Here is a 72,089-nt window from a genome sequence, read left to right on the forward strand (position 1 = left end):
CAGGCTGGCAGGACCCATGTCGAGACCAGTGTCATCGTACAGGACCGGTTTTGTGAGCTCGAGGATGATTTGTTGCGTCTCCCATGGCCCCATAGTAAACACATCTTCATGTTGTTGAGCACTTGTGCTTTACTTAGGAGAGGAGGATACGTGATCCCTAATCACTTCCATCTTCGTTACCCGAACTTGCCACTACTTTGCAGGAAGAATATTATACGAGTCCCTCGAGAACCACACGGATCAGTATTTACCATACCGAAAGTACTGGTAGCTGTTTTTAATGTCATCTGGTGTCATATATCTTATTTGACATGGTGATGTGTTGTGCTTTTTGTGTTTCCATAGGTCTGTCTATCCCCTGTACATAGCATTACAGCGGAGATTTATGACAGTGGTACCTAGTATTACAGTATGAAACAATGACACAGTGGAGCGACGTAATTTTTTTTTCATATTGTCTAACAGCATCTAAGTTTGCAATTATTGACACCCTTAAAAGTAAAACACTTCTTCACCATTCACAACCATTTCCTACGTTATCTTGTATATTTCACTTGGCAACATCAACTATACTACAAATTTAGTTTATTGCGCAGCTAAGGATCGATCGCCAACAGAATATGATCTGAGATCGGGCAGTACTCAGTACCATTTAGCTGCTCATTACGCAAGACGTTAGAACAACACATTCGAAGATGTTTTGTCCACTGAAAAACGAATTAAGTGGTGGATAATAAAGGAGATCGCCTAATGAAACGGGATGAACTGGTAATGAACTGATACAGACAGAATTTCAGTTCCTTAGTTTGCCACATGTCCTAATATGGCACTCAAAAAAGATGAAGGAGATAGTTTTCTGAGTACTTACAAATTTGAAACACCAGAAATTACCTGTATTACGAAGATATGACCCCTAACCCCTTCAGCTGTGAGACAGTTCTAGTATAACCGGCATGGATTAAAAGTGTTCCCCATTTTGGATGCAGTGTGGCATTCGAAAGGTTCCTTGTTTGAAGATCGGTATTACAAAAGCGAGTGACCTACGATTGCCTTGGTGGTGGTGTATTACATTCGACGTGGTCGTGCGTTAATGCCGGCTCTTGCCCGCCAATGGTACAATTACAGCCGTTTATTACACCAACCGTAAAATCTAGTACATCCCAACTACCAGGATCCCTTAACGAGAAGGTGAAGCTAAATTACTTGTACACGGCCGTGTATTAGTTTCAGCAGGCAGATTTCTATAATACTGAGACTGAGCGTTGAAATAGATGGGACGCCTTATTCGAAATATGAGAACCGTTTCTAAAAAGTTATGTTTTCAGGAAAAGAATCGCAAGCATATAGTCGGTAACCTCCGTCTATCCGATCTTATACCGACTCCTTACAGACTCGTTATCAGATATTTCGCTCTCTCTCTTGCCTCCCAGATCAAAAGACTAAGTGATACAGAATGAGTTATACATCCGAGGATCACGGAATTGCAAGATTTTTCTAGAATATACATCTTCTTTCCGCTGATGACCCAGTCAGTCAGACTGAGTCGCGATTCTGTACCATTACAGGTCACGAAAATCTCAGGTGATTTCAGCACATCGACTTAGCTAGCTTTAGAAGCCGCGTTTTAGTGAGTAAAGGTAAAATCTACGTTACATGGTAGCACCGACCTTGCCAATGAGTTGATGGTAAGATAAACGAAGCTAGAGTACTGTAAACAACTATACATGTGCAATTCAGCAATAAAATGTCTAAGTCAATTTAGAAAAGGAAGGAAAGATAAAAAGGAAAATCTGCCGATATAATGCTTTATTAGCAGCTTTCCTACGCATTTTGCGCTGTATGTGCTTCTTTTCATCTTAGAGCTATTCTCCGTCAGAACAGGCCTTGGAAGGACCCACGGCACCTACCGGCCGCCATGTCATCCTCAGCCCACAGGCGTAATCGGATGCGGATATGGAGGGGCATGTGGTCAGCACACCGCTCTCCCGGAACCGCTGCTTGTCAGTCAAGTAGCTCCTCTGGTTGCCTCACAAGAGCTGAGTGCACCCCGCTTGCCAACAGCGCTCTTCAGACTGGATGGTCACCCAACCATGTGCTAGCCCAGCCCAACAGCGCTTAACTTCGGTGATCTGACGGGAACCGGTGTTACCACTGTGGCAGGGCCGTTGGCATTCATATCCACTTTATTTAAGCGTAACTGCTGTATCATGTACCATCAACGTTCTTCCGTACGTACACATATCTTGGCCTGAAACTGCAATTCTTTCCTTTCACCATCCCGTTAATTGCAGGTTTCAGCAGTGCATTAAGTCGTTATACGCGTACAACTACTGTGTTTCTACATTTAATCGCGTCTTTTATTACGTTCCTTAATACTGTCTTTGTTTACGGATTTCTTACCAGATAATCCTGTCTCCAGTAACATCGCTTTTCAAGGGCTTTAATTTTTTGTTTCTGTCGTCCTCGCTTTCGGTATTTAGCACACTTTCACAGCTGCGCTTCAAACAACGGCTTTCATCAATTTTTCTCTGGCTGTACTGTTTAAATATTTGAATATTTCCAGCTGTTTCATTTTTATATGAATACCAAACGTTTTGTGCTGTTGCAGTCATCCTTAAGTGACTGTTCTACTTTCAACGAAGAAAAATTAATCCACCAGTTAAACAGCTTCTTGTTCAAACTGACAGTTATGCACCTAGCATGTTCATTTACTGCGCACATCATTACTTTTTGTTTATAAGCATTACGTAGCCGCCGGCCGTTGTGGCCGAGCGGTTCTAGGCGCTTCAGTCTGGAACCACGCGGCCGTTACGGTCGCAGGTTCGAATCCTGCCGCGGGCATGGATGTGTGTGTTGTCCTTAGGTTAGTTAGGTTTAGGTACTGAGTCTAGGAGACTGATGACCTCAAATGTTAAGTCCCATAGTGCTTAGAGCCATTTGAACCATTATGTAGCCATTAGGTATGATGATTACTTTTGGTGACCACTGCTACGGTGTGTGATCACTGAATCGCATGCTGATGACCTACACGTTACAAAAAAATCACAAATAAACCTAGTCCTATCCCTTCCGTCAATGACTCTTCAACATACAAATTAAATATCCATGGTGACAATGAGAACCCTGTCCCTGTGGTTTCGTCCCCTAATACCATTCCATTACTGGTGAACACTGTAGCCTGCTTCACAATGCTGAAGCCCAAACTTCAGGTAGGACTTAGTAAGAAACCGAAAGATATGAAGAGAAGTTTCCAGCTTGCAGCAATCGCCGTTTACTACAAAATGTGTCGACTGGGCATCTGCCAATCACGATAACCTTCACGTGAGCCATAAAAGTTAGAAGGAGGACTCCTCCGTCCTGTAGTTTACTAGCGAGGAGTATGTATAAAGTGCATACGTTAAGATCATTGTAACTCACCAAGTACACACATCAAACAAAGTTTTGCATCACCTCGGTTCCCGGAGCTCCGGACCTGTACAGAAAATTCGAATAGAGATCAACGTAAACATCATTTCCGCCCTCTTTATTGCTCATGAAAACCACACATTGCATGTTGTACCACCATACAGAGAGACCTTCAGAGGTGGTGGTCCAGATTGCTGTACACACCTGTACCTCTAACACCCCCTCCATGTGATAGGCGCTGCGCATGCATGGTTATTTACATCTTTGGGAGGGTTTAGTGACATCTTTGAACAGTCAGATGGACTGTGTCTGTGATTAAATATCCACCGTCAACATCTATCTTAAGGATCTCTGGGAACCGGGGTGCTGCAAAACATTTTTTGATGTGTGTATATGACAGGCAGTGCCCTCGCTTATGGAACTGCGGAACTCTGGTTGTGTTCAGGATAGACGCTCGCTATGTCCTTGGGTATACTCCGTTGCTGGAACAAATCGTGGAACTGATGTGATCCCACATATTACCCCACTGCTACCTATTATCGCAGTTCATCACATTTTCCACGAGGCGTTTTTCCTCAGATTCTTTACTAAGACAGTCCCAAAACATATCCTTCCGCTTCAAAATTATTGCCTTATCGTACTCCACTGAATTTCCTGTGAAGATACAATGTTCATTAGCAGCAATATTTGTTGGTAGCGAAAGGCGAGTGCATTGCTAACTTTCGGTGCAGCGTTCTTCCACGGTGCGCGTCGTCTCTTTTACATTAAGTTATTTTGTAAATTGCACTATTCCGCAGCAACAAATTGTCCTTTAGTGACCTCCGATGTTGAACACGAAACTATTTTAAGCTTAAATTTATCGAGGATTCTAGCTATGCGAAGAGAAATACTGTCAACGTATGGAAAAAAGCTAGACATTTTGCAACCGTGATTTGTTTATCCATTTCTCGGTTTTTGGCCTTAAGTGATAGAGTTGTGTTAAATTTTTGGTGAAATAGCACTTTTATCTGAATACTATCTTTAATTGGGCGAACTAACTAGGCAAAATATCTTGATGCGAGACTGCGTAAATTCAGTGCGTAAGTATTTTAACCGCACTCGTAGCTCGCAACGGGTGATGACAACTCGACGATAGAAAATTCAAGACTATTTCGATAGCGAATTACATGGTGTTGCGAATGTAGTTTGGGTGATGTTAGATTTCCAATTTATCTTCACAGTGAGGCCACATTACGAAAGTATGTTGGTTTATGGAACGCTGATCCAGCACTCTCTTCTCAAAGTTTTCCATAAAAGTGTTGGCCACCAGAAGTTACCCACGCCGACCCCTCATTCTGGTCAAAAAATTCTTAGCGACGTAAAGCTGGTTGAAGAATGAAAGCAGTGATGCTTACCTGAAATTTACTATAATTTACTGCAAAGAGAGTGACCTTTGTAAAAAGTGGAATTACGTCCCATCTAACTAAACGATCTGAACTGCTTATATGAAGAGTTCCAAGTGTATTAGAAAAAATCGGCCGATTCATGTATATGACAGGAGGGTTTTTCCACGAATTCAGAAGCACCAGTGTTTATTACTACTGTCCGTAAAGGTAAAGTACTTAATGAGTTTTAGGACTGCCATATGCTCTGGGTGATACGTAACCATGTGATGTTCATCGCCTGATGGTCTCTTTAAGTAACGACGGAGAATTCAGGGTCGTAATCAATCTTCATAGAATGAATTATCTGGGCATGTATCTTGTCTACGTACCGAATACAAGGTAACAGTACTGTTGCATTACTTGTGTCGACCTTCAGTTCGACTTTGTCAGTATCCTTTCAGAGATATCGTTGCGTAGACCTTCCGGCAGAGATTAAGTTGCTGTTCAGCGGAGGAGCTTTCAAAACTGCATGGCAGGTTTCCCTTCTTATTGCTTCTGCAGAACCCACATGAAAGTGTCGTACTGCTTTTTCAACATCACTCACAAAAGTTATTAAGGGTACTGCATTTGCTGCAGGTTTAAAACTCTGTCGTTCTCTTAACACAGACAGCATCGTACTGTCCAAATTTTTCTCTTTGAAGTTGAACAAGGAACCTATTGCAGGTATTCCCTGTTGCGACTGCTGCTCTGACAATGGGCGGTCCAATTTTGACATGTGCAAGACGTATCATCCTCATGGATCCAATAGAATATGAAACAGTCGCTACCAACCATACAGCCTTCTCTGTAAAGTTCCGTGCAGCGGCAATCTTAATAACTTGTGTCACTTTGAAAAATTTTGGCATTATGCCATGGTCTATATAACGGCTCTTCTTGCCGGTGTCTTGTTCGAGCACCAGGTTTAGGGCGGCATTTTGTAACTTCTTTTCTTGTTCGTTGTCTTGTTCGGGCCCCACGGTTTAGGACGCCATTTTGTATAACGGCTCTTCTCGTCCGTTTTCTTCTTCGAGGCCCACGTTGGGCGCCATTTTGTACAACGCCTCTTCTTCTTGATGATTTGGTTTGATTTGTACTTGGCCTCGGCTAAATCTCGGCGACAGTCTGTAGAGTGTTGAGATCGTTATCAAGTTATGAGGACGACGTTACACAAAATAACAGTGCTGAACCGAAATGTCGACGTGCGTGAGATATTTACTTCACCAAGAATCGTAATTAATCGCTCGTAATCGATGTTTAACTGATTAATGATGAAATATTGATGATAAAACCAATACAGTCACATCCACAACAAATTCCCTACAAGTTGGTCGTAATTTCAAGTATCTAAGAAATCCTAACAATGGGTTTGTTATTTGAGTCAAAGATTCTACACAAGCGCCGAGCGCTACAGTCAAATATTATCGCTGAGCGTAATTATTACTCGGTAGTTTCATGTCAATAATTTGATAGAATTTTAATTCACAAATGCACGACTTGGCACGAGAGGGTGTTTTATTGCACAATATCAGTCACTTCCTAACCGAGCCTTGAGGCGAAAACTTTTCCAGGTGTTGGAGGGATTTAAATTATATACTTCTGATCTATCACTGAGGATCCATAAACCACTGGCTATTATGAATGAAAACTGTCTATCAGTGTTCGTTGCCCAAATCACTCTCTAAGTAAGGTTTAGTTCAATTATATAGTTAAAAGTTCACTTTATTCTAGTAGGTAAAAGACCTGCGTTCGAATTCTAATGTCGTGATATTTGAAGTCAGAAGATCGTATTACTGCGTCATAATAGATCGCAATTATTCAATCTCAAAAACAATCTAAGCGCGCCTACATGTACGAGCATTCAAATATATGACCTGCTTCGGCTAACTCTTGTAACGTAGTGACAATGTATTGAATTATACTACGTCATTACTCACGATTCCCAAAGAGTACTCACACGGAGTATTCTTTGGGATTGTTGGTTCTACTTTGTGAATATTAATTTATGCTAATTTAGCGATTTATTATGAATTTGATTTTAATTCTACTGAAATTTAATCTTTCTTTCGTAGATTGCTAAATTTTCAAGTCTTAGATTCCTGATTTAATTACTTGTTATTGTCCTAATAATAGTGATAAATGGAACTTCGTTCGCTTATTCACTTTTCTGGGAATTTGGGACTTGGGGGGGGGGGGAATCTTTGGGGTATTGGGAGCTAATTTTTGATTTTTATTTTTCGTCCGAGGAAGTGGTATTACATCCGGACATCTTAATAAACCGTAAATAATTTAGAAGTTTTCCTCTCTCCCCACCTAACATGTCAAAATGTTGGACACGTCGCTCTATCTCCTCCCAAGAAAGGTATAAGATATCGATTAAGCCACTACTGTACCAGCATATCGTTGCGAACGGCACTCCTTTATTATTTGTCACGACTGGCAACTGGGCTGCTCCGTCGAAGCACTGTAATAAAGAGTGTTACTGCTGAATAACATTCTTGACTTCACGTTCGCAGTCGGCACTGGGAAATCTATACCACAGCTTCCTGCACACCTCACACTGCAGTCGGAACCGGCCAACCCGTAACCTCGAAGTCAGAAGACCTGTGAGTGACATCGCGGAGGTACGATATGCGCCGTCACCTCACTATGGTGAGCGGATGCTTTCTAAATGCTATTATTCTAATGTTGTAACTGATTGAAAGTGAGGCAGCTATTACTTTTATTGTAACTGTGTGACTTTCAGATTCCGATTACAGTGTCGCCCATGTATGCTGATCTAGAATCCTGTTTTCGAACACCAACAAAACTGTGCAAATTAATTCTGATGTATGTCATATCAATTAAACTAATTTCTATCTATCTGTAAATGAGACTGAATATAAAGAATGGTCGTCAGTAATACGAAGAATGACTTTGTCATCGAAGAATCACACGTAATGGCTAACTGTTGCATAACGAAAACTGTTCCCTGTTATAAAACACATCTACAGAATTTATGTGACAAGTTTGCTAATGAATACAGTTCCCCATTTCACCTGATATAGTTAATTTAGACACAACAATTGTTTCTTGCATTTTAAAGGACAATTCGGCTCTATCTGCATGCTGGAAGAAGTGCTGAATTGCATATACCTGAAACAAAAGACTAAGTCGCAAACGGCCAAATTAAACTTTTGTCCTCTTTCCGAAAATATTGTTCATCGTCTATGCAACAGTGCAACGCATGACATAAATTTCACTCTCATCTAAGAATGGCTATAAGCTGCACGAACTACACTCCTGGAAATTGAAATAAGAACACCGTGAATTCATTGTCCCAGGAAGGGGAAACTTTATTGACACATTCCTGGGGTCAGATACATCACATGATCATACTGACAGAACCACAGGCACATAGACACAGGCAACAGAGCATGCACAATGTCGGCACTAGTACAGTGTATATCCACCTTTCGCAGCAATGCAGGCTGCTATTCTCCCATGGAGACGATCGTGGAGATGCTGGATGTAGTCCTGTGGAACGGCTTGCCATGCCATTTCCACCTGGCGCCTCAGTTGGACCAGCGTTCGTGCTGGACGTGCAGACCGCGTGAGACGACGCTTCATCCAGTCCCAAACATGCTCAATGGGGGACAGATCCGGAGACCTTGCTGGCCAAGGTAGTTGACTTACACCTTCTCGAGCACGTTGGGTGGCACGGGATACATGCGGACGTGCATTGTCCGGTTGGAACAGCAAGTTCCATTGCCGGTCTAGGAATGGTAGAACGATGGGTTCGATGACGGTTTGGATGTACCGTGCACTATTCAGTGTCCCCTCGACGATCACCAGTGGTGTACGGCCAGTGTAGGAGATCGCTCCCCACACCATGATGCCGGGTGTTGGCCCTGTGTGCCTCGGTCGTATGCAGTCCTGATTGTGGCGCTCACCTGCACGGCGCCAAACACGCGTACGACCATCATTGGCACCAAGGCAGAAGCGACTCTCATCGCTGAAGACGACACGTCTCCATTCGTCCCTCCATTCACGCCTGTCGCGACACCACTGGAGGCGGGCTGCACGATGTTGGGGCGTGAGCGGAAGACGGCCTAACGGTGTGCGGGACCGTAGCCCAGCTTCATGGAGACGGTTGCGAATGGTCCTCGCCGATACCCCAGGAGCAACAGTGTCCCTAATTTGCTGGGAAGTGGCGGTGCGGTCCCCTACGGCACTGCGTAGAATCCTACGGTCTTGGCGTGCATCCGTGCGTCGCTGCGGTCCGGTCCCAGGTCGACGGGCACGTGCACCTTCCGCCGACCACTGGCGACAACATCGATGTACTGTGGAGACCTCACGCCCCACGTGTTGAGCAATTCGGCGGTACGTCCACCCGGCCTCCCGCATGCCCACTATACGCCCTCGCTCAAAGTCCGTCAACAGCACATACGGTTCACGTCCACGCTGTCGCGGCATGCTACCAGTGTTAAAGGCTGCGATGGAGCTCCATATGCCACGGCATACTGGCTGACACTGACGGCGGCGGTGCACAAATGCTGCGCAGCTAGCGCCATTCGACGGCCAACACCGCGGTTCCTGGTGTGTCCGCTGTGCCGTGCGTGTGATCATTGCTTGTACAGCCCTCTCGCAGTGTCCGGAGCAAGTATGGTGGGTCTGACACACCGGTGTCAATGTGTTCTTTTTTCCATTTCCAGGAGTATATTTACAGATGAAGAGCACATCTTTCTGCATATATATAATATCCTTTTAATAAGACAGAAGAGAAACTTGAACTGTAAGGAACATTTTCTTAGCATTGTCGTATAAAAACAACTTTTACACATAACATTTAAATTCTTGGCCTCTTTAAATGAACTACACTCCTGGAAATGGAAAAAAGAACACATTGACACCAGTGTGTCAGACCCACCATACTTGCTCCGGTCACTGCGAGAGGGCTGTACAAGCAATGATCACACGCACGGCACAGCGGACATACCAGGAACCGCGGTGTTGGCCGTCGAATGGCGCTAGCTGCGCAGCATTTGTTCACCGCCGCCGTCAGTGTCAGCCAGTTTGCCGTGGCATACGGAGCTCCATCGCAGTCTTTAACACTGGTAGCATGCCGCGACAGCGTGGAAGTGAACCGTATGTGCAGTTGACGGACTTTGAGCGAGGGCGTATAGTGGGCATGCGGGAGGCCGGGTGGACGTACCGCCGAATTGCTCAACACGTGGGGCGTGAGGTCTCCACAGTACATCGATGTTGTCGCCAGTGGTCGGCGGAAGGTGCACGTGCCCGTCGACCTGGGACCGGACCGCAGCGACGCACGGATGCACGCCAAGACTGTAGGATCCTACGCAGTGCCGTAGGGGACCGCACCGCCACTTCCCAGCAAATTAGGGACACTGTTGCTCCTGGGGTATCGGCGAGGACCATTCGCAACCGTCTCCATGAAGCTGGGCTACGGTCCCGCACACCGTTAGGCCGTCTTCCGCTCACGCCCCAACATCGTGCAGCCCGCCTCCAGTGGTGTCGCGACAGGCGTGAATGGAGGGACGAATGGAGACGTGTCGTCTTCAGAGATGAGAGTCGCTTCTGCCTTGGTGCCAATGATGGTCGTACGCGTGTTTGGCGACGTGCAGGTGAGCGCCACAATCAGGACTGCATACGACCGAGGCACACAGGGCCAACACCCGGCATCATGGTGTGGGGAGCCATCTCCTACACTGGCCATACACCACTGGTGATCGTCGAGGGGACACTGAATAGTGCACGGTACATCCAAACCGTCATCGAACCCATCGTTCTACCATTCCTAGACCGGCAAGGGAACTTGCTGTTCCAACAGGACAATGTACGTCCTCATGTATCCCGTGCCACCCAACGTGCTCTAGAAGGTGTAAGTCAACTACCCTGGCCAGCAAGGTCTCCGGATCTGTCCCCCATTGAGCATGTTTGGGACTGGATGAAGCGTCGTCTCACGCGGTCTGCACGTCCAGCACGAACGCTGGTCCAACTGAGGCGCCAGGTGGAAATGGCATGGCAAGCCGTTCCACAGGACTACATCCAGCATCTCTACGATCGTCTCCATGGGAGAATAGCAGCCTGCATTGCTGCGAAAGGTGGATATACACTGTACTAGTGCCGACATTGTGCATGCTCTGTTGCCTGTGTCTATGTGCCTGTGGTTAGTCAGTGTGATCATGTGATGTATCTGACCCCAGGAATGTGTCAATAAAGTTTCCCCTTCCTGGGACAATGAATTCACGGTGTTCTTATTTCAATTTGCAGGAGTGTATTTTTAACTGTCGATGGTGGGAGGAAATTAACTAGAATACTGGGCTGATAATAACTCACCTTGGATGCCAACACGTAGCTTTTATTGAACACGATGAAACCTTTACACTACAATACTCCGCAATTAGAACTTGCAGCAAAATAACACTTACTGAATGTTACGTTTTTCCGCAAGCGCCATTTCTCTATGAAATCATCTCAAAATCAATATCTATTCCTCAGTTACCTGAGGAAGCATCTCAGATAAAATTCCATTCTCTGCGTTCCACACCCGCCATCCAAGCTGCTCACTCAGTCACGACACAACTTTCTCTCTCCCTCTCTCTCTCGCTCTCTCTCTCTCTCTCTCTCTCTCTCTCTCTCTCTCTCAGGCCAACAATAGCTTCTCTCGGTCGCCCGGCATCTACTCAATAATACTACAATTTCTGGAAGCCAAAAAATAAATTTCAATCACGTGTTCCGTCATGCATAGTCGCTCATAGTCGTAAACGTTCCAAATTAATTGTCAAATGTATCAAAGAAACTGTCATTACTCGTAGTGTGTACATCTTTCATAATCGTTTCTCTTAGTATATACATCTTTTAGGGTGTAAATAATGTGTTTTGGATTTTGAGTTGCCACATAGTGTCTGCCCGCTTGATGGAAAGAGCAAGTGGTCAAAAAAGCCCCAATCAAATCGAGGGTTGCCCAGAAAGTAACGCACCGCATTATTTTCTTCAACATTTCTTTATTGAACAGAATGAGAATTACACACACGAAATAATGTTGTTGTATCTACACACCTTAATTTTCCATGTAATCTCCATTCCGTACTGCGGCTTTCCTCCAGCGCGAAACAAGGGTGAGTATGCCCTGTCGGTAGCAATCTCTGTCCTGGTCGCGGAGCCAGTGGTTCACTGTGTGAATCGTCGTCCTCAAAATGTCTTCCACGAATGCGTCTGTCGTCGCGAATGACAACATCAGCTCGCTGCAACATCTCATTTGTGACAGCCGTGGATGGTTTCCTGGACCGCTGAAAATCGTTGAGCTCCGCCGAACCATGTTCTGATGTCCTCACACCTGTGCCTAGCGACTAACTGTATTCTGTCGACAGCAGATGCTCCATAGACTTTGCACAAGCGGTTGTGAATATTCCCCGCAATTTCTTTCTCTGCAGTGAGAAATTCAATGACGGCGCATTCATTGCTTCGAACGTACATCACCTATAGACGCCATTTTGAAACTGTCCTGCAGCTACGCTATCTGTCGGAAGTGACGGAAACTCACTCAGGAGAATTCAAACAATACATATGTACCGTTTAGCTTTCGTAGCATTTTTTAGGCAAAAAATAAAAAAAATGCGGTTCCTTACTTTCTGGGAAACCCTCGTATCTAAACACTTATAGATGGGTGGCGTAATAAATAAAAATAATGTGGCCTGTGACCCTTATACGCACACGGTGTAGCTTTTTGGGCACACTCAACTGTTCATTCAATCATCACCGGTCACTGATGTGTAGGAAACCTTGACATTACCAGGGAATGGCCATAATTAGCACGCAGACTAGCATGGCTTCAATGGCAATGTGCTGTTGCTTTTGCGTCCCTGACCATTTAGTTTTCAATTTTATTGCGGTCATAGGCTTTGTAGTGAATGAATCAGTGTTGGCCAAGATTGTCACTGGAGAGGCTGTTGACACTTCATTGAATCATATGGTGCAAATGTAGACTGACGAAGTGGTACTGCACAAACATTTTCATACATTTACAGGGTAGCAGGGATCGGTCCCCATAAAGTATGTTGCAACCCATCCAACACGCTAGTCCCAATTCCCTAGTCTCTCACTATTTTCACAAGACATCCTGCGAACCATGTACGGAGGCCAACAGGCAGTCCCATATTCCTAGAATTCGGGATAGCGTTTGACCCAGTGCTCCCCTGCTGACTGTTAATGAAGGTACAGGAATATGGAAAAATTTTCGCAGATATTCGAGTGGTTCGAAGGCATCTTTAGCAATAGAACTCCTCGGCGGCGAGTGTTCATCAAAGATAAGGGCGGCTTCATAAATGGCACAGGGAAGTTTCACAAGGCGCTCTTATTCTCTTTATACATGAATGATCTGATCTATACAGTATGCAGCAGTCAGTGGTTGTTTGCTGATGATGCTGTCGTGTACAGGAAGGTATCGTCGTTGAGTGACTGTAGAAGGATACGAGATTACTTAAAACTTGTGGTTGCAGTGATGAGTGCCAACTTACTCTAAATATAGAAAAATTTAACTTAATGCCTATGAGTAGCATAGCTAGCCAGTAATGTTCGAAAGCAGCATTAGTAGCGTGCAGTTTGATACATTCAAGTCGATTAAATATCTACACGCAACGTTGCACAGCGATATGAAACGGTACGAGTACGTAACTTCGGTAGCAAGAAGGGCGAATGGTCGGTCTGGGTTTATTGGGAGGATTTTGGGAAGGTGTAGCTCGTCTACAAAGGCGCCGGAGTATTGGACGCTAGTGCGACCCAAACTTGAGTACTAGTCGAGTGTGTTTGATACAGACACGGCCGGATTAAATGAAAATACTGAAGAAGTTCGAAGACGTGATGTTTCATTTGTTACCGACAGGCTCGATCAGCACTCAAGTACCAGATGTCTAGAAGTCTTTCCCTCATTACAAACATTCATTAGGTATAAAACAGATAGAAATACATCTTATGTAACTGAATGTTAGCTGTTAAAATTTTTTTATTTGCATTCTTACTTACTGTTAATTTGTTTGATACAGAGCCAAGTGATGTTACTGCAGCAGACTTAGAAACCATTTGCAAACAACATGTAATCAAACCGGAAGAAACCCCAATGTGTCGTCTGGTATCATGCGACACAGTCACCAAAAACTTTCCAAAAAAAGTTATAAACGGCATTCCATATACAGCCATCACGTATTAAGAGCGTCAAGATGTGGTATGAAAAGTTCGACGTAAGAAGGAGCGTCTGCGGCCTCCCTAAAAAGGCAGCCCTTGATTCAGTGCGCAGACAGTGAGAGACGCCTTCGAGAAGTCAAAAAAAGAAGTCAGTCCAAAGAGCCTCACATGATTTGCAGATTCTGAAGATATCAGTGCACCGCATCCTACGTAAAGAACCTATTTTCCATGTGTGCAAAGTCGAGATTGTGGAGTCCCACCAACCAACGTATTACAGTGCTCTTTATGACTCTGCTGTTGAATGCTGGCTGATATTGAGGGAGATGTTGACCGTCTGAAAAGTAGCCTTTTCTCAGATGAGGCCATATTTCATTTGAGCAGTATTATTAACAGCCTGATGATCTAGGGGTCGAAGAATCCTATGCATCGCAGTAATACGGATCGGAATTTCTGACGTCATAAGATCCATCCCTCATGAAATGGTGGCCAACATATGGCTGGAATTGGAATATCACACGGAGATCCTTCCGGCAACGAAAGGAACATACGCCAAAATGTACTGACTGTGTGTGTGCAGAAAAAAATCATTATTTTGCCTGTTCTTCAAGATGAAATATATGTGTCTATGTGTTATATTTCAGCCTTATACGTGTTCTTAATCAGGGAAAGACTTATGGGTCACCTTGTAATACGCAGATGCTTCGTGAATTGAAATGAGAATCCCTGGAAGGAAGCCGATGTTCTTTTCATGAGGCACTATTGAGAATATATATATATATATATATATATATATATATATATATATATATATATATATATATATTTGTCTACTGACTGGTTTGATGCGGCCCGCCACGAATTCCTTTCCTGTGCTAACCTCTTCATCTCAGAGTAGCACTTGCAACTTACGTCCTCAATTATTTGCTTGACGTATTCCAATCTCTGTCTTCCTCTACAGTTTTTGCCCTCTACAGCTCACTCTAGTACCATGGAAGTCATTCCATCATGTCTTAGCAGATGTCTTATCATCCTGTCCCTTCTCCTTATCAGTGTTTTCCACATATTCCTTTCCTCTCCGATTCTGCGTAGAACCTCCTCATTCCTTACCTTATCAGTCCACCTAATTTTCAACATTCGTCTATAGCACCACATCTCAAATGCTTTGATTCTCTTCTGTTCCGGTTTTCCCACAGTCCATGTTTCACTACCATACAATGCTGTACTCCAGACGTACATCCTCAGAAATTTCTTCCTCAAATTGAGGCCGGTATTTGATATTAGTAGACCTCTTGGCCAGAAGTGCCTTTTTTGCCATAGCGAGTCTGCTTTTGATGTCCTCCTTGCTCAGTCCGTCATTGGTTATTTTACTGCCTAGGTAGCAGAATTCCTTAACTTCATTGACTTCGTGACCATCAATCCCTGATGTTAAGTTTCTCACTGTTCTCATTTCTACTACTTCTCATTACCTTCGTCTTTGTCCGATTTACTCTCAAACCATACTGTGTATTCATTAGACTGTTCATTCCGTTCAGCAGATCATTTAATTCTTCTTCACTTTCACTCAGGATAGCAATGTCATCAGCGAATCGTATCACTGATATCCTTTCACCTTGTATTTTAATTCCACTCCTGAACCTTTCTTTTATTTCCATCATTGCTTCCTCGATGTACACATTGAAGAGTAGGGGCGAAAGGCTACAGCCTTGTCTTACACCCTTCTTAATACGAGCACTTCGTTCTTGATCGTCCACTCTTATTATTCCCTCCTGGTTGTTGTACATATTGTATATGACCCGTCTCTCCCTATAGCTTACCCCTACTTTTTTCAGAATCTCGAACAGCTTGCACCATTTTATATTGTCGAACGCTTTTTCCAGGTCGACAAATCCTACGCAAGTGTCTTGATTTTTCTTCAGCCTTGCTTCCATTATTAGCCGTAACGTCAGAATTGCCTCTCTCGTCCCTCTACTTTTCCTAAAGCCAAACTGATGGTCACCTAGCGTATTCTCAATTTTCTTTTCCATTCTTCTGTATATTATTCTTGTAAGCAGCTTCGATGCATGAGCTGTTAAGCTGATTGTGCGATAAAACTCGCACTTGTCAGCTCTTGCCGTCTTCGGAATTGTGTGGATGATGCTTTTCCGAAAGTCAGATGGTATGTCGCCAGACTCATATATTCTACATACCAACGTGAATAGTCGTTTTGTTGCCACTTCCCCCAACGATTTTAGAAATTCTGATGGAATGTTATCTATCCCTTCTGCCTTATTTGACCGTAAGTTGCCGGCCGCGGTGGCCAAGCGGTTAAAGGCGCTACAGTCTGGAACCGCGCGACCGCTACGGTCGCAGGTTCGAATCCTGCCTCCGTCATGGATGTGTGTGATGTCGTTAGGTTAGTTAGGTTTAAGTAGTTCTAGGTTCTATGGGGCTGATGACCTTAGAAGTTAAGTCCCATAGTGCTCAGAGCCATTTGAACCATTTTTTTGACCGTAAGTCCTCCAAAGCTCTTTTAAATTCCGATTCTAATACTGGGTCCTCTATCGCTTCTAAATCGACTCCTGTTTCTTCTTCTATCACATCAGACAAATCTTCACCCTCATAGAGGATTTCAATGTATTCTTTCCACCTATCTGCTCTCTCCTCTGCATTTAACAGTGGAATTCCCGTTGCACTCTTAATGTTACCACCGTTGCTTTTAATGTCACCAAAGGTTGTTTTGACTTTCCTGTATGCTGAGTCTATCCTTCCGACAGTCATATCTTTTTCGATGTCTTCACATTTTTCCTGCAGCCATTTCGTCTTAGCTTCCCTGCACTTCCTATTTATTTCATTCCTCAGCGACTTGTATTTCTGTATTCCTGATTTTCCCAGAACATGTTTGTACTTCCTCCTTTCATCAATCAACTGAAGTATTTCTTCTGTTACCCATGGTTTCTTCGCAGCTACCTGCTTTGTACCTATGTTTTCCTTCCCAACTTCTGTGATGGGCCTTCTTAGAGATGTCCATTCCTCTTCAACTGTACTGCCTACTGCGCTATTCCTTATTGTTGTATCTATAGCGTTAGAGAACTTCAAACGTATCTTGTCATTCTTTAGTACTTCCGTATCCCACTTCTTTGCGTATTAATTCTTCATGACTAATGTCTTGAACTTCAGCCTACTCCTCATCACTACTATATTGTGATCTGAGTCTACATCTGCTCCTGGGTACGCCTTACAATCCAGTATCTGATTTCGGAATCTCTGTCTGACCATGGTGTTATCTAATTGAAATTTTCCCGTATCTCCCGGCCTTTTTCCAAGTATACCTCCTCCTCTTGTGATTCTTGAACAGGTTATTCGCTATTACTAGCTGTAACTTGTTACAGAACTCAATTAGTCTTTCTCCTCTTTCATCCTTGTCCCAAGCCCATATTCTCCTGTAACCTTTTCTTCTACTCCTTCCCCTACAACTGCATGCCAGTCGCCCATGACTATTAGGTTTTCGTCCCCCTTTATATACTGCATTACCCTTTCAATATCCTCATACACTTTCTCTATCCGTTCATCTTCAGCCTGCGACGTCGGCATGTATATCTGAACTATCGTTGTCGGTGTTGGTCTGCTGTCGATTCTGATTAGAACAACCCGGTCACTGAACTGTTCATAGTAACACACCCTCTGCCCTACCTTCCTATTCATAACGAATCCTACACCTGTTATACCATTTTCTGCTGCTGTTGATATTACCCGATACTCATCTGACCAGAAATCCTCGTCTTCCTTCCACTTCACTTCACTGACCCCTACTATATCTAGATTGAGCCTTTGCATTTCCCTTTTCAGATTTTATAGTTTCCCTACCACGTTCAAGCTTCTGACATTCCACGCCCCGACTCGTAGAACGTTATCCTTTCGTTGATTATTCAACCTTTTTCTCATGGTAACCTCCCCCTTGGCAGTCCCCTCCCGGAGATCCGAATGGGGGACTATTCCGGAATCTTTTGCCAATGGAGAGATCATCTTGATACTTCTCCAATTACAGGCCACATGTCCTGTGGATACACGTTACGTGTCTTTAATGCAGTGGTTTCCATTGCCTTCTGCATCCTCATGTCGTTGATCATTGCTGATTCTTCCGCCTTTAGGGGCAATATCCCACCCCTAGGACAAGAGAGTGCCCTGAACCTCTATCCGCTCCTCCGCCCTCTTTGACAAGGCCGTTGGCAGAATGAGGCTGACTTCTTATGACGGAAGTCTTCCGCCACCAATACTGATTATTTATCAAAATTTAGGCAGTGGCGGGGTTTGAACCCGGGACCGAAGACGTTTTGATTATGAATCACAGACGCTACCCCTATTTGAAGCTCATTGCAGAACTTCCGTCAGCATAAGGACCACCACGACAAGCGAAATTAGGGCTCCTGTGGAGTTATACAGCCGGTCATTTTCCCTTCGCTCTATTTGTGAGTGGAACAGGAAAGGGAAGGGCTACTAGTGGCCAAGCATCGTACAGTGCACTGACGAGCATATACAGCCCTTTCAGAATTCACATTAACCACTTGTAGAAGTTATACAAGGAACTTAATAGATCAAGTTTTACGTAGGAGCCTATGTCCGCAAACGTCAATCAACAGTGATACATCAGTCTGGAACCACACGACCGCTACGGTCGCAGGATCGAATTCTGCCTCGGGCATGGATGTGTGTGATCTCCTTAGGTTAGTTAGGTTTAAGTAGTTTTGAGTTCTAGGGGACTGATGACCTCAGCTGTTGTCCCATAGTGCTCAGAGCCATTTGAACCATTTTGAACAATGATACAGATCGTCAAAGTTATCGTCACCGTACATACAGAACGAAAAAAAAATTCGCGCACTCTGACTACGTAGCGCGATTCCTCACATACTGGCAATACAAAAATGTCTGTCACAAAATTTCGTTCTGCTCATATTTAGAGCAGTAAATAGAAGTTAAGGACTGGTAGTGTGGCAAGACATGTACAGTAAGTAGCTCTGTCAAGAGAGAATTAAAACAGCGCTGTGCAGCAGGTGCTGTGGATGGAGTTTTGGATTAGCATGCAACACGTCGAGGGCTCGATTCTGAGTCAAGGCTTATTTGTCTTTATTTGCTAAAAGTAGTCTGTTTGGTACAGTATCTAGTGTCTTGATCGTCATACAGCGATTACAGTGGGTCTTATAGAAAACATTTGCAGTAACATAATATGAACACAGGACTGGAAATAGAATCGTTTCCATTAGTCAGCTTTTAAAGAAGCCTTTTGCACGTTTTGGACGAGAATTGTTTCGTTCCACTACATCTGCTAGATTACAAACCTGTTTTCTGTGTACGCTCCCCGAGTGGTTTCATCGAAATTATTTGCGAAGCACGTTGCTGGCCCTGCTGGTGACGTAAGGCCCTACAAAATATACTGGACCTGAACTTGGCAAGAGTAGCAGGTGATATTATCGATGGAACCACTGGGTGTGGGTACACTCAGAACATGTTTGGAATTTTAGCAGAGTTTGAAAATACCGCTTCACTTGTAAATTTCTTTATTTTCACAGGACCGGTTTCATACTGTTATAAGCCTATCTTCAGGTGTGGTAGCTGTGCTGTGATCCCCGAGAACCGCGTGCCTACGAGCTACGACACCTGAAGGAAGGCTTATAACAGTTCGAAACCGGTCGTGTGAAAATAAAGAAATTTACAACTGAAGCGGTATTTTCAAATTCTGCTAAAGTGCTCAGTTGCGGCGGTTCTTCCAAGAGGATTGTTTGAAGTTAGGAATTTTTAGATGCAGTGGTGCGAAACAATTTTCGGCCACGACATGCAGAAGGTTTCTCTAAGCGCTGGTCAATGAAAACGATTCTATTTCCGTTTCTGTGTTCGTAGTAAGCAACTTCAATTGTGTTGTACAAGACCCCTTGTAAAGACTCCATGACGATAAAAGACGTCAGATACCATACCACTCTAGCTACTTTTATCAAATAAAAACAAATAAGCCTCTATCCAGAATCGAACCCTCAAACTCCTGCATGCTAACCCAAAACACAATCCCTTGCACCAACTGCTGAGAATTACTTATATATGCGGACATAAACAGTTACCTACACTTGATTACAGTGTCCCAGGTTGTCATTTACTGCCCGAAGTATGTGGAGGACGAAGTTTTGTGACAGACCTTTTCGTACTGCCAGTATCTGCGGAATAGCGCTACGAAGTCCGAGTGCGCCAATTTTTCTTCACCCTGTACGTAAAGGGTGATTTTGTGATGATGTTACAAGCTTTCTAGGCTGATAGACAAGGATGAATGCACCGGAAGCGAGCGAGAAGAAAGTTGTAAGCGAAATTAGTTCTATAATCACTGATAGTGGAATACTTGTACTGGTACTGTTGTTGCTACCATTGTAAGGTATGGACGAAAACAAAATTTGCAGTAAACATGGGTTCTAATATGCATACCTTAAGAGCTATGAGCACTCATTTAGTAGAGGAGATGTGTTTCATGGTAGCGAAGATGAACATAACTCCACCTCTGATAGTTGCCTACCTTATAATAGTAACAACAATACCAGTACATGTACTCCACTGTCAGAGATATCAGAGCGGTATGCGATTCGTTCGTTTCCGGTGCAGGTACACTTACCTAAAATTTATACATTTATCATTTCCCATCATCCTTCAAACCTTGTAACATGATCACAAATTGAAAAATTTGAATTTTGTGGTAAGTTCCTATGGGACGAAAGTGCTGAGGTCATCGGTCTCTACGCTTACACAACGGTTAATCTGACTTTAAGGACAACGCACACACACCCATGCCCGAGGTAGGACTCGAAGCTCCGACAGGGGGAGCCGCGTGAACCGTGGCAAGGCGCCTGAGACAGCGCGGCTACCGAGCGACAACATCATTACAGAATCACTTGTGAATAAAGATATTTATAGGCGCCGGCGTCTATAGCTTTGACGCTCTGTAATGTCGTTGGACGACATTTCCGGATACGGGGTTCCTACGTAAAACTTGATCTGGAAAGACACCTCTACAACCTCTAGAAGTGTGTAACGTGAGTTGTTAAACAACCAGTATGTAGACGTAGATGTATATGACATAAATAACACACTAACAGCTGCAAAGCTGGGACGTTGGTCATAAAAACAGCTTCTGTATATTACCAAAATGATGTTTGGTAGCAGAGTGCCAGGAGGAATTAGGGAACTTACGGACAGTTGAATTCTGAAGGCAACCTAGGTGCAGCGACACAGCACGAAAAATGTCTTTAGGTATTACGCAGAGTAATATCACAAATGACGGGTTGAGTCCACTGAAATCTCTGTATATCGGATTAGAAACGTAAATGTATACACACGTGTAGTGCCTGATTCAGGCGGCACAGTTGAAGTTCAGCTGCACTCAGGAGCTGGAACCAAAGTCACTGACGGTTTTCTTGGCGTGGGCGAGAAGGCGCTGGAATCATCAAAGGGTGCCGCAACTACTGCCTGTGGTGACCAGAGTGACCGAGGCTGGTCTAGGCAAAGGCAGCGCAACGAGTTGCCCACTGAGGCACCGGTAAGGAAAAGACACTTGGCGGCTGGCGGCTTAGCAGGAGGAAGAATTAGAAACGGGGCAGCACGATGGCCGTCCAGCCGGGTGCACAACAAAGGGTTGTGAGGGCGACTGCACGGAGCAATGCCGACTGAAGTATGCAAGTGGCTACTATGGAGCAGCATTATTTCACTGTGTGTCCCCATTCATGTCCATCGTCAGCTTTCAAGCACCTTACCAGACTTCCATTTGCAATCCTTTTCTGGATGTCCCATTTACTCACATTTCTTACACTACTTTATAGTAGTGCTGGATGCCAGGTATGGGTAACTTACTATTGCTTACAGGTGAAGCTACAGTGCCTTGAGGAGGGCTGCACTCCCAGGAAAGGCATGACCGGGGATGGATAGAAGCAGAAGGAAAACTGTTGAAAACTGTCTTCGAGACAAATGACGCCGACGATAGTAAAGGATGTTCCTGTTGAATAAGCACTCTTCATTCTGTGCTTGCTTCAGTACTGAAGAACCCAAAGCACTGCTTCCCACACTCATAAGTCTGCAGCCAGAAGGGACCGACCTAAAAGAGCAAAAACAAAATGGATAACCCATCTATCAATGTGTTTGCTACCACGAGACCTAAAAGTAAAAAATATTTTAGTCACTTTGTGTAATCAAAAGCCTTCCTGAGATCTGTATATATTTTCCAGATTTTTCTTCTAAATATGCTCTATCCCATTAGCTGCAGTGTTAAAAATATGTCTTAGTGCTTCTACTTCTCCCTAAAAGAAGCTAGTATGCTTTAAATCGTCTCGGAGTTTCCAATCCATTATTAGATAAATTAATCTTATGCGTATTTTTCGTTCTTTCTCCTGTCTGAGTGTGCGGCATTATTCACATCTGCAGGCACTTACATCATTTACAAGACCTCTCATGTTCATAAATGCCATTAACGGGTTTGTAAAATGGTTGGTTTAGCATCATGCCTGTAAGTGTTCTGCCTCTTGCATAAGGCATACTAATACTTCATAAATAGCTCTCCGGTATCTAATTTTATATTTTTTAAAATTATTCGTGGCACTCTAAATGCTAACGATAAAATTACAAAATAAAGGCTGAGAAAATATTCGAGACGTTGGTGATGCTCTTTGCTTGAATATGCAGTTACGGATTTGAAATAAAACTATCAAAAGGGAAAAGTGGCATTAAAGTGTACATAGCTTCTGATCAAATTGTGTGCACAAGTGCGGTAGAGTTATTTAATGTCAGAACGTAGTGCAAGACAGTGGTGGAAATAAACTATACACACACCATTATTTACGTTGCGTTTCAGTGAGAAACGTCAGTCGCGCCAGTACTTCATTTACGTGTGGTTTTCATCAAATTTCATAGCCACCGCTCTATCCGAAAAATAAATCGATATTTTAGTGCATGTGCTGTCCAAAAGTGTGGCGCAATATTCCTTCGTACACTTTGCATCGTACTTCTGGTCAGCATAGGCACTGCAATATTCTATTTATCATCGGACACTGGGCAAAACGACTTTCACTTAACTGTTTCTTCTGTACGGGAATATACAGAATATATCTACGAGTGCCGGTTGTAGAAACATGGTTGACGACATGCTGAAGTTTGGCCGAGAGTCATGCTTGGATAGTTTAATGGTAGTCTGCCTTCGGCAGGGCAGCAATGCGGACAGCTCTCGGCCGCCCACTCTACTGCGCGCGGAGTTTTGGTTTGTTGGTTTACCTCCAGGTCACGGCGCTTCTCAATCGAATAAACTGTAATGGCCAAGACTTACAGGAAGAACACTCTATCGATCATTAGCAGCATCATTTATGTTAAGAAGACTTGCGACTCTACCAGCAACGAGATTATCCAACGAACGTGACAGGGACTAAAATTTTGACACTGACGGCAACATCAGGCCTGTGGATGTAGACCACGCAGGACTAGGGCTTCGAACGATCCATATTTTCGACCTGCCTTTCGAGGTGCATGAAGATGAAGTCATCGCGGCGCTAAGCCCGTATACAGAAGTCCACAGTTGTGTAGCCGAAACATGGGCACAATTTACGACGGATCCGGTGCTTAAGGGTGTGCGACAAGTCCGAATAGATCTCAAACGGAACGTCCCATCATACATTTCTGTAGGTCACTTACAACGGACAGCCTCGAACATGTTCCGACTGTGGCAAAGAAGTCATGTCCGTAGTGAAGGCCTGCAACGCTGCATCACACAACTAAGCCACGACGACACAAACACCGACAGAACCTCAATCGCCCTTCTAATCAGCTATGTGGCGACACTGCACGTCCAGCCCTTACAAGATGCAGTTCGTGACCGTCTTTCAGGACGTCACAGCACCTTGCCACAGGCAGTGCCGCCCGCGAACACGACTTACAACCGGACACACAAGATAGCAACGAGAATCTAATGGATACTGAATACTGCATAGTAGCACACGCGGCTTTTGTACCGGAACGACGCGAAACTCTTCCTTCCTCAGATACCGAGACACACTGCTAGAAGCAAAAGTCACCCAAACACCGAAAAAAACGCCGCAAGACATCAGAATCGGCCACTGAGCCGAAGAGGTGGTGCTTAAATCTGACGGCATACACTATAAATCTTTTACCACTGCCACTGAGACGCGTCCTCCACAAGGCGGCGAGTCGTCCAACACAGACTGTAAGAACCGCGCCCAGAAGCCATGGAACACAGAACGCCCGTCGTCGCCGAAGAAAATGAGTAGTACTGCCCTCTCAACAGTATTGACACTGACTGAAATTTTTCATGGGCGGATGGCGGGGATTTACCACCTCCACCCAATGCGGAAATAATACACTCCTGGAAATTGAAATAAGAACACCGTGAATTCATTGTCCCAGGAAGGGGAAACTTTATTGACACATTCCTGGGGTCAGATACATCACATGATCACACTGACAGAACCACAGGCACATAGACACAGGCAACAGAGCATGCACAATGTCGGCACTAGTACAGTGTATATCCACCTTTCGCAGCAATGCAGGCTGCTATTCTCCCATGGAGACGATCGTAGAGATGCTGGATGTAGTCCTGTGGAACGGCTTGCCATGCCATTTCCACCTGGCGCCTCAGTTGGACCAGCGTTCGTGCTGGACGTGCAGACCGCGTGAGACGACGCTTCATCCAGTCCCAAACATGCTCAATGGGGGACAGATCCGGAGATCTTGCTGGCCAGGGTAGTTGACTTACACCTTCTAGAGCACGTTGGGTGGCACGGGATACATGCGGACGTGCATTGTCCTGTTGGAACAGCAAGTTCCCTTGCCGGTCTAGGAATGGTAGAACGATGGGTTCGATGACGGTTTGGATGTACCGTGCACTATTCAGTGTCCCCTCGACGATCACCAGTGGTGTACCCCTCGACGATCACCAGTGGTGTACGGCCAGTGTAGGAGATCGCTCCCCACACCATGATGCCGGGTGTTGGCCCTGTGTGCCTCGGTCGTATGCAGTCCTGATTGTGGCGCTCACCTGCACGGCGCCAAACACGCATACGACCATCATTGGCACCAAGGCAGAAGCGACTCTCATCGCTGAAGACGACACGTCTCCATTCGTCCCTCCATTCACGCCTGTCGCGACACCACTGGAGGCGGGCTGCACGATGTTGGGGCGTGAGCGGAAGACGGCCTAACGGTGTGCGGGACCGTAGCCCAGCTTCATGGAGACGATTGCGAATGGTCCTCGCCGATACCCCAGGAGCAACAGGGTCCCTAATTTGCTGGGAAGTGGCGGTGCGGTCCCCTACGGCACTGCGTAGGATCCTACGGTCTTGGCGTGCATCCGTGCGTCGCTGCGGTCCGGTCCCAGGTCGACGGGCACGTGCACCTTCCGCCGACCGCTGGCGACAACATCGATGTACTGTGGAGACCTCACGCCCCACGTGTTGAGCAATTCGGCGGTACGTCCACCCGGCCTCCCGCATGCCCACTATACGCCCTCGCTCAAAGTCCGTCAACTGCACATACGGTTCACGTCCACGCTGTCGCGGCATGCTACCAGTGTTAAAGACTGCGATGGAGCTCCGTATGCCACGGCAAACTGGCTGACACTGACGGCGGCGGTGCACAAATGCTGCGCAGCTAGCGCCATTCGACGGCCAACACCGCGGTTCCTGGTGTGTCCGCTGTGCCGTGCGTGTGATCATTGCTTGTACAGCCCTGTCGCAGTGTCCGGAGCAAGTATGGTGGGTCTGACACACCGGAGTCAATGTGTTCTTTTTTCCATTTCCAGGAGTGTATCTGTTCCTCTGTTAGATCAACTTAAAAATGGAGGATGTTCCTGCTACGACTCCTGCGACCACTAAGTACTTCCACAATCCTCCATGAACCTTGACCAGCTATGAGCTTATCGACAGTATGGATCCCTCACCAGGCATACCGAATAGCTGACACCAACATGAATCGTATCGGCTCCACGTTCAAGTTCAGCTGTTCCGCGACACGCTAACGTCAGCGGATATCGACATCGCCCTACTACAAGAACTTGGGACAGCAACATGGTCCAGTTCTTACGGATACGAGACGTACGATACTGCGGTGGCTATGGAGCACACAGGCGCAGCCATCCTCCTCAGAGAAGAGATTACAGTTTCCGATGTTGCTGATCTCCCAACGGCGGGAGGGGTGGACATAACAGTTAAGGGAATCAGAATCATAAATCTCTACGCCACACCGGGCACAGGTAAACGGAGGGATCGCTCCGTTCTACACAGACGGTATCACGTCATTATTCCTCGGCAAATACGATCACCTCATCGTGGGTGGAGATTTCACCTGTGTACTACAGCGTACAGACAAAATACCCACATTTCAGAACACGTCCGGAACTTCGCTTCTCGACACTTTGAGAGGGGTACACGGACACCGCCCTGGGCATACACACATCACGAGCCACTCCGTCAGCCGACTCGATACAATATATAGGGTTATTACAAACGATTGAAGCGATTTCACAGCTCTACAATAACTTTATTATTTGATATATTTTCACAATGCTTTGCACACACGTACAAAATCTCAAAAAGTTTTTTTAGGCATTCACAAATGTTCGATATGTGCCCCTTTAGTGATTCGGCAGACATCAAGCCGATAATCAAGTTCCTCCCACACTCGGCGCAGCATGTCCCCATCAATGAGTTCGAAAGCATCGTTGATGCGAGCTCGCAGTTCTGGCACGTTTTTTGGTAGAGGAGGTTTAAACACTGAATCTTTCACATAACCCCACAGAAAGAAATCGCATGGGGTTAAGTCGGGAGAGCGTGGAGGCCATGACATGAATTGCTGATCATGATCTCCACCACGATCGATCCATCGGTTTTCCAATCTCCTGTTTAAGAAATGCCGAACATCGTGATGGAAGTGCGGTGGAGCGCCATCCTGTTGAAAGATAAAGTCGGCGCTGTCGGTCTCCAGTTGTGGCATGAGCCAATTTTCCAGCATGCCCAGATACACGTGTCCTGTAACGTTTTTTTCGAAGAAGAGAAAGTGGCCGTAAACTTTAAACCGTGAGACTGCACAAAACACGTTAACTTTTGGTGAATTGCGAATTTGCTGCACGAATGCGTGAGGATTCTCTACAGCCCAGATTCGCACATTGTGTCTGTTCACTTCACCATTAAGAAAAAATGTTTCTTCATCACTGAAAACAAGTTTCGCACTGAACGCATCCTCTTCCATGAGCTGTTGCAACCGCGCCGAAAATTCAAAGCGTTTGACTTTGTCATCGGGTGTCAGGGCTTGTAGCAATTGTAAACGGTAAGGCTTCTACTTTAGCCTTTTCCGTAAGATTTTCCAAACCGTCGGCTGTGGTACGTTTAGCTCCCTGCTTGCTTTATTCGTCGACTTCCGCGGGCTACGCGTGAAACTTGCCTGCACGCGTTCAACCGTTTCTTCGCTCACTGCAGGCCGACCCGCTGATTTCCCCTTACAGAGGCATCCAGAAGCTTTAAACTGCGCATACCATCGCCGAATGGAGTTAGCAGTTGGTGGATCTTTGTTGAACTTCGTCCTGAAGTGTCGTTGGACTGTTATGACTGACTGATGTGAGTGCATTTCAAGCACGACATACTCTTTCTCGGCTCCTGTCGCCATTTTGTCTCACTGCGCTCTGGCGGCAGAAACCTGAAGTGCGGCTTCAGCCGAACAAAACTTTATGAGTTTTTCTACGTATCTGTAGTGTGTCGTGACCATATGTCAGTGAATGGAGCTACAGTGAATTTATGAAATCGCTTCAGTCATTTGTAATAGCCCTGTATAACTCTGACGCTCTAATACCCGTTCATCACGACGCGGAACGAGGGCCGTCTGCCTTTTCGGATCATGACATCTACATCTGTATCATGAACCTAATTATCCTATCTATACGGCGCAGTGCAGGACCTTGAAAACTCAACCTCACACTACTGTCCATCATATAAGTGGAACGCCATCACATGGATCAGTGGCATGGCTACAACTAACTCTTCCGAGACGACATCGTCGACCCGGCGGATCTGGACACGTCTGCAAGTACATCACCACACTCTTCGCCGACATCTAACCTATCGGGCCACTTTGGCGAACTATTTAAAATTTTCGCCAACCCGCCCTAGAGATGGAATCTCGGCGAAACGTGCTAACTAAGACTGGGCGATCCCACGTTTCCCTTCTAGCTAAAGAATGGACGTTGTTCCGACAGCGCGCCACTGAGAAGCATGACGCAGTAAGTCTTCCTGATTTCTTTCACTTTCCTCTTCTCTTGTAATTTTTTCCTTACACATTTTTAATTCATGGATGGCTCTGTATCTGCAGCCTATTTGTCTTTCTTTCTCATGCGCTCTATTTAAAAAAAAATTAAAATAAAGAAAGTGCTGTGAGAAAGTATATCTTCAAGAAATATTGTTTATTTATGAAGAACGTCGTCCTTTATTTTCAAAAAAATTGAGATTTTTTATTTGTTTTCTCATTACCTGCAGCATTTTGCTCATATAGTAGGTGTTACTTTTTAGTTTTCTAAAAAAAAAATAAAAACTGGTAAAGCGTCCGCTGGCGCTAAGTGGGAAATCCGTCCTCGAGTCCTGGTCCGTCTCAAATTTTCATTCTCGTCATTCCGTAACATAGTTGATGGTTGTTCGTATTAATAGAAGTTGCATTTTAACGTCCAATCGACATCGAAATCAATAGAGACAGTCCACACAATCACGTTTTTGAATAACCGGACGAGGATTTCGTTAGTTTATTTAAGAACACTACAGAAAAAAATGATTAAAATGGCTCTGAGCGCTATGGGACTTACCTTCTTTGGTCATCAGTCCCCTAGAACTTAGAACTACTTAAACCTAACTAACCTAAAGACATCTCACACATCCATGCCCGAGGCAGGATTCGAACCTGAGACCGTAGCGGTCCAGTACAGAAAGATAAAGTTTGATTGCTCGGGTGGGATGACGGAATACCTTTCCTCCAGCACTAGATTATTATCTTAATAATTGCACAACTGCTTTCGGTTGTATTATGTTACACAAACTAACGGCAACTTTTGGAAGGTCCTAGATCAAATTCTCTAGGAGTACACATCGTCTAGTCTACACGTTCTCTGGAGACGGTGTCTATAACGTAACATTGTAACAAATATATACGACGTTCTTTCTATGTTACAATCTGGAACGTGACTGACATTCAACAACCGTATTTCAATTTTAATGAAAGGTAGAAACAGACAACCGGTTGCACAAATTTTATTGCGTCGACTCTGTTTCGATACCGACTAACGGTATCTTCATCTGATGATGCGCAAGCAGATGGCTGCTTTTACCTTTCATTAAAAAATTCTGCGTCTTGCATTCTCTAACAGTTTCTCTGATTGCGGTACCGACGTTACCTGTCAGTCAAAAATCAGAGACAGAGATTCAATCACGCTGCGGATACACGCTACAGCCTTGTACGGATACAGCACTTGCGAGTGCAGGCAGAAGACACGGTGTATAATGAAAACTCGTTAGAGCGTAGCGTGTCCGTAATAGGTGATTCCTCGCAGCATATACGCCTTCTCTAGGCCCCGCTGCCCGATGCCTGTTTGTTACGTGTGGCTAAGCCAACATCCACCACCTCTCTGTGCCCACCACTGACATTTACTTAGCAGGTCTTTGCGAACAAGTAATGCCAACAGGACTTGTCAACAGGCTGTAGAGCACACGGTAAGGATTGAGAGTAAACTCAAGAAACACAGAAATAATGAAGAGTAGTATAAATGAGATTTGTACAGAAACCAGATGGCAGTTGTAAGAGTCAAGGGGCATGAAAGGGAAGCAGTGGTTGGGAAGGGAGTGAGACAGGGTTGTAGCCTCTCCCCGATGTTATTCAATCTCTATTTTGAGCAAGCAGTGAAGGAAACAAAAGAAAAATTCGGAGTAGGTATTAAAATCCATGGAGAAGAAATAAAAACTTTGAGGTTCGCCGATGACATCGTAATTCTGTCAGAGACAGCAAAGGACTTGGAAGAGCAGTTGAACGGAATGGACAGTGTCTTGAAAGGAGGATATAAGATGAACATCAACAAAAGCAAAACGAGGATAATGGAATGTAGTCGAAATAAGTCGGGTGATGCTGAGGGAATTAGATTAGGAAATGAGACGCTTAAAATAGTAAATGAGTTTTGCTATTTGAGGAACAAAATAACTGATGATGGTCGAAGTAGAGAGGATATAAAATGTAGACTGGCAATGGCAAGGAAAGTGTTTCCGAAGAAGAGAAATTTGTTAACATCTACTATAGATTTAAGTGTCAGGAAGTCGTTTCTGAAAGTATCTGTATCGAGTGTGGCCATGTATGGAAGTGAAACGTGGACGATAAATAGTTTCGACGAGAAGAGAATAGAAGTTTTCGAAATGTGGTGCTACAGAAGAATGCTGAATATTACATGGGTAGATCACATAACTAATGAGGAGGTATTGAATAGAATTGGGGAGAAGAGGAGTTTGTGTCACAACTTGACAAGAATAAGGGACCGGTTGGTAGGACATGTTCTGAGGCATCAAGGGATCACAAATTTAGTATTGGCGGGCAGCGTGGAGGGTAAAAATTGTAGAGGGAGACCAAGAGATGAATACACTAAGCAGATTCAGAAGGATGTGGGTTGCAGTAAGTACTGGGAGATGAAGAAGCTCGCACATGATAGAGTAGCATGGAGAGCTGCATCAAACCAGTCTCAGGACTGAAGACCACAACAACAACATAGATGAGATTGTCCGCTAAATTGAGGACTACGTATTAAACGATGTGCAGCGATTCTGCTACCTTTGAAAGATAAGAACGCACGATGGACGAAATGAGGAAGACATGAGAAGTAAGCCAAGAGGTAAAAATAATATTTCTCTCCTATAGACGTCTACTAGTATCAACCATAGACCTAGATTAGCCAAACCACTTTCTGAAATTACCCTCCTGGAACAAATTGTATGGAAGCGACTCAGGAATTGTAGAAAAACCGGAAAAGGAGGGAATCGAAGTATTTTGTATCAAGCATAAATGAAGTCGAAAACTAGCTGGACAGATAAAAAATAAAATGAGGTAGCTCTCCACTGAAAGGTCGAGGAGAGGAATGTGGAAGAAAACTGAAAAGGAGGGACACAGTAATGGGATGTGTGTTAAGACATCAGGAAATAAATCCAGTTTACTGAAGGGAGATGTTGTTGTCAAAACGTATAGACGAAGGTAAATATAGGAACACATACACCAGTAAGTGGTATTTCTAAATCCTATTCTGGGATGCAGCGACAGGCGCAGGAGAGAAAATTATAGTGGACCGTATGAGAGAAACTGGAATACTTGTAACCAACCAGGCAAATAAAAGGAATAGAAAGAATACTTCATCAGATCATAGAACACGTTATCCGTCCATTCGGGACGATATGAAATACTGCGATCGTTGAGATGTAAACAGTAGTTCTAATGGCTGTAATCACTATGGGACTTAATATCTGAGGTCATCAGTCCCCTAGACTTAGAACTACTTAAACCTAACTAACATAAGGACATCACACACATCCATGCCCGAGGCAGGATTCGAACCTGCTACCGTAGCAGCAGCGCGGTTCCGGTCTGAACGCCTAGAACCGCTCGGCCACAGCGTGCCGCAAACTGGAGTTCGTTACTTAAATTAATAACGATCAAGATGTTGTGGCATTTGCTACACTTCATTTGTTTCTTTATTGGAACCAGGAAAATGAAAACAATGTTACAAGTATTGAAGAAAACTCAAAGACTATGGAAATTTTTGCTCTCAAAAGAAACGAAAGAAATGCTATTAAAATCATAAAGGTCCATGCACTCAGCTTGCTCAAATTCTGAGAAGGTAGAAGATCTCTAAGGATAATTAAAGGAGTCATCTTCTTCAAGCGATAGGTGGAACATCTGCTAAGATCACCCCAGTCCAGCCACCTCTACGGTGGTTTTCTGAGATCCCGCGAGATCTAACGTTCCTTGTGACTTGTAGTTAAGTTATCGATTTGTTAATCTTCTTTACGGCATTCTGTTGATATGTTCTAACCATTACTCTCGCATTTGTGTTATTTTTTCATTTTTCGAAGAAATTCCGAAATCAGTTCTCAAGCCTTCGTTTCTTATCTGATTCCTTGGACAGTAATCGTTCTTCAACCTCATAAATTTCATTGGAGTGATTTCTGTAAACCGTTTGTCCACCTTTCGTAATGCTCTCGTGTATAAGCTACAGGATAGGACTGTTGTGATCACTGTAAGTTTTTTTTCTGCACTTTGTTGCTTAACGTTGTACCACACTTCACTTGATACTTACTCATATAATTCTGTGTGTCATTTTTAACATCAGAAGTCAAAATGTGTAACCTGTTCTAAAAGCCACACGATTTGGAGCCATTTCGGAACGTACACGTGTCTCCCTTCCAACCCCCCCCCCCCTTCCCCAAGCAATAACATAAGTATTTACGTCATGATTATTGAAACTGTAGTTCTTGCATATCTTGCCACCGAATATATTTCCCCAGATCTCTTGTAAAATTATATACTCGTCTTCAAACGTTACGGTGTTTACCCAATTGTCTGCTCCTGTTTCATATTCGGATGACATTTCTTCTCTATTCTCTAACAGTGTCGTCAATGTAGATACAGAACTCTATGAGTGGTGACTATACACCCTTGCCTCACACTTCAGTTAATTGTTATGAATCCAGTATACTCTCTAGCGATAGCTACGATTTTTCTAACGGAATTACAGAAGTTAAGAAATTTCAGAAAATATAACTGTCAGATGGTAATACGGGAATGTAAGGTTAAAGTAGAACAAGAATAAAAATAAAAATGTTCCTCACTGAAAAACTTATAGTGTAACATCAGAAACGAGAGAAGAGAAAAGTGGAAAACCGACAAATCAACATTAAGCGTGTTAGCGATGCGCAAAAGTGTCTCTTCTAACTTCTGTCATTGGAGTTTGTTGAGCATCTCTGTAAAGCTCTCGCGCCTGCTAAACGTTTCTGTTTCAGTGACGAAAAGCGCCGCTCTTCTCTGTCTCTTCTATGAGTCCTACCTGGTAAGGATCCCAGACTGATGATCAATACTCAAGAACCTGTTGAACAATTATAAGCCACTTTCTTCGTGAATGAGCTACATTTCCCTTAAGGTCTTCCTGTGAATCCCTTTCTGGCATCTGCTTTTCCTACGATTTGTTTACGTTCCATTTAAGGTCGCTTTGGATAGTTAATCCATAGATATTGTTTCCAGAAATTTATCATCAGTAGTGTAGTTGTACAGTAGTTGATTAGTTTTCCTCTGAATGCGCAATATGTTACATTCATTTACGTTCAGGGTGAGTTACCAGACCCTGTACCATTCTTCAATCCTCTGCAGGTCAATCTGCAAACCGATAATGTCTTCTGGCATTGATCCAGTCTTATTGACAACCGCATCAACTGAGAAGAGTCTTAAAGAGCTTCCGACGCTTTCTATTAGATCATTTATATACATTGTAAACAGTAACTGGCCTGTCACACTTCCTTAGAGTACTCCGGCAGTTACTTTTACATCTAACGATTTTGTATCTTTAAGACCAACGGGTTGAGATCTATCTGCAAGGAAGTCTTAAATCCAGTAGCAAATATGATCCTATGTTCGGTAAGCTCGTATCTTTTTCACTAAACGGCAGTGCGGGACGGTGCCAAACGCCTTCCTCAAGACAAGAAAACATGGCACCAACCTGAGCGCCGCTGTCTATAACGCAATGGAGCTGCGTTTCGTAAGATCCTTATTTGCAAAAACCACGTTGATTTTTATAGAGCAAATCGTCGTTCTCCATAAATGCCATAATGCCTCAGCATAAAACAAGTTCCATAATAGTAAAACAGATTGACGTCAGCACCACAGGCCTGTAATTATGGGCATCCGACCTGCGACCCTTCCCGGAAACGGGAATTACACGCGCTTTTTCCCAGTCGTTACGTATCTTTTGTTCCTCCAGCGTTCTATGATAAACTGCTGCGAGACCGGGCGCAAGTACTTTCGCATAATCTTTGTAGAATCTTATAGTTATTTCCTCTGGTCCTGATGCCTTTCCTCTACTAAGCGATTAAGGTTGCTTCTCTGTTCCGTGATCGGTTATGGCAATATCTGCCATTTCAAGGCTCGTACAATGATTGAATTGAGGGATCGCGTTACGAACTACTGCGGTAAATCAATTTCGGAAACCGAATTAAATATTTCGGTATTCTCCCTGTTATCAACCATTTCGGTTTCATTATGGTCACGGAGTGCATGGAAAGGGGATTTCGAGTGGCTTACTAATTTTCCATAAGACCAAAACCTCTTACGGTTTTTAGTCAGATTGGATGAACGAATTCTACTTTCGAAGTCACTAAACACCTCTCGCATTTGTCTCTTTATCAGGCAAACATGTCATTCTTAAAGAGAGACGAAATCGTAGTTTCACGCCAACTGCTGGGAGTTTTGATTTACCGGTACCAACAAAAGTGGTGAGTAGAGGACATGTAACAGGAAAGTCTATCTTCTGTTCTCTGTTTTATGTACGTAAAGCAAAATATTGTATGGTTGTATGTTTGGGATCTCCTCCTAAGCACCTAGATCGATCTCAGTCTAACTCAGCACAGAAACGTGGGCCTCACGAGTATCATTACTGTGGGATTTGTAACTGCCTTGCTCCAACAGCAGTGGAGACATGGACAAAAACGTGCTTTTTGCAGCTCCTGGCATATAGACTACCAGTATTACAGGCATGTTGTGTGAGAGCAATATCGGCCCTCAAATCGGATCAGGGCAGCTTACTTCTCAGGGGTAAGAAACGATTTTCCAGGCCGCGACATGTTGGCTGCCTGCATGACAGGAATGTTGTGTTGCAGTAGTAACGGCCTGTTTTATCGACCTGCATTGCCTAGTGGTCTGTACGTCAGGGATGAATAAATATTTAAAAGCCCTTGATATATAGCCTACCTTGCATGACACTCATGTTGTGGAAGTAGTATCGGCTTACTTTATTGAACTGTATTGCAAGGGCTATATGTGCCAGTGACCACGCCGGAGGCTGGTTGAGACATGCGACGGACATAGCGAGGGGCAAGAGGAGATGGACAGAGAGATGGGAGGAGGATGGCTCTGAGCACTATGGGACTTAACATCTGAGGTCATCAGTCCCCTAGAACTTAGAACTACTTAAACCTAACTAACCTAAGGACATCACACACATCCATGCCCGAGGCAGGATTCGAACCTGCGACCGTAGCAGTCGCGCGGTTCCGGACTGAGCGCCTAGAACCGCTAGACCACCGCGGCCGGCTGGGAGGAGGAGGTGAACGAGATGTATAATACAGGTACAAGATATAGAGGGGTAGTGAGCAGTGGCGAAACGGAAATTGGGAGGTGGAGATAGACAGAGAGAGGGGAAGGAGGACAGAGCATACGGTTAGAGGGAGTGGGGAGAAATGTATGGTCAGAGAGGGAGAGTCCCTAGGGGACGGAAAGACGAAGAGACAGAGTCGGGAGAAGGAAATGGGCAGATAGAGGTGAGAGGGTAAGGTGGACAGACTGAGTATGAAGATTTCCGTACAGAGACAGGGAGGAGGAGGTGTGTTCTGTATACTGTATGTGGGCGAAGATACAGGGGAAAGACTGGTAAAAACATAGGTCCAGAAACCAATAGTTTAATTGATACAAGGTATGCCCAAGTTATAACATTGTTAATGTCTAAGGTTACAGTTATGCTGCAGCTTCCGTTTGGGTAATGTTTCTTGTGTCAAAAGGATGTGAGTGGTGTATGAAAATTCGACAACAAACCAATCGGTCTAGGCTCGATAATAAGATGACCCTCCAGATCCACCAACCTGTACACCTTGGATTTTTTTGTGTGGTGAACTTTGCTTCATTCTGGCTGTGTTTACAGTATCGATGAAGTCAGGAAAAGTTTGTGGATAGACCGCAATGCGTTTGTTACATGCCCAGGATCTTCTAAAGTACACGGGAATCTATGAGATTCGCTGGACATGGGCAGCGGCGGTGCGAAATACTTGTAATGTGTTTATCCTATAGTTTGGATCCTTACGCAGTGTTTTAAGCTGCCCTTGTAGTCAGTCATATGTCACGGTCCAAAAAACCATTGCTTTTCGAACCAATGCCTATTAGGGTTATTATTAGCTTGTTTCGTTGTCCTCCACTCGCCCATGTCGTTTTTACTTATAATAAACACATTATATATATATATATATATATATATATATATATATATATATATATATATATATATAACTTCTGTGTGTATGTATGTATGCAGGTATGTATATATATATGACGTTTAGAAAAATGCCTACTTACAGAAATTCGACAAATTGGCAGTCAACCTTAAATATAAACAAATTTAACGTAATGTGCATAACTATACGGAAATAACCATTGTTGCTAGATTGACTAACAATCACTGGAAATCGTCACGTATGTTATATATGTTGGAGTACGAGCCGGCTGTAGCGGCCGAGCGGGTCTAGGCGCTACAGTCTGGAACAGCGCGACCACTACGGTCGCAGGTTCGAATCCTGCCTCGGGCATGGATGTGTGTGATGTCCTTAGGTTAGTAATACGAAACGATTTAGAGTGTAGCGACCTTATGCATCTAATCGCAGGAAAGGCTGATAGCAGAGTGAAATTCGCTAGAATAATCCTCAAGAAGTAGATGAAGTTCGGGTATGATGGATGTGATAAACTTTTGTTAGTTGTATCTGCAGATGAGACTAAGCGAGGTTCCGCAGTGGTTAGCGGACTGGGTTCGCATTCTGGAGGAAGGTTAAAATCCACATCTGGCCGCCCTCGTTTAGGTTATCCGTGATGTCGCTTAATCGTTCTATACAAATGCCGGGATAGTTTGTTTGAAAAACCACGGCTGATTTCCTTCCTAATCCTTGAAACAATAGAAACTTTTACATCGTCTCTAATGACCTAGATGTCGACGGGACTTCAAATCCTAATCTTCCACTCAAATGGAATTCTATCTTAGCTCTCAAGCTGACTTTATCGTAAATTTCAATTGTTTGGCAATAAGTCTCTGCATTTCCCTTAATGAAATTGAAAAAAAAAACCGAAAAGAAGTTTAGAAAATAAAGTTGGTATTAGAAGGTTATGAAATAGTCTGGAAACATGACAAATGGTTGTAAAAATGAGGCTAATCACGTAACTTTGAGGTAAAACATATTTTATGTAGACTAAATACAATGGTTTATTTGTCAGTAACAAAAATTTGATTCAATAACAAATCTGTTAAGTTTCTTAACCTCAAACCTCAAAGTCATGAAAGGATTATTTGTTTATGTAGTAGTATTTACATCATCTGTTTGCTGAAGTCATACATCTAATCTTCGTTCTCAGCTCCTACACAGTCAAGTTAGGTTTTATGGATTACAAGCATCCATCTCGGACGTCACAACGCAAAAACGGAAGTAACTGCAGCCATAACATAAGATTCCGGGTATGTGAGAGTACAGTTAACGCACCGAGTGTTCCATGAGATCTTAATTATGTGAATGAATACCTAGTTCATTCGTCCGGGCATCGAGGTTTCAACGATCTTTGGCTGTTATTGATATCGATACTTTCGAGTTATGGATATATGTGAGATAAATGACCGTTCTTTTGGATGGCATTAATGTAAGAGGTTAAATGTTTTGCATCGAATTTCATATGAATTTCCACTTCATACGTTTTCCTGGTCCTTTAGAAAAGGGGTCTTAACAGACGGACAGAGAGAGAGAGAGAGAGAGATCAATAACAAACGACAAAAAACATTTCTTGCGATATATTGACCGATTAACAATTTTCCGATTTTTCCTGCGGTTTTCCTGTGAAACCGAGCTTCTTGCAAGATTTCACGACTGTATGTCGACGGGAAGTATCCTATAGGTTGTGATGAGTGAGTTTACGAGTGTCACAATACAAAGCAGAGGAAAGGTAGGCCTTATTATGTGACATAAATGTTAACTGGAGACGATTTTCAGTTTCTGAGCAGAAGAGTTCTAACAATCGGCCAGACGGAGAGAAGGAAAACAAAATGATCTTATAAGGGATCCATTTTTACCGATCGAGGTGAAGAACCCTAAAAACGAGCAATACATGAGAGCTATTACTCTTTTACTTAAGAAATAGCATCTTTTTAATCGTTAGTGTACATTTTCAATAATTATTAGACAATTTTAAAAACGTACCTCCGAAAATTATGTCAAATTACTGAAACAATGTGTCTGCTCCGTAACTCACACGATGTCTGGAGACAAACTAGACTCGCTACAGAAAATCACGGAAGTATTTTAAAAACGTTAATTCAAGCAGCACACGTTGAATGAGAAATCACTGCCCAACTATTCCATAACAACCGACGTTCATCTACATTTCACTCACATAGGAGGTAGCAAAGAAAACATTCCCTCGATCGATTTCTAATTATTGTTACTCAGTCTGCGACCCCGAACAGGTGCAATTAACAGAGAAAATAGAAAACGTCCCAATAAGAGCACTGTTAGACTTTCCCGGCGATTTGGTGACATCTCGTTGAATCGGGTGTACTACCGATGGTCTGCGTTTATCTAATACAATATGTCGAACTCGTACCTCGGCGTTTTCATCAGGTGCCTCCTGTAACAGAACGACAGGTTGACCTTGTCCCGTGTTTATGTCTGGACGGAGACATAGATAAGATGTAAAGAGCACCAACGGCACACCAGGCTACGACAAGCCACTAAACCGGCAATAGCAAAACATTGCTTGGAAGTTGAGCACATCATGAATTATGGTAAAACCAGGACCTTATCCCAGACCCCCAAATTTTGGCACAGCGTCATCACTGAATCGAGTGAAATCAAGATGACAGAGAATTTGATAAATCGGGAAGCTGGATACCAACTCAGCATGGCGTGAAACCCGGCTTTGGACCTATTACAAAAACAACGGAAGAAAATACGAGACCAAGAGAATGACAGGGGCCCTGGAGAAAGTCGGAACGGTCACCAACAGCAAACGCAGCCAGTCGACAGTGCTAGGGACGCGCCTGGCGAGCGCGGACCTAGATGGGGACGCCATGAAAAGGCCGCCACCGGGGAAAACAGCGGAAGCGGGCGCGGACCGAAGACGGAACATCTGCCGAACAACCGACACGCTCGCAGCGGGAGCGGACGGCGTACGGAATGCCAGACACCGCCCAGACATAAATACGGGACACGATCAGCCTCTCGTAAAGTTACAGGAAGCACCTGATGAACACGCCGAGGTACGACGTCGAAATATTGTGTTAGATAAACGCAGACCACCGCCAATACACCCTATTCAACGAGATGTCAAGATCATGTGTTTCGCCAATAGCTCTTTTAGTAATTGCTTACACGCCACGGAAATGCTCATCCATTTTCGGTATCAGATGTCACATAAGAGGCATTATGCATCACTGTATAGGTTACCACTGAAATTGAGAGTGTGTACATTTCTACTAGAGTGAACCAAAAGACTGCTTCTTTCGACACAGAGTTTGGGCAAAGATCGCGAAGATAAAACTAGGCCGGCCGTTGTGGCCGAGCGGTTCTAGGCGCTTCAGTCCGGAACCGCGCTGCTGCTAAGGTCGCAGGTTCGAATCCAGCCTCTGGCATGGAAGTGTGTGACGTCCTTAGGTTAGTTAGGTGTTAAGTCCCATAATGCTTATTAGGTGTTAAGTCCCATAGTGCTCAGAGCTATTTTAACCATTTTGTGATAAAACTAGGAAGGAGTTCACACGGAGGATAACAAAAGGTCGTTCTTCCCGCGGTCTGGGGCAGGCTAGAGGAAGTAACCGTGGTTCAATTGGTTCAAATGGCTCTGAGCACTATGGGACTGAACTTCTGAGGTCATCAGTCCCCTAGAACTTAGAACTATTTAAACCTAACCTAAGGGCATCACACACATTCATGCCCGAGGCAGGATTCGAACCTGCGACCGTAGCTGTCGCGCGGCTCCACACTGTAGCGCTTAGAACCGCTCGGTCACGCTGGCAGGCAGAAACCATGGCTCTGGAAGAGGTTCCTCATATGCCACTTCGATCTCTGTGAATGGATTACTCGTGATATGTATTCTGCACACATGAAGATGATATTAATTAGTTAACACTGTTGAAATAATGAGTTACGTACGTCTGAAAGCGTGTGTCACATCTAGAATAAGTAATACACCACTTAGTCCTCTTTGGAACTGACCAAGCAGTTTGTAGTAATTTTCGTGTTTCATTACACTTCAGCGGCAAAGTTTGAACGTTGAGAAATAAAGTCTAGATTCACAAACTCAGAAATTGTGACTCGTGCGTTTTAGATCACATGAAATGCTTAAATATTACTCATGGTACGGTATAAAATTTCTACTTAGAATCCAGCTCACTGCAGTAAACAAGATTCTTTTTTTTTATTTGAAAGTAACCTCGATTTACTCCGCAAGCACTAATGCTGAGGCAGGTGTGTGACTTCACAGGAATGGAACGTCTTTCCGCCGAATGACCCTGAGCGGCTCGAAAATATGGAAAGCACACTGAGCTCGACCTGATGAGTTTGCATAATGAGCAAGTGTTCCAGAACGTAGGCCGTCGATGGCCGAAAGTGCTGCGTGGCCAGCGTAGGACCTTGCATTGTCACGTTACAAAATAGCACCCTTATTTCGTCCGGCGATGAGGGGTTTACAGGATAACCACATATGGACTATGATGAAGTTAGTTCCAGGCCCTCCACGTCCAAAAAGTGAAGTATAAGCTCTCACGCAGATTACTGTGGCGTGTGGTTCCAGAGATGTACAGAGTCAACGTTATTTAGTCTCTCCCCACACATCCGGTTGGCTATAATGGATCCGGATCTCTGCGCTTTTTAGCGAAACTTACAAAGTAAGATAAAAAATGTGTACGAGTCTAGTACTCGGAATTTTACCTTTTGCGGACAGTTTACATCTTCGTCTGCATATATGCCGCATAAACGTCAAATTTTAAGACACTTTTTTATGTTTTTAAGCGTAGTTCCCTTAATAGCTCTCGCAAAAGGGTAAGGATTCTACTCAATCTGCTTTCGAATTCAGTTTTTTCAAAACAATCTATCTCTTAGAGGCGTGGATGACGAATTTTTTTGTGTGAGTCACATGTTGGACTACAAATTGCAACAAATTGTCAATTTTAAACCATCATTCTTAAAAAAACATTTAGTTTTAGATACACACTCTCATACACAACTTTCTATGTCTTCCCAGGAACACGTCAACTCATTTTCTTAGGCAAATTATTTTTGAACTCAGTAATAGTACCATTGACTTGTGTCGAATAATTCTTCACAGTCAGACGCAGCTCAACTTCATTAACACAAAAACCACAGGTAGCATGAACAATAACACGGGCACAAATTACATTCTCTTCTGGATCTGATGCTATTGGTTATCTACCCGAGTTTCGATGGACCAAGATTCATTTTTTTGTCATTTTCATGTTCCTGTAAACCATCTTGCGGTATATTCCACATCTTTTAGCAGCCTGACGAGATGTGATTCTTTTATTTTCCACATCATCCAAGAACGTTAAACGAAGTTCTCGTGAGTATTATACGGCTGGTTACCCACTTTCCTTCGACTAGTCACCACACCAGAAACCATTACTGTAACAATGAACGCCGTGGAATTTGAAAAAGCTAGTGTCACGTCGTTGGCCACTTAACACCTACTTTTTAATAAAAACGGGCACAAAACCCGAATGATCAAACAATTAAAACTGCCAAAGTCACATTTTGCAGCTGATATTATTGAGATGAACATTCGAACTTACCAGGTTTCTCGGGAAAATGGATGTAATGATGTTAAAGGAGACAATATCAATCATGTCAACATACGAAAAACTCGCACTGGCTTTGCAACCGTGGAGTTTAGCTAGATAACATGTGAGACCTGTTCCACCTGTTCCAGAACAAATGCCGCATTCTCCCTGATTTTATCCGAAGCTTCAGCCTCACTAACACAGCCACTAGATATCTCCGTATGTCAAAAACCTTGAGTATCACGTACTTGGGACCGTTTCGCATGGTTGGGGAGTTATACAGTACTTGACTAGACATTATAAAGTGTGTGACCGTTTCAGAATTTATTTATTTATTTATTTATTTATTTTCCACATGGCTGTAAGCAATATGGGACTGAACATCTGAAGTCATCAGTCCGCTAGACTTAGAACTACTTAAAACTAACCAACCTAAAGACATCACACACCCTCATGCCCGAGGCAGGATTCGAACCTGTGACCGTAGCAGCAGCGCGGTTCCGGACTGAAGCACCTAGAACCGCACGGCCATAGCGGACGGCTTTCTTTTATTCCGTTTACGCACTGGTCGAGTAGAAAATCGGTATATGTGCCTCTGTTCGCTTTTACATCTACATCCATACTCCGCAAGCCACCTGACGGTGTGTGGCGGCGCGTACCTTGAGTACCTCTATCGATTCTCCCTTCTATTCCAGTCTCGTATTGTTCGTGGAAAGAAAGATTGTCGGTATGCATCTGTGTGGGCTTTAATCTCTCTCATTTTACCCTCATGCTCTGTTCGCGAGATATATGTAGGAGGGAGCAATATACTGCTTGACTCCTCGGTGAAGGTATGTTCTCGAAATTTCAACAAAAGCCCGTACCGAGCTACTGAGCGTCTCTCTTACAGAGTCTTCCACTGGAGTTTGTCATCTCCGTAACGCTTTCGCGATTATTTAATGATTCTGTAACGAAGCGCGCTGCTCTCCGTTGGATCTTCTCTATCTCTTCTATCAACCCTATCTGGTACGGATCCCACAACGGTGAACAGTATTCAAGCAGTGGGCGAACAAGTGTACTGTAACGTACTTCCTTTGTTTTCGGACTGAATTTCCTTAGGATTCTTCCAATGAATCTCGGTCTGGTATCTGCTTTACCGACAATTAATTTTATATGATCATTCCATTTTAGATCACTCTGTATGTAGGCTGTTTATGTTTTCTTATTGGCAACGTTACGTAGCGTTCTGTGCTGTGTGCAGTCTGTGGATAGTTTGCATTGTTGTCTGCCATTGTAGTGTTGGGCAGCGGCAGTTGGATGTTAACAGCGCGTAGCGTTGCGCAGTTGGAGGTGAGCCGCCAGCAGTGGTGGATGTGGGGAGAGAAATGGCGGAGTTTGGAAATTTTTAAGACTGGATGTCATGAACTCCTATGTATATTATGAGTTTTCAACACTATTAAGGTAAATACATTGTTGGTTCTCTATTAAAATCTTTCATTTGCTAACTGTGCCTATCAGTAGTTAGTGCCTTCAGTAGTTTGAATCTTTTATTTACCTGGCAGTAGTGGCGCTCGCTGTATTGCAGTAGTTCCAGTAACGAAGATATTTGTGAGGTAAGTGATTTGTGAAAGGTATAGGTTAATGTTAGTCAGGGCCATTCTTTTGTAGGGATTTTTGAAAGTCAGATTGCGTTGCGCTAAAAATATTGTGTGTCAGTTTAAGCACAGTCATGTATAATTTTTCTAAGGGGACGTTTCATATGTCGACCCTTAGCCGAGGATACCTCACTGGAATCTTCTGATTTTTTCTTGTACTTTGTATAATTAGTGTAGCTATTGTTTATTGATAGCGCGTAATTGTAGAGAGAATCTCCTTTGTAGTTGCAGTCTTTCATTGTTGTACAGTAAAACAGTTGTGGCATGCATGTAGAATTGCACCAAGTATTTCGCAGCTGCACTTGCAATTAACTAGATATTATTTTCAGTGTTATGTTAATGTGTTCTCTTATTTTTGCTCTTCAAATTGTGCTTTTCTGTGTTATCGTGTGAAATATTGTGACAATAATGGCGTGTGAAAAACGTAGCACTAGGCTCCAAAGTAAACTGAGAAATAATAGTGACGACGAGCGTAGCTTATCAGCACCATTGTGTAATGAAGTAACAGACATTCAAAGTAGTAATTTGGTAATAGTGCATAGGGAAATGGAGCGGGTGGCAAACAATGGCGTAGACAGTGAAACAAATAGTGAACAGGGAAGCATTATCGATCGATCGGTCGGCAACAGCTCGCCTCAGGAATCTGAAATGACAGGACACAATCTTGCAAATACTGCAGATTCAGGTTTTGGGTCCTCACCGTTTTCTCAAATTTTCTGCTTGTCAAAATGTCAATGTTGCCGTGGCAAATTCACTGCCGAGAAGCACTGAGGAACATGTTTCAGACACCAGTGCATTGTTATTACAGTTAATGCAACAAATGGGACAAAAGCTACAAAAGTTAGACACAACACTTGAACAAAATCAGAAACAAATGGGACAAAATCTTCAGAAGTTAGACACAATGGAACAAAATCAAAGACAAACACAGCAAAAGCTTCCAAAGTTAGACACAATGGAACAACACCAGAGACAAACGCAGCAACAGTTAGACGCAATGGAACAAAAGCTTCAAAAGTTAGACTCAGTGGAACATACGCTTGAACAAACACGTGAAGACTTAACTACTGAGTTACATAACATCGAATCGAAATGTCAAAAAGTCTGTAATGACGTAAAAACACAAATTTGTGAGCATTTCCAACCTATTTTTTCGCGGCATGAAAATGCATTACAGAATCACGAAGCAGCCATAAAAGAACTGCAAACCATTGTTCATGAAAATCACGACACCTTGCAAGCTAAAACTGACTCAGTTGCATCTACCGATTCGGTTACGCAACTTGCAAAAACTCAGGAAAATTTAAAGGACACAGTAAATACTCTGAAACTTGGTTCAGAAAAACACACTGAGGAAATAAGTACACTATCGGAGAAAGTAGCCGAACTTTCGGATCAGTTCACTAACTTATCTACAAAGGTAGATGATGATCTGAATGACACAAGACCGGTAGTCTTTAATGACACAGAAGAGTGCGAACAAATTAGGAAATTCAAACAAAATCAGAATCAAATAAATACGCAACACCAAAGAGAAATCCGGGAAGTACAAGATCAGCTGACACAGGTAATACAAGAATTACCCATTTCAGAGGACACTCGCGTCCCAATACGGGAAGAGGGACATAGAAATACGGAACAGCCACAAAATAATAACACAGGGCATTTCGGAAGTTATGAAAGAAATTGGCAATGTGCACCGAATTTTGAGATTGAACCGCCGACACGACGTAACAATGACCGATATGCGACTCGCCGACATGATGACTTTGACTATAAGCTGTTCATTACTACACGTAAATTCAAAACATTTAAGAATTCTGGCAACGACATTCATCCACAAGCATGGCTCCATCAATTCTCTCATTGTTTTCCTCCCAACTGGTCGTTAGAACACAGATTAGAATTTATGTGTGGCTACTTAGAGAATGAACCAGCTGTAAGAATGCGATCGGTCATTCACGATTGTCACAGTGAAGGAGAATTTTATCATGCCTTCCTCTCAGCATATTGGTCTCAAGCTACACAAGACCGAGTAAAATATAGCATCATAATTATGAAACATTTCGAACAATCTGAATTCTCCAGTCTTGTGAAATATTTTGAAGACATGTTGCACAAGAATCAGTACCTGTCAAACCCATACAGCCCCTCAGAACTCATCCGCATTTGCTTAATCAAATTACCTGAACATTTACGACATATTATTTTAGCAGGACGTTGCAAAGACGACATTGAAGCTTTTCAGGGACTGTTACAAGAACTGGAAATTGACACTGACAATCGGGGAACGCGAAAACAGGAGCACAACAATTACAGATCACATCCGTCACAATTCCGAGACGACAGAAATAATATACGACAAGGCTATTCTCACAACACAAATCGTGACCAAAACAGACACCTCCCGTATGACAACCGTTGGCAGAGTAGTAATAATTACAGGGAAAGATCATCTCTCCATGGTAATGACTATCACAGAGACAATCAGAGAAACAGACAATATAGGAACCAAAATAAATATTATCAGGGGAGACAGAATAACTTTAGACGCAACGGTCCCGTGCGCAGTTACGATTCAGGGATAAATTCTCCACCATGTGACCGACAAACAAGAAACTATGTAAACTACCGACAAAACGACAGAGCTGAATTCCATCAGAACTGGCGAGCTTCAAACAGAGCAGGGCACTCTCGACAAGCTGAATTTGTAGAAGTTAGGTCTCCTAATCCCAATAACGATGTGCGCCAACAAAGAGACAGACAATGACTCGCACCGCAGGCAGCCACTTGCGCCGGCTGGCTCAGAGAAAAATGACATAGACGCTAACCTTGAGAAAAATTCCAGTATTGTTTACCGACGTATACTGCATGATAATTGCGTTAAGTTGAAACTCTGAGTACTATGAAGAGTAAAGGATTGCACCACACTTCACATATAAAACCGCTTATTGAGAGATAATCTGCTTTTTAACTTTGTCTTTGCCATAAAACTTTTCACATTTCTAGTATGCTTTGTAGACTTAGAATCTGTTAACATGCAACAATGTTTGATGTGAAATATCCAGTCAAGAACCAAGAGAATTTATTTAAACAGAAATTACGAATGCATTGTTATTGTGAACAGACGACACAGTGTTATTATGTGTGTACATTCTTGCTTGTTAGTTGCATGATTACGTAACGACTATAAGGCTCAGATACTTAGGACATTTACCAGTACTTCTAATGAGATTTTAATGCAACATTTTGGTTTACTTGAAAATACATTCTGGATTTAAAGTACTTTCTGTGAGATACCAGATGACACAGTGGTTAGTTTATGTGACAGCTACACGATTTTATCACGACGCTACTAATGAGTGATAATATACAATGTTGCTTTTGCAGTGTTTCTGTTTTATTTTTGCACAGTTTTTCTGTATTATTCTGGAAAGTAAAACATGTTTTAGTAGTAACTTTTGTGGTATAGCTACAATGAGACAGCCTTTTTCGTAGCACAACAATACGTTACATTATAGTGCTTTCTTGATTACAGTAAGGTACGTAATAACTATGGTATCCATACGCAAAGCATTTCACTTTCGTTTATGATGAGGTAAGTACATTGACTTCTGCGGAACTTAGCTTACAGAGGACGATAATTACGACACTTCCACAGAATTATCTTGCAGCAAGACGCACATTTAGCGCTACAGGACACGCATTTGAGTGATTAGTTTTGTACTTCAAACATTTATTTTTAAAGATATTTGAAGTACAATGATATGAAGTTTTTCTGTGATACATTTCATTCCATTGCATTAATCTGTAACACCTGAGGGTATAATTACATTAATCCTCAGGGGGGTACATGCCTACTTTGTGTACCATGTGTTTGGCAAGCACAAGGAGCCCTAGCTAATATGGTATTTGCTTATACAACTTTACACATCGGTACCATATTTCTCTAACAAATAAATTACACAGCTATTCAATCATTTAACTGAGAGACAAACATTTTTTTACTACATCAGTGACAGATGTTTACGTAATTCACGGTTGGATAACTTCACACTTATGAAACTGTATTTAGTCTGTATTTTGTGAACTGTTCATATTTTTTTCAGAACCATTGTGATACTATGAGAGCTTTGAATGATGTGTTTGGTATGGGATCACGATTTTTAAAGTACGTTTGAGGCAGATGACACTTTTGACATGAGCAGAGAATTTTTTTTTATTATAGGAGGAAGCTACGACGATTTTGAGAGTTGACTGAGGTGTTATGATGTTATTATTACGATGACTATGTGTATTATGCTGTTGCGGTATGTTTATGGTCAATAGGCTGATGCTATATGAGTTATTTGATTATGCTACGTATCTGTTATGATGAAATATTGAAGAAGTGTTGATGAATAAGGTAAGGAATAATGAGTAGTGTTTAGGGACTCTGGTTTGTGAAAAAGGTTGTTGGAAACCAAGAATCGTACTTTAAGAGTTATGAAATTATGTAAATGCGGAAAAAGGTTGTTGGAAACCAAGAATCGTACTTTTAGAGTTATGAAATGTATGTAAATGCGAATGTATTACATTGCCGACGAAAATTTTTTGGACACTGTTATATCAATAGCATTTTGTTTCTACAGTTTTGTAACGCAAATTCTTGACCTGTGAAATTTTTTATATGAGACTGCCACTGTAGCGGAAACTGCTGTCGTAAATATTTCGTTAAGAAAGGTAAGTAACCGTGACGTAATGCGTTTTTGGCGCCCAGCTGAGAGGTTGTCGTATGACAAAAGAAAGCCACTAGGTGGAAAAAAAAGAGGCCATTATCCTCGCCATTGACATTCCTTTAGAGAAAGCATCACAAATACGACACGCTCATTACTTGGAAAGATACATCTGCACACCTGATTATGACAAGCGTCTTTCTACAAGAGTTGAGAGAATTTCTACTAACTTATGAAATGTCACATGACTATTGAATGATATTTTTATGCTTTGCTTTTCATAGTTGCTTATTTCATTTGATATCTAGTTTCCAGCTGTGTTGCAGCATTGCTTTTATAAAATAAAATGCATTTGCTAATGTGAACACTTTCTGTCAACAGATCTATTAAATAATAATTTTTTAATCCACATTCTTAAAAAAAGGAGCACTTGGAAAGGAAAGAACAATAAGAAGGGACTAGTAACAGTAACTGCACACATAATTTTCTTTTCAAGTACATGGTAATATTTTTTTTACAATAAATTGTTGTGGTGCACCACTTTAATTACATAGACATTAAGATGTGAATAGACATTTCCCTTGTCTGCGTTGTTATTTTTAGTGTAATATTTTTTCTGCTTGAACTTTGTCATGTTTAGGTATAAGTTATTTCATTTTATGCTGCTGTTTGCCAGGCGTAGTGCTACTAAATTTCACTTTGCATTACTCTGTTAAGCCAGTTTACTACTGATTTATTTTTCTTGTTTGCTGTTCATTGCCTTATATTAGTTGTAATTTATGCTGCTTGCTTTGCCTTTTGCATTTTTTATCATTGCTGTTTGTGTTAATTGTTTTGTGCTGCTGAATTGCCTCGTTCCTTAGTTCAGCATCTGAGCTCAGTAGATTTAAGTTAGCTTAAAATGGGGTAGGCTATATAAGAGAACGAGTTGTGATGAATTGGAAGAAATGCATTGAGAAGCTATAAGAATATGGTTTGGCCAAAAAAAAAGGTATTTTGAAAGAGGATATGAACAAAAAAAAGTAGGGTTTAGGGACAACAAATTTAGGTAGGATTTTCTTGGAAATAAAAGATGTTAGATAATGGAAAATAAATAATGAGGTAAGAAATATGTGAACATATAAATACAGAAAGCATGCTTGGATAGGATGTTTTGATGAAAACAAATGTTGAAATAAGACGAAAGATCTATGGAATGAAGTTTTGGGTTGGACTGCCATACCAAATGTTACACTGAAAACGAACCCAGTCCTTTCCATTGTGTTATCCCCCTATGTGTTTGTGTACTCTTGTATATTTGTGTTCTTCCTGTCTTGATGTGTTTTTATGATGAGAGTTACGTTGTAGAATTTATCTGATAATATGTTATTTACTTTGTAAAGATGTTTAGACATTATTTATTCTGTTTTGTTTCAATGCTCATGGGTGAAATTAATGTTTCGAAAATATTCTCATTATTTTATATATTTACTTATTTCACAATTCCTGTAACACTGATGTATATGTATATTTCTATTCTTTTGTCAAGCCTGTATTACTACAAATGTTATCTGTATAATTATGTTTTTAATGATGTATTTTGTACCTTTGTTATTGTATTCTTATGTTATAAATTTGTAATTGACACGAGTTCATCAAATTAAGTAACTTGTAAGTTACATTTCACTGCACACATTTCTGTTGGTCATAGTATATGGACAATATGTGACAAGTAGGGACTGTTAGTGTTTGCACGTGTGTTAATAATTCAGCAAGGGACTGGATGACAGCAGTGCTGGTTCTAAGGACAATTCCAAAAACTTTTTGAGTGCACAAGTGGTGGTTATGGACTTGCTATATTATCCACAAGACTCTTCAATGGTGATTGTGCACCTGCACAGTCACAACAGATGGCTGCTGGCCATCTCTACAAGGACTACAGTTGGTCTACATCTTTGATGGCCCACCAATACCATTGTTTCTACAAGGACTACAATGGGTCCACACCTTTGCTGACTCACCAATACCATTATTTCTACAAGGACTGCAGTGGGTCTGCACCTCTGGTGGCCCAGCAATACCACAATCTCTACCAGGACTACAGTGGCTCTGCACCTCTGGTGGCCCACCAGTACCGTAATCTCTACCAGGACTACAGTGGACCAATACTCTTCAAAATTTCGACTGACTCTGCTGTGGGTTTGCTCTGCCTGTCTGCATGTCAAGAGTCAGCACTGTCTTTCCGTTGGAAGGACAACATTACTTCTTCAAGACTGCTTGGGAATCCACTACTTCAGTGTGCATTTTCTTTTACTGCTTAGACTTTGAGAAAAACACTGAAATTTTACTGTGATGAATGATCAGGACTGTCTTTATGGACTGTGAGAAAATTTTAGCTTTTGACCAACATTGTATCAATAAGTGTTTGCATTTGATATCTTTCTTACTGTAATTATGAAAAATTTTTTCAAATCTGTATTGGTCAGTGCCCAAAATAATTTGTAAAATTTTTCGTGGGGAGAATGGGGGCTATGTAAGTAGGCTGTTTATGTTTTCTTATTGGCAACGTTACGTAGCGCTCTGTGCTGTGTGCAGTCTGTGGCTAGTTTGCATTGTTGTCTGCCATTGTAGTGTTGGGCAGCGGCAGTTGGATGTTTACAGCGCGTAGTGTTGCGCAGTTGGTGAGCCGCCAGCAGTGGTGGATGTGGGGAGAGAAATGGCGGAGTTTGGAAATTTTTAAGACTGGATGTCATGAACTCCTATGTATATTATGAGTTTTCAACACTATTAAGGTAAATACATTGTTTGGTCTCTATTAAAATCTTTCATTTGCTAACTGTGCCTATCAGAAGTTAGTGCCTTCAGTAGTTTGAATCTTTTATTTACCTGGCAGTAGTGGCGCTCGCTGTATTGCAGTAGTTCCAGTAACGAAGATTTTTGTGAGGTAAGTGATTTGTGAAAGGTATAGGTTAATGTTAGTCAGGGCCATTCTTTTGTAGGGATTTTTGAAAGTCAGATTGCGTTGCGCTAAAAATATTGTGTGTCAGTTTAAGCACAGTCATGTATAATTGTTCAAAGGGGACGTTTCAACTCCTAATGCCCACTCCTAGTTAATTTATGGAATTAACTGCTTCCAGTTGCTGACCTGCTATATTGTAGCTAAATGATAAAGGATCTTTCTTTCTATGTATTCGCAGCACATTACATTTGTCTACATTGAGATTCAATTGCCATTCCCTGGACTATGCTTCAATTCGTTGCAGATCCTCCTGCATTTCAGTACAATTTTTCATTGTTACAGCCTCTCGATATAGTACAGCGTCATCCACAAAAAGCCTCAGTGAACCTCCGATGTTATCCACAAGGTCATTTATATATACTGTGAATAGCAATTGGTCTGATAATCCATATGCTCTTACTTTGATCATTAAACGACTGTGGGGAACTATATCAAACGCCTTGCGGAAATCAAAAAACACGGCATCTACCTGGGAACGCGTGTCTATGGCACTCTGGGTCTCGTGGACGATTAGCGCGAGCTGGGTTTCACACGACCGTCTTTCTCGAAACCCATGCTGCTTCCTACTGAGTAGATTTCTAGTCTCCAGAAAACTCATTATGCTCGAACGTAATTCGTATTCCAAAATTCTACAAGTGATCGATGTTAGAGATATAGGCCTATAGTTCTGCACATCTGTTCGACGTCCCTTCTTGAAAACGGGGATGACCTGTGCCCTTTTCCAATCCTTTGGAATCCTAGGCTCTTCTAGAGACGTACGGTACACAGCTGCAAGAAGGGGGGCAAGTTCCTTCGCGTACTCTGTGTAAAATCGAACTGCTATCCCATCAGGTCCACCGGCCTTTCCTCCATTGAGCAATTTTAATTGTTATTCTTTCCCCCTGTCATCTCTTTCGATATCTACCATTTTGTCATCTGTGTGACAGAGAAGGAACTACAGTGCAGTCTTCCTCTATGAAACAGCTTTGGAAAAGTACATTTAGTATTTCGGCCTTTAGTCTGTCATCCACTGTTTCAGTACCATTTTGTCACAGAGTGTCCGGATATTTTGTTTTGATCCACCTACCGCTTTGACATACCTGTAAGACCCAAATATCTTAAGATTTTCAGCTAAGTCAGTACACAGAACTTTACTTTATAATTCGTTGAACGCCCCTCGCATAACCACTCCTCTCACATTTCGCTTCGTGTAATTTTTGTTTGTCGGCAAGGCTTTGGCTATGTTTATGTTTGCAATGAAGTTCCCTTTGCTTCCATAGCAGTTTGTATATCGGTTGTTGTACCACAGTGGCTCTTTCAATCTCATACGACCTTGCTTGGCACATACTCATCAAATGCATATTATACGATGGTTTTGAACTTTGTTCACTGATCCTCAACACTATCTGTACTTGCGACATAACTTTTGCATTGAGCCGTCAAGTACACTGAAATCTGAAACTTCCTGGCAGATTAAAAATGTGTGCGCGACCGAGACTCTAACTTGGGACCTTGCCTTTCGCGGGCAAGTGCTCTACCAACTGAGCTACCGAAACACCACTCACGCCCGGTACTCACAGCTTTACTTCTGCCAGTATCGCGTCTCCAACCTTCCAAACTTTACAGAAGCTCTCCTGCGAACCTTGCAGAACTAGCACTACTGAAAAAAGGATATTGCGGAGACATGGCTTAGCCACAGCCACAGCCTGGGGGGTGTTTCCAGAATGAGATTTTCACTCTGCAGCGGAGTGTGCGCTGATATGAAACTTCCTGGCAGATTAAAACTTCGGCAGCTCAGTTGATAGAGCACTTGCCCGCGAAAGGCAAAGGCCCCGAGTTCGAGTCTTGGTCGGGCACACAGTTTTAATCTGCCAGGAAGTTTCATATCAGCGCGCACTCCACTGCAGAGTGAAAATCTCATTCTGGAAACACCCCCCAGGCTGTGGCTAAGCCATGTCTCCGCAATATCCTTTCTTTCAGGAGTGCTAGTTCTGCAAGTTTCGCAGGAGAGCTTCTGTAAAGTTTGGAACGTGGGAGACGAGATACTGGCAGAAGTAAAGCTGTGAGTAGCGTGCGTGAGTCGTCCTTCGGTAGCTCAGTTTTTAGAGCACTTGCCCGCGAAAGGCAAAGGTCCCGAGTTCGAGTCTCGGTCGGGCACACAGTTTTAATCTTCCAGGAAGTTTCATATCAGCGCACACTCCGCTGCAGAGTGAAAATCTCATTCTGGAAACACTGAAATCAACTTTTTGTCACTTTTGTTAAACAGGAAAATCTTCCTAACTTTTTTAATATTTCTATTTACAGCTGAAATCACCCATGCCGTAACCGCTTTATGGTCGCTGATTCCGTGTTATACGTTAACTGTTCCCAATAGTTCGGGTCTTTTTGTCACCAGAAGGTCTAATATATTATCGCCACGAATCGGTTCTCTGTTTAATTGCTCATGGTAGTTTTCAGATAATGCACTAAAAATAAAATTCTGTGGATTCTTTGTCCGTGCGACCCGTTATAAACGTTGGAATCTCCTAGTCTATATCTGGTAAATTAAAATCTCCACCCAAAACTATAACATGGTCGGGAAATATACTAGAAATATTTTTCAAATTTTCCTCCAGGTGTTATGCCACAACAGCTACTGGGCCAGGGGCCTATAGAGATATCCATGTTTGAGCCTGGTTTAACCGTTACCTTCGCCCAAATTATTTCACATTTCGAATCTCCGTCAATTTCCTTCGATACTACGGCACTTTTTACTGCTATAAAAACGCCTCCCCCTCCCCCCCTCCCGGATTCACTGTCAAGCCTGTCTCTGCGATATACATTCCAATCTGAGTTCAGAATTTCATTACTGTTTACATCTGGGGTCAGCCAACTTTCCGTCCCCATTTCTATGTGGGCATTATGACCGTTTATTAAGTAGAGCAGTTCTGGGACCTTTGAATAGACTCCCCTGCAGTTTACTATTACCACATTAATATTGACATTCCCTGTTGCGTTTTGCCGACTGCTACCTTGTCGCGTCTCGGGAGGCGTCTTGTCGATCCTAGGGAGGAAATTCTCTTACCTAAAAAACCCGCATGTGCACTCCACATGTACTCAGCTACCTATGTAGATGCTTCGTGCGTGTAGTGCACACCTGAACTATTCAGGGGGACCCTACATTTCTCCACCCGATAGCGGAGGTCGAGAAATTTGCATTCAAGATCTCTGCAGACTCGTCTGATCCTCTGGTTTAAGCCTTCCACTCGGCTCCAAACCAGAGGACCGCGATCGGTTCTGGGAAAGACACTACAAATTGTTAGCTCAGATTCTACCCCTTGAGCGAGTCTTTCCGCCTTCACCAACTCCGCCAACCGCCTGTATGAACTGAAGAGGAGTTATTGGAGCCGGTATGAGCAACAATTTGCAGTCTGGTGCACCCAGTGCTCTCTATCGCCGGCACAAGGGTGTCCTCCAAATCTCGGATGAGACCCCCTGCAAGCAGACAGAGTGAACACTGGCCTTCTTCCCCGACCTTTCCGCTATTTCCCTAAGGGGCTCCATCACCTGCCTATCATTGGAGCTCCCAGTCACTAATAAACCCCTACCCCCGTGTGCCTGCTCGGACCTTGCTGAAGGAGCGGCCACATGTCCACTCACAGGCGGAGCGGGCGATGCCACACAGCCAGCCTCCACATTGACCCTCTGCCTCGTGCGATGCGAATGCCGTTGAACCGGCCACTCCCCTTGGGGAGAGGTTGGCCCAACCGCGCCCGGTACCCGCGAAGATGTCTCGACAGCAGGGACCGTGGGTGAAGCATGTAACACCTGGGGTGTACCACGCGACGCACCAGACTCCCCACTGCCGCTACACTCCGAGGCAGCAGCCTGAAGACGGCTGACCGCGACCACAGCACGTTCAGCTGTTCGCGAACAGTGGCCAGCTCCTCCTGCGTCCGTACACAGCAGTCACACATCCTATCCATCCTAAGAAATCAACAATTTACTGTAGAGAGTTAAGTAATCAACTTTTAAGTAGACTGTTAATTCACTAAAGGCGGCTGATAGCTGACTAAACTATGGTTACTAGACACTTCTTGTTGGAAACAATGAAAATAAGCACTAACTGTCTCTGGACTTTATTCAAACAAACCCGAAATCTATGGAACATTATTACTAATACTCAAAAATTAAAACTTCCTAAAAGCAATAAGACACGGAAAAAGAACTGGCAAGTAGAAAAACACAGTTAATACTTAACTTTACGTAGCTTGCTGCACAGGAGATGTGAAGCAGACGTCAGTTACGACGACACTTCAGTGTCATAATGTCTACTTGTGGTGTAGGATGGGTGCAGGAGAAATGTCGTACAGTCTTGCTACAACAGAGGTTCTCTAAAATTACCCAGAGGAGATTGACGAGGATGACACCGCCTTTCACCCAAGTATTCCAAGTTTCCTGAGCATCTCTGTTTCACCGTAAGTTGGGCTGCATCGGCGTGTTACGACAATGGCAGTTCATCTCGAATGGGTTCGACATCTGTTGTCGTACCTACTTGATAGGGATATCTGCGCTGGAATAGCTCTCTAGAATTGGTCTCGCAAATGTCCAGCACGCAATTTCCTTGACAGTCGCACTACAAATTCACAGAACATTTTCAACAAAAACAGGCCTTTCTTTCGTTTGCCCTAACCAAGATATTCCGTGTTCGGCCCATTTCATATCATTCAATACATTTACGCTAAATGTTTAAACGATGTGTCGTGCTCCGGATGTTCGCCAGCGATCTTCTAACACAGTAATATTAGGATTATTTTTGTGATGGTATTATCTGCAATATCCCAGCATTTAAAAAGAGGCTCAGTCCACTCAACGAATGGATTGTTGTCCAAGTCATTTTGTATATGAGAACGGTCGTCCAACGCTGATAGATTCCTGCAGACACTGGCGTCGTCGGGGAACAATCTGACACTGTCGGAAAAATCAGTCACGAAGGAAGTTGCTCCAAATCTTGGGAGGAGGTTATGCAGCCCAGATAACTGAGATTGACAACGTACTTGAAATCGCCGGTGAGCTAGGTGTATGGGAAGTAGCGGGGTAGACCATCAACTAACCATCATTCCCTCAACAACAATTTTATTAAAATAAATCATCACTGCACTCATTAAGTAACGAGATACAAATTAAGGAGATACAAACGGTTGCCTAAAATACCAGCAGGTGTCCGTTTCAGTTCAGTTTGCACTCAACTGAACGTGGTCAGCACTCAAACCCGGCACCAGTTCACAGTACTACGAGGTGCATTCAAGTTCTAAGGCCTCCAATTTTTTTTCTCCGGACTGGAAAGAGATAGAAACATGCGCATTGTTTTAAAATGAGGCCGCGTTTATTGTCAATACGTTACAGAGATGGCAGCACCGTACGGCAGATGGAATTTTACCGCCAGCGGCGAGAATGAGAACTGTTTTAAATACTTAAAATGGCGACGTTTTCCTTACTTGAACAGCGTGCAGTCATTCGTTTTCTGAATTTGCGTGGTGTGAAACCAATTGAAATTCATCGACAGTTGAAGGAGACATACGTTGATGGAGTTATGGATGTGTCTAAAGTGCGTTCGTGGGTGCAACAGTTTAATGAAGGCAGAACATCGTGTGACAACAAACCGAAACAACCTTGGGCTCGCACAAGCCAGTCTGACGACATGATGGAGAAAGTGGAGAGAATTGTTTTAGGGGATCGCCGAATGACTGTTGAACAGATCGCCTCCAGAATTGGCATTTCTGTGGGTTCTGTGCACACAATCCTGCATGATGACCTGAAAATGCGAAAAGTGTCATCCAGGTGGGTGCCACGAATGCTGACGGACGACCACATGGCTGCCCGTGTGGCATGTTGCCAGGCAATGTTGACGCGCAACGACAGCATGAATGGGACTTTCTTTTCGTCGGTTGTGACAATGGATGAGACGTGGATGCCATTTTTCAATCCAGAAACAAAGCGCCAGTCATCTCAATGGAAGCACACAGATTCATCGCCACCAAAAAATTTGGGGTAACCGCCAGTGCTGAAAAAATGATGGTGTCCATGTTCTGAGACAGCGAGGGCGTAATCCTTACCCATTGCGTTCCAAAGGGCACTACGGTAACAGGTGGATCCTACGAAAATGTTTTGAAGAACAAATTCCTTCCTGCACTGCAACAAAAACGTCCGGGAAGGGCTGCACGTGTGCTGTTTCACCAAGACAACGCACTCGCACATCGAGCTAACGTTACGCAACAGCTTCTTCATGATAACGACTTTGAAGTGATTCCTCATGCTCTCTACTCACCTGACCTGGCTCCTAGTGTGACTTTTGGCTTTTTCCAAGAATGAAAGACACTCTCCGTGGCCGCACATTCACCAGCCGTGCTGCTATTGCCTCAGCGATTTTCCAGTGGTCAAAGCAGACTCCTAAAGAAACCTTCGCCGCTGCCATGGAATCATGGCGTCAGAGTTGTGAAAAATGTGTACGTCTGCAGGGCGATTACGTCCAGAAGTAACGCCAGTTTCATCGATATCGGGTGAGTAGTTAATTAGAAAAAAAATCGAAGGCCTTAGAACTTGAATGCACCTCGTACACGCGCCTTTCTACACGAGATGACCAAATACCATAGTCACTTGTTCTTCTAATACATTTACATTTAACAAACGCACAATAACCAGTACTCAAGAAAGGGTAGCTCTTCAGAATTTCACTAGATTAGATATTGCATTGCCCACATCCAGAAACGAACTTAAAATAACCTTTCACTACACTAATAAATAATTCCAACCCACACAAAAGGATAAAGCTAAGTTAAAACAATGATAGTTATTCACTCCTGAATAATAAACTAACAATAACAACAAATTCTGGGGAACCTTTGCAAAGTAATACCGCTAGACTAAAACTTGCAAGAAACAGTGCTGATGAGGAAAGCGTAACCGAATACAATGAAATAAAAGGTAAAGCATCAAAAAGAACAACTTACAAAACTCTCAAAAGAAAGTTACAGCCAGACTCACTCCCTGAGTAAGTTCAGACCAGCTGGATTAAAGTCCGTATCAGGGCTAACGGCGGTCACGGGAGTGCTTATCTAGTGCTCATAGGCTGGCGACGCGTCAGTTCCGCATAGCCAATGGGATGATTCTTTGACATCCAAAGAGAGTCAAGAGCACAGGTAATGTATTTGTAGCGCTGTTTCTTGGTGTATTTGTGAGTTCTGAGAGAAATATTTTGTGATTATAGCAGCGAGTGGACCCATTCAAGTGATAGTTCTGCACTGCAACGTCATCCGCTGGTGCATTTATCTTGGATTAACTACGGAGACACGAAAATTATGAAATGTGATGGTGAAATGGCTCTTAAAGAGTCAAAGGTTTGTGTAGACGGAGTCATCTGAAATGCAGGAAAAGCAGCCACTTTGGGTAAGTAGATCAACTTTTTTAAATTCAGTCAGGGGAGAAGGTGTTTATTAATAACGGAGTAGCACGTTCGATATGTTAATACACATTGAGCCACCTCCCTTCTCCCACGATTTCGTTAAGAAGCACTGATCTACGTAGTGTGATCGTTCAGATCAATAGCGTAACAAAACATAGCAAAAAATATTTCACTGCTTTTTAGAATATATAATGGGTTGTCGTGCTGTCTTTGGTTTGCAGATACTAGCACAGATTAAAGGGCTGCGGCTCAAACAAGGAGCAATAATCCTCGTTTTCAGCTCCATTTCACTTTTCTTCCGAATGTATTAAGTGGGAGCCGGCCGGAGTGGCCGTGCGGTTCTAGGCGCTGCAGTCTGGAGCCGGGTGACCGCTAAGGTCGCAGGTTCGAATCCTGCCTCGGGCATGGATGTTTGTGATGTCCTTAGGTTAGTTAGGTTTAATTACTTCTAAGTTTTAGGCGACTGATGACCTCAGAAGCTACGTCGCATAGTGCTGAGAGCCATTTGAACCATTTTTTTATTAAGTGTGAAACACTGCTGGCCTACTGCTCTGTCATTGCTGCGTAAAACAAATAGCTGACACTCCTCCTTTTGTAAGCGTAGGTTTCCGCCGCCGTTGTAACTGTCAGTAAAATCATTTGTGCTGTTGACGGCGTTGTCAATATATGAAATTGTCCGACGTTTCGGTCACTGTTGTAAGTGGCCTTCGTCAGGGCTGTGCTGACACCCAAACCTGTTGATGTCAGACACTCAGATCGGGACCAAACGTTGTATGCCGATAGAGTATCAACCAAATCTCCGAACCAGCTAGTATTATGTTCTGTCGTCCAGCAGAACGGGCGTAAACGTTATTTAAAAGTACCAACACAACTATATAAGCATAGGAAAAGCATATCTGTGAGCGGGATTGAGTGAAGCTTCCGTTTTTGAATTGGTAGAGCGACAGGTCGTTATACAAAGGGTCCTAGGTTCAAATACCAACGATGGTAATATTTTTGCTTCCGTCGATGAATTGTTAGAGTGATAGATCGTTATACAAAGGTCGTTATACAAAGGGTTCTGTGTTCAAATCCGAATGATTGCAATTTTTTTTGTACTACATTATGTGCGAAAGTGTTATATGTTACAACATTTTCCTTGCATGTAAAAGGGAAGTTTGGAGCTTACAGCGATGTCCTCTCGGCAGTTTGCTTTCGCTTTGAAAGTAGTAAATCTGTAGAGTACATTTGTAATTTCACAGAATATACAATCAGAACAGAAAAATACAGAAACAACTGCATCGCATGTGCGGAAGTAATAGTAATAATAATAATAATAATAATAACCACAGCGACTGCATAGAAGATATGGAAAAAACAGATGCCTATCAATACCTAGGATACAGACAAAAAATAGGAATAGATAATGCAAATATTAAAGAAGAACTAAAAGAAAAATATAGACAAGACTAACAAAAATACTGAAAACAGAATTGACAGCAAGAAACAAGAAAAAAGCTATAAATACTTATGCTACACCAATGTTGACCTACTCATTTGGAGTACTGAAATGGAGTAACACAGGACTAGAAGCACTCAATACACTTACACGATCACAATGCCACAAATATAGAATACATCACATACATTCAGCAACAGAAAGATTCACATTAAGAAGAAAGGAAGGAGAAAGTGGATTTATCGACATAAAAAACCTACATTATGGACAGGTAGACAATTTAAGAAAATTCTTTATAGAACGAGCAGAAACTAGCAAAATACACAAAGCAATCACTCATATAAATACATCTGCCACACCACTGCAATTTCATAACCACTTCTACAACCCTTTAGATCACATAACATCAACAGGTACGAAGAAAGTAAATTGGAAAAAGAAAACACTACATGGCAAGCACCCGTATCATCTAACACAGCCACACATCGATCAAGACGCATCCAACACTTGGCTAAGAAAACGCAATATATGCATTCAGACGGAAGGATTCATGATTGCAATACAGGATCAAGCAATAAACACCAGATATTACAGCAAGCATATTATTAAAGATCCCAATACCGCAACAGATAAATGCAGACTTTGCAAACAACAAATAGAAACAGTAGATCACATCACAAGCGGATGTACAATACTAGCAAATACATAATAACCGAGAAGACACGACAATCTAGCAAAAATAATACATCAACAACTTGCCATACAACATAAACTAATAAAACAACACGTTCCCACCTACAAGTATGCACCACAGACGTACTGGAGAATGATGAATACAAACTATACTGGAACACAACCATTATAACAGATAAAACAACACCACATAACAAACCTGACATCATACTCACCAATAAAAAGAAGAAATTAACACAACTAATAGAAATATCCATACCCAATGCAACAAATATACAGAAGAAAACAGGAGAAAAAATTGAAAAATACATCCAACTGGCTGAGGAAGTCAAGGACATGTGGCATCAGGATAATGTTGACATTATACCAGTTATACTTTCAATTACAGGAGTCATACCACACAATATCCACCAGTACATCAACGCAATACAGCTACATCAAAACTTGTATATACAACTACAGAAATCTGTGATTATTGATACATGTTCAATTACCCGAAAGTTCCTAAATGCAATTTAACATATACCGTACAGTTAAAAGGAAGTCACGCTTGATCAAGGTCCGCGTCACTTTCCATTTTTAACCAGACATAACGTCTGAGAAAAGGATAATTATAATAATAATACACATAATAAAACCAACAGCAGTAAACTTAAGCAAAATAATACATCTCAAGTACGCGGCGCTGTCGTTTACAGTCTATTTTTATTATTATTATCAGTCAAACAGAACACCACACCTGTCTACACAAATCTACTCTACACCTTTGCTACTTTCAACTAACTAACAATTCCGCAAACACCGAAAAGTCTTTTACATGTCAGGAAGAAAAATTTGTCCCACGTAACACTTTCACTCAAAGTACAGTAAACACACAAAAAAATCGTTATGAGTATGATTTGAACCCGGGGCCCGGACTACGATGACCGTCGTTCTACTGACTCACCCACTGAAGCTATATGCAGCGTGTTCTAGGATTTGCCTTTCCTGTGCTGTGGTAGTCCTGATGTTACTTTAAATTAATGTTTATGCCAGTTCTGCTGGATGACAGCACTCAGTACGAACTAAACCTTTGGTCCTGATCTGAGTGTCTGAGATCTGGAAGTTTGGGTGTGAGCTGTCTCAGCTCAGTAGAGTCTAAAGGAAGGCCACTTGCAATAGTGGCCGACAACGTCAGACAGTGTTACATATCGACATTGCGGTCAACAGCACAGAAGAATTTTATTGGCTCCTTCTTTCGTTCCCATCACACCTGAAGGCAAGTGCTGACAATATTCCTGCACGAAACACGTAAGTACGCCCCAGGCCCTATTATATTTTTTACCGATCACTTGTATCGCTCAGATCCGTCCTCCCCACACAAACCAATGAATGGCCAATTTAATCTAAGGAATATAACATTTAATTCAAACCTACGATAGCAAAAACGGTTCAAATGGCTATGAGCACTATGGGACTCAACTTCTGAGTTCATTAGTCCCCTAGAACTTAGAACTAGTTAAACCTAACCAACCTAAGGACATCATACACATCCATGCCCGAGGCAGGATTCGAACCTGCGACCGTAGCGGTCTCGTGGTTCCAGACTGCAGTGCCTAGAACCGCAGGGCCACATCGGCCGGCCTACGATAACAGGAAGAAGTTAGTGGATGGAAGTACTATAACACCAAACAATAAATTTCGTTTTTTCTTTCAGGTCTGTCGGAGCGAGTAACAAAAGCAAAGGAAGAATCCGACAACAGACCAATAGGGAGTCAAGTTTCTGCAAATAGCACTGAACAGACAGGACCGTATGTTGATGCCGGCTCTGCGGCCCAAGTACACAGGAGCAGATAAAGTTGTGACATGAGTTCATCAATTTCAGTGCCCATTGGTTGAACAGGGGCTGTTCCAAGAGGTAACTGGTACACCAGTCATCTTTCGGTCGCACCCCGCGACCCGACAATTCCTTCACCCAATGTACAGCCACGGTCTTCGGCTCCTGCCTGCACGGTCGTATAGACTACGCTCCGGCGTCGTCCACTAGGCGAAGCGCTACTCTGAAGGCGCCTACTCAGCCTACTCAGCAGCTGGAATCTTCCTTCTTAACCACCAGACCTGAGGCAGCTCAGTACAGCCCTGAGGAAGGCCACTTGCAATAATGACCGAAACGTCGCCCAATTTTATGTATTATCAATGCGGTCAATAGCCCAGAAGAATTTATTTTGACAGTGACAACGGCACGTCTGTAAAAGTTTTATAAATCACTGAACACAAGCTTTCGGGCGCCACATGCGAAGCTCTTTCTGAATAACAGCCAAGGAGCATTAATCACAGTTAATATCTACAAGAGCCGACACAGGCCAGTACTGTCATTTTACTGTTTATAATTTATAGCCATAGCGAAGTCCATTCATTAACAGCTCATTACTTTTGTTTTCGCTGCAGATTTTCTAAGACTCGGCATTGTCTACGTCTTTACTTTTTGAATAACTCTTAATTCTTAGGAGCTACTAGTTAACGCTGTACCTGCTCCAACTCTCCTGAACCGATGGAGGAATATTCGAGGTCTGTTAAGGGAAGACGTTTGTGAAATTGCAATACTTTCTAATAACCCTTATAATGTCCAAAGTTTTCATCACACTGTTACCACATTTGGCACAGTTGATAAGAAATGTTATATACTTAAACACACACAACTTTTCATGCTAATTGGTCTTACAGTTTTTAATTATAACGAATTGAAATTTATAGTTTTTAATTATAACGAACTGAAAAATTTAACAGGGTGAGTACAAATGTTTCTTTTTTCGACAAATCTATCAAAACGGATTTGCTGCATTTTTGTACAAAATTTGATATACTATTAAAAATATCAGTGGAGTGGAATTCTGATATCTTCTTTTGCTGGATATTTACAGTTCTCCAAAAATCTGTAAAAAATGCACCATACATCAGAGTTATCTCTTACATGTATGTCTTGCTATTATCTAAAAAGAAATTCCATCCACAGAATATTTCACGATAATATTGAGTAGTTGCATCCAATACTTTAACGTCAGTAGTTTGTAAGGAAAACGTATCTAAAGTTTTCAAAATGCAAGTTGCGGGAAATCCGAAACAAAAGTTTAACAGTATTTGTATAAGGCGTTACCCTCTGTGAGTAAACTACTGCAAACCATATGCATACTTCTATTCATCTTCAAGTAGTCTTTTCTTCGCTTGTCCTCCTTGGTTAATCTTATTTTCAGACTGAGTAGCAATAATGTCAGCAGCAGCAGTTCTGCTGTTATCGATTTCCTTCAGTATTGACAGTGGATCAAATCGTAGTCTCTGTGGAGTTCGTATCCTGCCACTATTATTAAAGCATAGTAATTTCACTTCATTGGAACGAGGCATGCTGCAGATTGTAATAATATATCTAAACGCAGCTTTCAAAAATTTTACTTCTTTACAACCTCTTTTAAACAAACACCATAAACGACAGAACTAAACCAGTGGTAGTGATGATATTCCACAGCCTTCTTGACGTACTAACTAAACAAAAACTAGAAGAAAACGCCGCAGTAATATATAAAGTGAGGAAACACCTAACAAGAAAGGAGCGTCGCACAGCGCAAGATTTTGCCAATTACTATTTATCACACTTAGGAGTGGAATTGGGAAAAACTATTCAGGAATTGACATTTGAGTACCATGTGGTTAGTGAAGAAGCAATAAAATGTTTTTCACAATGTTGACCGTTTTCATGTACGTCCCCTCTTATATATACGAGAAGGTTTATGTTGCTTGGCTCCAATGCGTCCTAAAGGCGAGTTGTTGGCCGCAGTGCCTCTGACGCGTAATCTCATGGTTTCACGTCGTTGATATATTATCTATTTCAGAAGCCAATGTTAATGCACATGTAACAGTGTTAGACGTGTACAATATATAATTTACTGCAGCAACGATGACAAGTGATGAGTTTTCCTTGATCCGGGATCGTGGTCATAACATACATTGTGACTTAGTCAGTGCCGCACTTGACGGCAAGTTTTCATTATCTATTTATTTCACGAGCAGGATTTCCACTGTAGAGCGATTTTTTCAAGTGCAATGGTGAAAACAGTGTCGGCAAATATCAAACGGGTTTGTTGAGACTGTCAGATGTATTGGAGGAGATCTCAGAATCTAAACACTGTTACGGAAGTTTATTCGCCTACATCGCATAAAAATACACGTTGATTAATAGATTCAGCGGAATTAAATCACCATCTTCAGATGATAGTACCGTCTCTTATTACACAATGAGAGAATAGCTGTGCGAACAGTGCACAATAGTCATACATAAAATATATAAGATGTGTATAAAATCCTTTTATGTTGTGTCCTTGTTGACATCTGAGAGGAAGCTTGATAAGTTGATCAGACGTCACCAAGGACACAACATGTACTGATTTTAAACGCGTCTTATATAAATTTAGGAATACTGTTTTCCACTACTCAACATCTCTTATTGTTCGACGAGAGAATATGGAATATCGTGTGTATAAGTTTTGTCCAGTTGATGCAAATAGTCGACGAAATGGATTGGTCGTGTAAATTAATAAATAACTACATCAAAATTTCTATACAAATTATCTGAAGATGGCGACTTAATTTCATTAAAACTATTAATTATTGTGTACTTCTTTGCGATCTGGACGAGTAAACTTCTGTAATAAGGAGAACAACCATGTTTAAGTCTGAAATGCATCGAATTATTGCAAAAGATATGGTAATATCACGATAGTGGAGTAAGTAAATAATAAACATATTCAAACGACGACGAATACTTCATTGAAAATGATGAAACATGAAATAGTGCCTGAAATATGGGAAAACACTTTACGAAAATGACACCGAGCCTCGACGCCAGAATATTGCCACTCGTTGACAACGCTGGTATCGACTGAGCTATGCAGGCAGAACGTGCAACTCACCACCTCACCCGTAACTCTTCAGTAGACGTCGCGAGATAAAGCGGAAAAGTAGCCTAGTTGCAGGTTAGGGTATGTTACCAGGATGAATCATTCACTGCAGTATACAGCGGTGCGTTACAGATGAGGTAAGGAAACACGTGGTGAGTACACCGTACCAAAGAGCCTGCCCCCCGCCCTTCACATTTATCAGTACGCGAGATTTGCGCAACAAATTCATATTAATACCTTCCCCCAGAGACGCTACTCCCCAGACCGAGCCCCATCTCACCGTTTTATGTTTCCAGCATTAAACGTTGAAATAAAGGCATTCTAATACCATTTTTGATATGAAAGAGAATTCGTCGGTATTCTGCGAAGTGAAAACACAGCTGCGGCATGTTTGCGAATTGATGGAGACAAAGACTAAACGCCTGTTAGCTAAATGAAAACATTACTGCGAAACATGGGTTATTCTTTCAAAAAGCCCCGAGGATCGGCAGAGAAACCCATAGAAGCTGCACCACACTAATTACTCTCTTCGTCTTGGGTTTCGAGGGACTGCTGTACCGACAGAGAGCCGTACGTACCGACAGATCTCATCCGCCACGCTAGCTTAGGTACACTCCGTACCGTCATTAGCCTGCGCAACGTTGTACGCAACGGTCGTCAAGAGGCACTCTAGTCGTTCCACACAACCCTGGTCAATCTGCGCGCAGTAGTGCCCGTTGAGAAAGTCACTCATTTCTCGTCTTCGTGTGGTTGTTTCTGATTGTCGGCAGCGAAATAGTGCGTTTCAACACCGATGATTTATCTTGCCGTACTTACCTACAAGTGCTTCTTCCTACCAGGAAGTTGGACTACATCGTAAATAACTCGCAGAGAGATGATACGAAATTCAGTTCCTATCTTTTGCAAAGTTATGAAACGTTCATTACACTGATAGCCACTGTTGAAGAAGCAGTACAACATTGCAGCATCTCTATACTATTTTACTAGTTTTACTTGAGGAAACCTGTGTAATGATACGCCAAAATTGGTGCTGATAACTGGTGTGATTTTTTAAAGAAAATTTTAAATTGGTGTTTGTCAGTTTTAAACGGTGGTATCCTTTTAGGTGGTGTGTGGAGTAGAACAACAACTATTGAAAGCAAGTGACATAGTTCATGACACAGAATATGTCATAACGTAGGTAACGATTTGCTTAACAATAAAACCGAAAACGATAGAGGAGAATAACAAAATGCTCCTCTCAAGGAAGCAAGATTACACACGATGATTGAAGCAAGAACGGTATTATAAGCAGATTAGTATAGACGAAGAAAGCCTTCTTCAACAAAATAGCACTGCTGCTATAAGGTGTTCTCACAGAAATAAGAAAAAGTTCATGAGGGTACAGCATTGTTTGAAAGTGGAACTTAGACCATCAAAAGATTCGTTGCACAACTATCTGAGAGCATTTTAAATCTGATGGTACCAAAGAATTTGTAACTTACATGGACAGCTAAAGTATGAAATGCGGAAGTGCAAGAAAAAGGATATCCGCAATGGGACTCATAGATATAGGCGACATCGAACGGTAGCCGTGTCATCCTTTGAGATACGGCTTCATTTCGATGCGTCCGGAGTGATACGGAGTAAACCCTTCTGACTCCCAACATACTTGTTCTCTCCAGGCCTTCTTCTATCACGTCATCAGGCAAATCCTGTACCTCGTAGATACCTTCACTATACTCTTTCCCCGCGCAACTTCTACGGTCGCAGGTTCGAATCCTGCCTCGGGCGTGGATGTGTGTGATGTCCTTAGGTTCGTTAGGTTTAAGTAGTTCTAAGTTCTAGGGGACTGATGACCACAGATGTTAAGTCCCATAGTGCTCAGAGCCATTTGAACAAAAGTTTCGAATCCTATCTCGGGCATGGATGTGTGTGGTGTCCTTAGGTTCGCTAGGTTTAAGTAATTCAAGTCTAGGGGGCTGATGACCTCAGATGTTAAGTCCCATAGTGCTTAGAGCCTTTTGAACCATATTATTTCCAACTGTCTACTCTCTCTTCTGCGTTTAACAGAGGATTTCTCACTGTACTCTTAATATTAGCACGCTTGCTCTTAATTTCACCGAAGGTTGTTTTGACTGTCCTATATGATGAATCAGTCGTCCCGAAGATCATTTCTTTTCGATTTATTCACAGATTTACCACAGCAATTTTGCCTTGATTGCTCTACATTTGCCGTTAATTTCATTCATAAGGGGCTTACATCACTGTATTTCTGTCTTTTTCTGAACATTTTTGTACTTCCATCATTCGTCGATCAATTGAAATGTTTCATATGTTACCCAAGGTACCTTCGCAATTACGTTCCTTGTACCGATGTCTGTCCAACAAATGTGACTGACGTTTTTAGAGAAGCCCATTTTTCTTCAACTAAGCTGAATACTCTGGTGTTGTTTATGGATTATCCATATCCTTAGCGAACTTCAAATGCGTCTCGTTATCCCTCAATACTTCAGCATCCCATTTCCTTCTACAATGATTCCTGTAGACGATTCTCTTGAACTGCAGTCTACTCTTCATCAATACTAGTTCATGATATGAGTCTATATCTGCACCTGGACACGCCATACAATCCAATATCAGATTTCGGAATCTCTGCCTGACCATGACGTAATCCAGCAGGAACCTTCTCTTGTTTACCAGTCTTTCCCAAGTACACCACCTCCTGCTTTGATTCTTGCACATAATATTCGCTATTACTGTCTGAAATTAATGTAGAGATTGAAAAATTAGCGCAACATTGAGAAAAATTAAGGTCATTATCCAGCAACTCGAAGAACTGGCGATTTAAAACGAATGCTTTTCTCATTCCAGAATAGCTTATTTAATCCAAATTTGTGCAACCATGTTACTATTTGTCACTGATCTGCGGAAGCTTAACGTGTTACATAAAGTGATGAACGGGAACCATCGCCCATAATATAGGTAGGGTGGTTTCGAAGCACGTCAGTAGCTTTTTCGAAAGTCCGATGAACACTCTGGCTCGCTATTCACTAACGAAAAATCCAATTTCCGGGTGGCCCCTAGTAGTTTTGAAAACGTGAGGTTCAGTAGTCGTTGTAGGTTTCCGTTGCCCGCCATCGATGTCATCCCATGGCGGATGATTGGTTCACAACCTCTTCAGCACCGGAATACAGATACTATTCTGTTTCAAACCCTCCCCCTTATGATTAAAACTTTTATAGTCTTTTAGTAATCTCTATAAGCCTTGTGTACTTGAATTAAAGGCGCTACTGAACCAGTAGGAAAGATCATGACGAAACTCAACATCGCTTTAATCTACAACCCCAACTGAAAAAAAAAACACACACACAAACATGTAAAGTCTGTAAAGGATGCTTTTAAACAGCCCAAAAATCAGGAATTTACAGGATAACTTGTAAGTGTGGAGAGGCACACATGGGTATTAATAATCTACATCCACACCTACGTGTTTACTCTGCTGTTCATATTAAAGTGCCAGGCAGAGGGTTCGATGAACCACCTTCAAGCTGTCTCTCTACCGTTCCACTCTCGAAAGGCGAGCAGGATAAATGAGCACTTAGACGTATCTGTGTGAGACATGAATTCTCTTATTTTATCGTGATGATCATTTCTTCCTATATAGGTGGGTGTCAACACAATGTTTTCGCTATCGGAGGAGAAAACTGGTGATTGAAATATCATGAGAAGATTCCGTCACAGCGAAAAACGGTTTGAATGATTGTCACTCCAATTCTCGTATCATGTTTGTGGAACTATATCCCTTATTTCGCGATAATACAAAACGAGTGAAGTTCGGTGGCAGGAGGAACAAGACTTTTGGTCAGGTGAATACAGGGTTATAAATACAAAATCAAATAGGGGTAATGCAGGAGTAGCTTTAATAATGAATAGTAAAATAGGAGTGCGGGTAAGCTACTACAAACAACATAGTGAACGCATTATTGTGGCCAAGATAGACACGATGCCCACGCCTACTACAGTAGTACAAGTTTATATGCCAACTAGCTCTGCAGATGATGAAGACATTGATGAAATGTATGATGAGATAAAAGAAATTATTCAGGTAGTGAAGGGAGACGAAAATTTAATAGTCATGGGTGACTGGAATTCGACAGTAGGAAAAGGAAGAGAAGGAAACGTAGTAGGTGAATATGGATTGGGGCTAAGAAATGAAAGAGGAAACCGCCTGGTAGAATTTTGCACAGAGCATAGCTTAATCATAGCTAACACTTGGTTCATCAATCATGAAAGAAGGCTGTATACATGGAAGAGCCCTGGAGATACTAAAAGGTTTCAGATAGATTATATAATGGTAAGACAGAGATTTAGGAACCAGGTTTTAAATTGTAAGACACTTCCAGGGACGGACGTGGACTCTGACCACAATCCAATGGTTATGAACTGTAGATTAAAACTGAAGAAACTGCAAAAAGGTGGGAATTTAAGGAGATTGGACCTGGATAAACTGAAAGAACCAGAGGTTGTACAGAGCTTCAGGTAGAGCATAAGGGAACAATTTACAGGAAAGAAACACAGTAGAAGAAGAATGGGTATCTTTGAGGAATGAAGGCAGCAGAGGACCAAGTAGGTAAACAAAAATGCAGTAAGTGAAGCAGGCAAAAATGAGTACAAACTTCTCAAAAATGAGATCGACAGGAAGTGCAAAATGGCTAAGCAAGGATGGCTAGAGGACAAATGTAAGGATGTAGAGGCTTATCTCACGAGAGGTAAGATAGATACTGCGTACAGGAAAATTAGAGAGACCTTTGGAGAAAAGAGAACCACTTGCATTAATATCAAGAGCTCAGATGGAAACTCATGTCTAAGCAAAGAAGGGAAAGCAGAAAGGTGGAAGGATTATATAAGGGTCTATACAGGGGCGATGTTCTTGAGGACAATGTTATGGACATGGAAGAGGATGCAGATGAGGATGAACTGGAAGATATGATACTGCGTGAAGAGTTTGACAGAGCACTGAAAGACCTAAGTCGAAACAAGGCCCCGGCAGTAGACAACATTCCATTAGAACTACTGATGGCCTTGGGAGAGCCAGTCCTGACAAAACTCTACCATCTGGTGAGCAAGATGTATGAGACAGGCGAAATTCCCTCAGACTTCAAGAAGAATATAATAATTCCAATCCCAAAGGAAGCAGGTGTTGACAGATGTGAAAATTACCGAACTATCAGTTTAATAAGTCACAGCAGCAAAAAACTAACGCCAATTCTTTACAGACCAATGGAAAACTGGTAGAAGCCGACCTCGGGGAAGATCTGTTTGGATTCCCTAGAAATGTTGGAACACGTGAGGCAATATTGACACTACGACTTACCTTAGAAGAATGATTAAGGAAAGGCAAACCTACGTTTCTAGCATTTGTAGACTTAGAGAAAGCTTTTGACAATGTTGACAGGAATACTCTCTTTCAAATTCTGAAGGTGGCAGGGGTAAAATACAGGCAGCGAAAGGCTATTTACAACTTGTACAGAAAACAGATGGCAGTTATAAGAGTCGAGGGACATTAAAGGGAAGCAGTAGTTGGGATGGGAGTGAGACAGGGTTGTAGCCTGTCCCCGATGCTATTCAATCTGTATATTAGGCAAGCAGTAAAGGAAACAAAAGAAAAATTCGGAGTTGGTACTAAAATCCATGGAAAGAAATAAAAACTTTGAGATTCGCCGATGACATTGTAATTCCGTCAGAAACAGCAAAGGACTTGGAAGAGCAGTTGAACGGAATGGAAACTGTCTTGAAAGGGTTGTGTAAGATGAACATCAACAAAAGCAAAACAAGGATAATGGAATGTAGTCGAATTAAGTCGGGTGACGCTGAGGGAATTAGATTAGGAAATGAGACACTTACAGTAGTAAAGGGGTTTTGCTATTTGGGGAGCAAAATAACTGATGATGATCGAAGTAGAGAGGATATAAAATGTAGACGGGCAATGGCAAGGAAAGCGTTTCTGATAAATAGTTTAGACAAGTCGAGAATAGAAGCTTTCGAAATGTGGTGCTACAGAAGAATGCTGAAGATGGGTAGATCACATAACTAATGAGGAGGTACTGAATAGAATTGGGGAGAAGAGGAGTTTGTGGGACAACTTGACAAGAAGAAGGGACCGGTTGGTAGGACATGTTCTGAGGCATCAAGGGATCACAAATGTAGCATTGGAGGGCAGCGTGGAGGGTAAAAATCGTACAGGAAGACCAAGAGATGAATACATTAAGAAGATTCAGAAGGATGTAGGCTGTAGTAGGTACTGGGAGATAAAGAAGCTTGCACAGGATAGAGTAGCATGGAGAGCTGCATCAAACCAGTCTCAGGACTGAAGACCACAACAACAAAACGAGCCGCCCTTCTTTGAACTTTCTCCATGTCATCCGTCA

At 42.6% G+C, this 72,089-nt stretch overlaps 1 pseudogene; it reads right to left on the bottom strand.

Moving 5' to 3' along the window:
• Nucleotides 1-2,052: 2,052 nt before the first annotated feature.
• LOC126204755 (5S ribosomal RNA) lies at nucleotides 2,053-2,170 on the bottom strand (annotated as a pseudogene).
• Nucleotides 2,171-72,089: the final 69,919 nt, after the last annotated feature.

Source organism: Schistocerca nitens, chromosome 9, assembly GCF_023898315.1.
Source record: "Schistocerca nitens isolate TAMUIC-IGC-003100 chromosome 9, iqSchNite1.1, whole genome shotgun sequence".
NCBI classification, from domain to species: Eukaryota; Metazoa; Arthropoda; class Insecta; order Orthoptera; family Acrididae; genus Schistocerca; species Schistocerca nitens.